Source organism: Humulus lupulus, chromosome 8 (genome assembly GCF_963169125.1).
Source record: "Humulus lupulus chromosome 8, drHumLupu1.1, whole genome shotgun sequence".
Lineage (NCBI taxonomy): Eukaryota > Viridiplantae > Streptophyta > Magnoliopsida > Rosales > Cannabaceae > Humulus > Humulus lupulus.
The window spans coordinates 50,296,946-50,369,034 of NC_084800.1; the positions used below are offsets into that span (position 1 = coordinate 50,296,946).

The following is a 72,089-nucleotide window of genomic DNA, read 5'->3' on the forward strand; positions in this document are numbered from 1 at the left end:
TACTAGCACTCTTGTCAAACCTGACTAATAAGTCAGTACCATGCACAAATGAGCAACATATGCTAAGCATTCCATACACAATCCTTGTCCATATTCTCACATTCAACATGCCTCAGGAATATCCATGCATGTCACACTTGGGGTGCAATTTTCTTACCTCCGGTCCGAGCAAGAACAAATAAAAGAATGACCCTGAGAACGATCAACCTTTTGGTCCTTTAGCGGTTACCTGGTCATAACCAAATCATGGGATTCCATCAATAAAATGAATAATAAAAGGTTCCCAAACCAAAACCTAACCTCCGGGACCTTAAACACTACTCAACCGGGTAGTAGGTTCAATCCCGAGGCCTTAGGCTTGCATCCCCGAGCCAAAAAGCTCTCTTTGGCCAAAAATGCCTTAAGGGCCGCGGCCCTCCTTGGCCATGCCGCGGCCCGCCCCTCAAACAGAGGCGCTCAAACTCAGATTTCACCAAGGGCCGCGGCACACCCTGGCCATGCCGCGGCGCAACACCCATTTCAGCCAAAACCCCTATTTTTCTTCCTCTACGATTTCACTTAGAACCAACCCTTCAAACCCAACTTAAACATCACCCAAACCTCTCTCAAACACCCATTAACACCCCTAAACAACACTCAAAACTCTCCCTCATCATAACCCAAGGCAACCCCTTAAAACCTCCATCAATTCCAACAATCCTCCATAAAAACACAAACTGAAACTTATATTTAAAACAGGGCAAAACCAGAAAAGTTATGATCAAAGCTTACCTCAAACTTAGTATTGAACCCTCTCCAATGGCTGAACTATGTCTACAACCTCAACCTCCAAGTTTCCTAGCTTAATTCCACACCTTGAGCTCAAAACTCCAAAGAAGAGAACTATGGAGAAGATTGTACGGGAAGGAGAAGATGAAGCAAACTCTGTTTTGGGTTCTATTTCACAGCCATCCATACATCATATATATCCATAACACAAAAGACCATTATACCCCTAGGTATAATAAAGCTCCTAAAGTCAACTCAAGGGCAATTTTGACATTTTCCACCAACACCGTTAATGATAATTAACGCTTCCCAATTCCCGCTAATCTCAAAATTCTCAAACACCAATATTTCACATCCCGTTACCCTTTAATGCCCGGTAACACTCTAATCACTAAAACACCCCGAGACTCACCCCGAGCCCCGAGCTTAAGCCTGTTATGACCAAACCGATATTTAACATTTCCTTGATCGTCTCATGCCAAATGGCTCGAACAAACCCACATCATAATGTGGTCTCAATTTATATCACCAACATGCGTACAATTAATCAATTTACCCTCAACGGGCCAAATTACCATCACACCCCTGTATAAAGAAATATGGACTCACATGCATGCATTTCACATCATATCATAATATAATCAACATATACATGCATTTAATCAATTAATAACATAATTAAGCAAGTACGGCCCTCCCGGCCTACTATTCACGCCGTTAAATACATCGGAGAATTCGGGGCATTACACTTGTTAAATATGATATTCTTTGATTAAGAGTGGTTCATTAATTTGTTCACATCTCACATCTAATACTTAGAAATTATACATTTAAAGTGAAGGAAAATCTATCTTTTTGAAAAATAAATTGCACTAAAATGGAATATATATTTTGAAAAATAATAGTTTGAGTGATTTCAACTAATAATAAAAATTGGGAATCAATATACTTCTAAACATTATTAATTTATATTTTGTGGATTCAAAAATCTTTCTTTCTCAACTTGAATACAAATATTTCAATTCATTTACTTTCTTTCAAATTTTCTTTTATTAATCTTTAATCTTTATTTCAAACAAAAATTTTGGATTTAGTTTAGAATTAAATTTGCTTTGGTAAAAAAAATAGTTTATTTTGATTTTCACACACTTCCTTTGGGATCGAACTCGTTCTTACACAAATCTATACTACATTATAAAATTTGTGTGCTTGCGAGTTTTGACAAATTTTAAAACACGTACCGCTTTTGGTCCACCACATGTCATTGTTTATAAATATAGTACTCCAAAAATCATGATGAATGGTGAATTTGATCATATTAGTATTTTAATTGCTTTGGTTGGTTATTGTTTGTTTATTTAGAGAGTTTTGGATAATTTTTTTTTTTGGTGTTATTCTTATGTTTTATGTTTTTCTTTTTTTGTGAAGTGAAATAATTATTGTAATTTTGTAAAAACAACACCATTTTAATGTGAGTATAGCTATTGGAATACACAAAAAATAAAAATAAGTTGTCATAGTATGTTGGCACACTCACAATCAAATTAATTTCACTATAAAAATAAAAACAATGAAATATGCTAAAGTACATGTGGCATGGCCTTATAATTAGACTCCTCACAGTTTGAAAACTCAAAATAAAGCAAACCAAAAGTTTAATTATGCTATTACTATTTATAACCACATAAATATTAACCGGAAACACATATTCATATGCTAATAATAGTGAGTAACACATAGGTATATAACTATAGCTTAATGTTATTATATCTGTTTTTTATAACAAATTTATGGCAAAAAAAAAACAGACTGACTCACTGGTGATATTCTCAATGCAGAACTTCTATTATAAATCATCAATAAATACTTAATAATAATAAATAAATAAATAAAAATTATAAGGTATTTCTAACATACGTTGCCGAGAATAAAGGTAGTTATTGAGATTTTTAGTTTAATTAGAAGAATAATATATTAACGCTACTCCTTGAAGAAAAACATAAGCTAACACTATAGTTAAAAAATATTTTACCAATGAATATACTTAAATACAGTAACAAAAAAGATAAGACCTATTAACTTTTTCAAAGCAGAATAATAATAATGTCACAATCAATACAATGATAAAAAAGATAGATGTTCTACCATAAACCTCATTAAATAAAAATAAATATGACTACAATATGGTGAGAAACTAAAGCTAAATTATTAAGATCTTAATAATACTATTAAAAAAAAAAATTCAACTTCAAATGTTTGTAGTTTTAGTGAATAAAACCAAAACAACTCAGAGTAATAAACACAAAATAATAATAATAATAAATATGCATTAATATTTATAAAAAAGAAATATTTAATTTTCATTTAAATTATGACTATTTTATTGGGAAATGGTGCATAAAAAGAAAAGAAACAAAGCTTAAAAAGAAATAAAAAAAATGACAAATTTGAGAGCCAAAATATATAAGTTAGCACTTTTGTAATCCAAAACCCAAAAAATTTAGTGAAAATTACATGTTATATGAGATTTTTAATAGATTATGCAAAAATATGACTTTTTTTTTTAAGAAAAGTTAATCTATGACTTTTTTTTTTTTTTTTTTTTTTAAATTTCACTTTTATGAGTTTAGTTTCCCATATTTTTGTATAAAAGTTTGATTATGTCATAGTTTTACTCTTAATCAAGTTTTATTAATTTAGAAGAGTGTATTTGTAATTTGATTATTTTTCTTAGCTTATTTGATTTTTTTTATTATAACTATTTTTATATTAAATTTTTCCATGGTTGTTTTGCAAATCTTTTATTAATTTTTTTTTGTAATATGAATTGAGTTTATTATTATTTTTATTTATTATAAACATTTTTTTTTCAAAACCTGGCTAACGCAACCAGTTACTTAATTGATTTTTCAAAGTTATGTAAAAAAAAAAAATCATACAGCTAGGTTAAATAACATTTATCCAGAGAGATAACCAGTTACTTGTTTGATTTTTTCACAGTTATGTAAAAAATAGTCTTAGATGTTAAATAACATGTATCAGGAGGGGTAACCAGTTACAGTGAGATTAGTAACTTACTGCCATAAGAGGTGTAACCAGTTACCATAAGAGAGGTGACGAGTCACTCATATTAGAAATGAAAAGAAACATCACATTTGAAGGAAAAAAAAGGAAGAATAAGTATGATTTAGTAACTTAGGTAACCAGTTACAATAAAGAACCCACAAATATACACACATCAGAATGTGAAGGTAACCAGTTACCACAGATCTGAAGATAGAAAAAAAAAACATATCAAACCACGAACCACAGGACATAAAATCCTATCTTATTTTTTTCTTGTAATAAATTTACAATTTTTCTACCTCTTTTGCATTTTGGTAAGAATCTTCTTCATCGGCATCATCTTCTTCTTTTTATTTTCTATATATAAATATATATTTAATTATATATACTATAATATATGTGGTGTGTAGATGAAACCAGGTTGATTTTGCTCCTGTTTAGATAGTTTTTTCATGGATTCTCAAAACTTTTATGACCAAAAGATTCTCACTTTCTGACTCAAAACCCTCAAATTCGAACTGGGTTTCCTTCCATGGCGATCTACCACCTCCTCCTAGGGTTTCTTTTATTCATTCTCTCATATATATTTTTTTTTACAGAGAAACAAAAATAGATGAATCAATGGCTCTTTCTCTGGGCCCCGATATTACTCGGCATGATGGGTCATCCTCGTCGCCGAAGAAGATTGAGACCCATGGAGTTCGAGGGAGAAGACATATATATTATAATTATATATACTATAATATATGGGGTGTTAATTACAATAGTTGTTTAACGCCCAAAATGTGACAACCACTAAGCGGTGGTTGTAGTATAATCGGGCGGTCGATCCACAAGGAGGTAACCTAAATCAAAAGATTAGTAGAAAATAACACAAAAAGTTAGTAACAAGAAATAAATAAAATTGTAAATGGAAAGAGGTTTGAGATTTTGATATTGTATTTTTTTGATGAAATGATAAAGTGAGATAGGTGAGATAAATGTAAGATGTAATCAAGAGTTTGAGAAATGGAAAGGTTTCAAGAATCATCCATATGCTTGCTTAGTTACTTGGTTACTTGATTTAAAAATACACAAGTAAATAGTTCACATCCCAACATTTACTTGGAAAATCTAACATTAAAGTCCATAGTTTTTCTAACAAAAGTTCATTTGAGTTATAAAGTTCTTTACTTTAAAAGTACAATGTTAATCTTATGAAAAATCTAAAAATGACAAAATACCCAAAGGCAATAATGTAATAGAAGATTAGACATAAAATTATGTATCAATATTACTTTTACTAATTAGAAGCACATAGAAAGAGCATGACTAATCCTATATACTATTAGCATAAGTAAATAAAGATAGCAAAATAAAGATAGAGATGAAAGAACATAAATAACTCAAATATATTACATTAAGAACATAGTAAATCAAAGTAGCAAAATAACATCACTTGCATATGGAATCATCCCTAACCTTCCTAGGAAGATTAGGCCATTATGCTCATGATTCTCACAAAATTCTAAGAAGAAAATATGAGAAGAAAGTGAGTAGAAATTTTGCTATAGTTTCATTACTCTAAAAATTACATACCAAATGTGAAGAAAGTATCCCTATTTATAGATGGGAAAAATGACTAAAAAGAAATTAAACAACAAAAATGGGGTTTACAAAATAAATCTGAAATATTAATAATAAAATATGATTTTTAAAAAAATCAAATCTTATTATTAATATTACCCTAGCTATTTTTGTGTATAGTCAAAATGCTCTTTTTCTAAAATACCACAAAAAGATGAGTTTTAAGCTCAAAATAGGAGGTCCAAGGCCCAAAGAGCACACAAAATGGGCTGGTGGCAGCTGGTCCATTGACCAGCCGCAACCAATCACGGGCGGACACCTGGCGCGGCTAGATGGGCATGTGGACAAAACTGGCAGCTGATCCCTTGACGACGTGGCGAGGCGTGGTTGGCTGGCAGGCGGCTGACAGGCGGGTGGCAGGCGCAGATGTCAGGTGGCAGGCGGCTCGGCTCGGCTCGGCTAGGTGGCGGCGTGGCTCGGCTCAGCTGTGGGCTTGGGGTGGGCCTGAAACCGTGGGCCTCCTTTGGGCTTCAAATGAAACAACAAAAAGAAATAAGTTAACTACAATAATGTCATTTTTCAAGTTTAATTCTTTTCTTTTCTTTTTTATATTTTTTTCTTTTAATTAGGCTCAAATGCATTATAATTCATGTAAATTAAATTAAAACTAATATTTTCCATTTAAAGAATATATCATAATAAATTCAAGAAAATATTATTCAAAACTTAATTTAATTTGAACTTAAACTTGATAAAATGACATCTTTTGAGCACTAATCACAACCCCCAACCAGCTTATTGCTAGTCCCTATCAGTTCAAGCGAAAAAGAAAATTGTCAAGTTGAATAATCAAGTCAAATCAAGCAAAATCATCTAAGCATTTTCAAAGTATCAGCAAGAAGTCAGAAATTACTATCTAAGCTACTATAGTTGCGATTTCAGAGTTGTGTGTGTGTGCACCAAACCATATTCTTTTTCTCACAAGTCATAACACAAATAGTATCGAAAAATCTCAAAAGTATAAAAATCTCAACTCCAAATTCCTCACGGGCATTGAAAGTATTGTATGGGAAGGATTACACTCTTGGAGTTGGAAATGTAGCAGTTTACGCTCAAATGAGAAAAGATAAACTTTTTAGGACAAGCGATTTGAACAAAAATTGATCACAAGATAGGCAAATCAACTTATTGGAATTCAAATGACAAACAACTTTTGGGATTTACATGAGAAAACTCCAAGAACAAAATGACAACTAATTAGACATGATAAATAAGAAAATGAACTATAATGTTAATAATTATTATTATTATTATTTATATTTTTTTTTTTTGAAAGAACTACAAAGTAATAGAAGGAAATGTTGCTCTTGTTCTCTTTTTTTTTTTTTTCTTCATTTATTTATCATTTTTTTTTCTTTTTCTTCTTTTTTTTTCATTATTTATTTATTTATTTATTTTTTGACAAGAGACAACACAAAAATACAAAGGAAATTACAAATACAATAAATAGAACACAAATTTATTACAAAGACTTTTCTTAAATGAAAAACATCCCTCTAGTAAATGTCATGTTTTAAATTCCAAATATGTGACTTTACCAACTCAAATGATCAATAAAAATTCAAAAAGTTGTTTTCTCAACTCACCAAGAAATGAAAAACTTTAAACTTGAAATTTCTCTCAACTATTTGTGTTAACAACCAATTTATTTATCATATGTTTGGAAAGTGCACAAAATAACTCTGAAAATCACTTCTTAATAGCTAAACATAGTAAAAACTGACTCAAACCAACAAATTATACTCATGCTTGGATAATTTTGAGAAAATTTGACTTAAAAATTCAATAAGACAATAATGTTTCCCAAATGACTGCTAATGACGTAACAATAAGATTTTACAAATGAAAGCCAATGCATGTTCACCACCCCCAACCAAAAATCAGACAGTGTCCTCAATGTCAAAATGAATAAGCAATGAAAAAGATAAGGAAAGAGAACACCTGGATGATGACCATGTCCATGAGGTGAGAGCGAAAATAGCCTGGTAACAAAACCCCAAAACAAAATACAAAAACGAAAAGCATACAAAAATAAAAGAAAGACAGAAAAAATAAAGCTAGGGAAAAATAAAAATAAAAAGAACAACAACAAACCATTCAGAACGTCAGAGTGTGTAGATTGGGTCCTTAAGAAGGACCTCTTCAACATGACTCACACTCTCAATGTAATGCTTCAGCCGTTGGCCATTGACGCGAAAAATTCTCCAATCGGTTGGATCCTCGACCTCCACCGAACCGTTGGGAAATACTTGTTTCACTACAAATGGACCAGTCCATCGCGATCGCAGTTTACTAGGATGCAAGTGCAAGCGAGAGTCGTACAGATGCACTTTTTGATTTGGCTCAAAGTGTTTTCGCAGAATTTGTTTGTCGTGAGCGATTTTCAATTTTTCCTTATAAATCCTGGAATTGTCATATGCATCGTTTCTCAACTCCTCAATTTCGGACAACTGGAGTTTGCGATTGATACCTGCAGCATTCAGATCAAAGTTTAGGGCTTTGATAGCCCAATATGCTTTATGCTCGAGCTCGACAGGTAAATGACAGGCTTTTCCAAAGACGAGCCGATAGGGAGACATCCCAAGAGGGGACTTGAAAGCAGTGCGATATGCCCAAAGAGCGTCTAGAAGTCGTGTAGACCAATCTTTGCGGTCGGGATTTACCGTCTTTTCCAGAATGTGTTTTATCTCCCTATTGGCTAACTCGGCCTGACCATTGGTCTGTGGATGATAGGCATTTGCAACTTTATGAAGTACACCGTACTTGCGCATAAGAGCCTCAAAGGAGCGGTTGCAAAAATGAGTGCCTTGATCACTGATGATAGCGCGAGGGGTACCGAACCGTGATAACACATTTTTTTTCAAGAATTTGACAACTGTAGCGTTATCATTGGTTCGACATGGTACAGCCTCGACCCATTTGGAAACATAATCCACAGCGAGGAGAATGTAAAGGTAGCCAAAAGAAGGTGGAAATGGTCCCATAAAGTCTATCCCCCAACAATCAAATATTTCAATAACAAGAATTGGGTTCAAGGGCATCATGTGCCGACGGGATAAGGATCCTAACTTTTGACACCTTACACAAGAACGACAGAAATCATTGGTGTCTTTGAACAAGGTGGGCCAGTAAAGGCCGCATTGCAAGATTTTTGCAGCGGTTTTCTTCACAGAGAAGTGACCACCACAAGCATCATTGTGGCAAAAATTCAGCACACTAGACACCTCATCGTCGTGGATGCATCTTCGCATGATTTGGTCGGGGCAATACTTGAATAAGTATGGGTCATCACAAAAGAAATTGCGCACCTCGACCAGAAATTTGCGTTTGTCTTGTGAACTCCATTCAGATGGGAGTTCACCTGTTACTAAGTAGTTTACAATGTGAGCGTACCACGGCAACTTAGCAACAGAAAGCAATTGTTCATTAGGGAAATCATCATGAATAGGTGGACCGTCAGCGGGATCGCTGAATTCAAGTCGGGACAAGTGGTCCGCGACGACATTTTCAACACCTTTCTTGTCTTTGATTGTTAGATCAAATTCTTGCAGGAGAAGGATCCACCGTATTAATCGCGCCTTAGCATCCTTTTTGGAAAGGAGATACTTAAGGGCAGAGTGATCGGTGAAGATCGTAATAGGCGATCCAATCAAATAAGATCAGAATTTGTCAAGGGCAAAGACAACGGCAAGCAACTCTTTTTCAGTAGTGGAATAGTTCATTTGAGCACTATTGAGAGTTCGGCTTGCATAATAGACAACAAAGGGTTTCCCCTCCCTTCGTTGCCCTAGCACAGCTCCCACAGCAAAGTTGCTGGCGTCACACATGATCTCGAAAGGAAGACTCCAATCGGGTGACTGAATGATGGGAGCGGAAGTGAGCGAATTGACAAGCGCTCGAAAGGATTCCTCACACTTAGGTGTCCACTCAAAGGTAACATCTTTGGCTAGGAGGTTGCTCAGCGGACGAGCAATCATTGAAAAATTTTGTATGAACCTCCTATAGAACCCAGCATGACCAAGAAATGACCTAACGTCTTTGACAGTCTTAGGAGTCGGCAGGTTGGAGATAAGGTCGACTTTGGATTGATCAACCTCAATTCCTTTTTCAGAAACAATGTGACCTAAGACTATGCCGGAAGATACCATGAAGTGGCATTTCTCCCAATTGAGGACAAGTCCCTTCTCAATGCATCATTTTAAAACAGCTTCAAGATGAAGAAGACATGTCTCGAAGGAGTTGCCAAAAACGGTTAGGTCATCCATGAATACTTCCATTGATTTTTCAATCATGTCACTAAAGATGCTCATCATGCATCTTTGGAAAGTAGCTGGTGCATTACACAAGCCAAATGGCATACGCCGGAAGGCAAATGTGCCAAAGGGACAAGTGAAAGTGGTCTTATCTTGATCCTCCAATGCAATCTCAATTTGATAATAGCCAGAATAGCCATCAAGGAAGCAATAGAAAGGATGACCAGCTACACGTTCAAGAATTTGATCAATGAATGGGAGTGGAAAATGATCTTTGCGGGAGGCGGCATTCAATTTTCTATAATCAATGCACATGCGCCACCCCGTCACCGTTCTTGTGGGGACAAGGACCCCTTTTTCGTTTTGGATAACGGTGACACCAGATTTCTTGGGCACAACTTGAGTTGGACTGACCCATTTGCTATCTGCTACCGGGTAAATAATACCAGCGTCTAGCAATTTCAAAACTTCATTTTTTACAACTTCCTTCATCGTGGGATTCAGTCGCCGCTGAGGGTCTCTTCGGGGAATGGCTTCATCCTCCAGATTGATTCGATGGGAGCAAATTAACGGGCTAATACCTTTGATATCAGCAAGCGTCCAACCTATCGCAGATTTATGCGTTCGCAGTAGCTCGAGTAACTGCAATTCTTGAGAATTTTGAAGGTTGGATGAGATGATAACTGGAAAGGTTTCACCGTCTCCCAAGAAGGCATGTTTCAAACCCTCAGGAAGTTGGGTCAATTGAACAGTTGGAACCTCTTCGGCTGAAGTTTTTGGCTGTGCCCTCTCGCGAGGTAGCTCTTCAAAGCGAGGTTGCCAAAACTGAGTCCTTCTATTGCGTGAGTCTATGCGATCTGATATTGCAAGAGTAGACTCAATAGAACTAGGACTTTCATTCTCTGACAGAAGGAGGATTTCGTCAAGATTATCAAAGTTGTTTCGCAATTGAACCTCCTCGGGAATCAAAGAGTCAATCATGAATGTTTGGTAACATTCATCATCTTCTCGGGGTTGTTTCCCGATGTGGAAGATATTGACTTCAAGAGTCATGTTTCCAAACGATATCTTCATTAGACCATTCCGACAATTGATCAAAGCATTTGCAGTAGCAAGGAATGGTCTTCCGAGGATAATAGGAATTTTAGACTCCATGTTCACCACAGATTGGGTATCAAGAATAAGAAAATCCACGAGATAATAGAATTTTTCAATTTGAACCAATACATCCTCAACGATACCCCTAGGCTTTTTGGTGGAACGATCAGCAAGCTGTAGTACAACAGATGTTGGCTTCATTTCTCCAAGACCGAGTTGCGAGTATACAGAATAAGGCATGAGATTGACACTCGCGCCAAGATCAAGTAAGGCTTGGCTGACTTCATGGGTCCCAATTTGGCAAGAAATGGTGGGACAACCGGGATCTTTGTATTTTGGTGGTGTCTTTTGTTCAATCACCGCACTCACTTGTTCGGTCAAGAAAGCAGTCTTCTTGACGTGGTGTTTCCTTTTTGCAGTACAAAGATCCTTGATGATTTTGGCATAAGCGGGCACTTGTTTAATGATGTGAAGCAAAGGAAGACTAATCTTCACTTGTGTCAAGTGCTCAAGGAGTTCAGCTCGGTTATCAGGAAGTTTCCCAACAGGTTTCAAAGCCTGGGGGAATGGTACCTTTGGGGTGGCATTGAGTGGTGGATTTTCAGAAATAACTTTTGGAATATGGGGAGAGTTGGATTTAAGGGGTGGGTCTGACAAAGTTTTACCGCTTCTCGTCGTGATGGCATTCACTTCCTTGACGTTTTGATCATTTGAATTTGAAGATTGGGCCATGTGTTGGCCTTGAACATTGAATTTCGGTTGGGAAGGAAGTTTGCCTTTTTCAGGAATGGCCAAGGATTCAGTCAATTTTGAGAATTGACATTTCATTTCCTTGATTTCTTCCATCATTTGGCGATTCAGTTTGGATTGTTCCTCCATGAATGCATGAAGAGTATTCTCGAGAGAATTGCGTTGTGGATGAGCATTGTAATGAGGTGCAGAATACGCCTTTGATGGTTGAACTTGTTGCTCATTTCTCCATTGGCCTCCAGACGATTGAGCTTGGTTGGAATCTCTCCAACTGAAATTTGGGTGGTTTCTCCAACCAGGGTTGTACGTATGGGAGAATGGCTTGTTATATGCCCCTAAGGCATTGCATTGCTCCTCATAAACCCCCCTCATTTCATTCAAAGCTAAGCAGTCCTTAGCTAAGTGCTCCGTCCCTCCACAAACAAAGCAAGGTTCTTGCGGTTCCACTTGAGCGATCATGTGCGACTTTTGCCCATTTTTCGTCATTAAGACCTCAAACTGCTTTTTCAAAGCTTCGAGTTGGGCCTTAATACTATCCTCTTCTCGAAGTTGATAGATCCCTGATGGTTTGTGTCGGTTGGTGCTGTCAGTAGCACTTGGACCAGTCCAGGTGTGAGATTTTTTTGCAGTTTCTTCGAGATATTCAAGAGCATCGTCTGGCTCTTTTTCGAGGAATTCACCATTGCATAGCATCTCTACAAACTGGCGCTCACGACTCGTGAGGCCTTCATAGAAGTAACTGACCAAGCGCCAGTTCTCATAGCCATGGTGCGGGCACTGATTTAACAGATCTTTGAATCTTTCCCAGACTTGATAGAACGTTTCATTGTCTTTTTGGGAAAATGTGGAAATCTGTCGTTTTAGACTGTTGGTCTTATGGCTGGGGAAGTGTTTCAGAAAGAAAGATTTAGTCATCTCCTCCCATGTTCCAATCGACCTAGGTCTCAAAGAGTACAACCAGCTTTTGGCTTTGTCCTTCAAGGAGAAAGGGAAGAACTTCAATCGCACAGCATCGGCATTGTCGGCTCGGTTATAGAACGTGGCTACCACCTCCTCGAATTCTCTGATATGCACGTATGGGCTTTCGTTTTCCATTCCATGAAATGTAGGCAGGAGTTGAATCATGCCAGGTTTAAAGTCTAATGCGGGCATATTAGGAGGGAAGATAATGCATGAAGGTGTGGAAGTGCGAGTAGGATGGAGGTAGTCATTGAGAGTTCTTGGTTGGATTTCATCATTGCGAGCCATTGTGAATGGGTTATTATCAGCGAAAGTTTGTGGAGAAGCAGGATTGGTGGACGGAGTTTCGGTATGAGTGGCAGATGAATTGGAAGAAGTGTCACTGGAAGTTTCGTGATGACTCATCCACCCTCGGGAATCAGAATTAGATTTATTTTATGTCTTTTCCTTTTTTATTTTTTTATTTTTGATTTTTTTGATTTTTTGAATTATTATTTTTTTTGTTAAACTTGTTCCCAGGTAGATTTGGAGGTTTTCAGGTGATCTCCAACGCCTTACTAGAACTCCCCGAGGTTACTGAGTAAGTATGGTGGATCACAAGTCAACCTTTTCGACCAAACAACCTTTAAGCAGAGTGGAATTGCTTATTTTGACCGAACAAGCTTGGTTTTCTTATAGTAATAAGTTCAACAATGTAATAGTGCAAATGTAGATGCTCGAAATGTTCCCAGGCCGATTGGGAAGGTTGCCAAGGTACCGCTTTAGACCCACACTTGCCTAGACAGAACTCCCCGAGGTTCCCAGGTAAGTGTGGAGGGTAACGCTATCACAAACCTTATTTAACAACCAATCTTTCTAGACAGAACAATATCGGTTTCTACCATTTGTAATATTACACAATTGTTCCCAATACTAAGCGTTTTATGATTGAAATTTTATGAACAATTTTATGCAATATTTTTTTTGTTTTTTTTCAAAAAAAAAAAAACTAAATTCTAAGGAAAACTAAAGCAAAGGAGAAGAGAAACCTAAACTAAGTAACAAAATAATAAAAAAAACACAAAATACAATAAAATAAAGAAAATAAAATTAAAGTGAAGAGAAAATAGCAAGTTTAATCTATTTTTTTTTTCAAATATGTATTAAACAAAAACAAAAAAAAAAGAATAGAAATTAAGAAAGAAAAATAGAGTAAGAATTAGGTAAAATATATATATATAAATATATATAGTCTTTTTTTTTTTTAAATAAAAAGGGAAGAAAATGGAAAAGAAGAAAAAAGAAATAGAAATAAGAATAATTTTTTTTCTGTTTATGCTTTTTTTTTTTTTTTTTTAGTTTTTTTTCTTTTTATAGATATGTATATATATATAAATGAATATAAATATAAATATCTATATATTTTGTTAACGAAAAAAAAAAGAAAAAGAAAAAAAAGTGTAAAAGAAGAGAATAAATATATATATATAAATAAAGATATATATATATATATATTTTTTTAGTTTTTTTTTCTTTGTATTTTTGTTATAGTAGTAATATAATTAATTAAAAATTAGTAAATAGAAAAAAACTATACTAACACAATATTTATTCAAAAAAACACAAATAAAGTTACTAATATTTTTGTAAAAATTTCACTAAACCTTTGAAAATTACCTCCCCGGCAACGGCGCCAAAATTTGTTTAACGCCCAAAATGTGACAACCACTAAGCGGTGGTTGTAGTATAATCGGGCGGTCGATCCACAAGGAGGTAACCTAAATCAAAAGATTAGTAGAAAATAACACAAAAAGTTAGTAACAAGAAATAAATAAAATTGTAAATGGAAAGAGGTTTGAGATTTTGATATTGTATTTTTTTGATGAAATGATAAAGTGAGATAGGTGAGATAAATGTAAGATGTAATCAAGAGTTTGATAAATGGAAATGTTTCAAGAATCATCCATATGCTTGCTTAGTTACTTGGTTACTTGATTTAAAAATACACAAGTAAATAGTTCACATCCCAACATTTACTTGGAAAATCTAACATTAAAGTCCATAGTTTTTCTAACAAAAGTTCATTTGAGTTATAAAGTTCTTTACTTTAAAAGTACAATGTTAATCTTATGAAAAATCTAAAAATGACAAAATACCCAAAGGCAATAATGTAATAGAAGATTAGACATAAAATTATGTATCAATATTACTTTTACTAATTAGAAGCACATAGAAAGAGCATGACTAATCCTATATACTATTAGCATAAGTAAATAAAGATAGCAAAATAAAGATAGAGATGAAAGAACATAAATAACTCAAATATATTACATTAAGAACATAGTAAATCAAAGTAGCAAAATAACATCACTTGCATATGGAATCATCCCTAACCTTCCTAGGAAGATTAGGCCATTATGCTCATGATTCTCACAAAATTCTAAGAAGAAAATATGAGAAGAAAGTGAGTAGAAATTTTGCTATAGTTTCATTACTCTAAAAATTACATACCAAATGTGAAGAAAGTGTCCCTATTTATAGATGGGAAAAATGACTAAAAAGAAATTAAACAACAAAAATGGAGTTTACAAAATAAATCTGAAATATTAATAATAAAATATGATTTTTAAAAAAATCAAATCTTATTATTAATATTACCCTAGCTATTTTTGTGTATAGTCAAAATGCTCTTTTTCTAAAATACCACAAAAAGATGAGTTTTAAGCTCAAAATAGGAGGTCCAAGGCCCAAAGAGCACACAAAATGGGCTGGTGGCAGCTGGTCCATTGACCAGCCGCAACCAATCACGGGCGGACACCTGGCGCGGCTAGATGGGCATGTGGACAAAACTGGCAGCTGGTCCCTTGACGACGTGGCGAGGCGTGGTTGGCTGGCAGGCGGCTGACAGGCGGGTGGCAGGCGGCTGACAGGCGCAGATGTCAGGTGGCAGGCGGCTCGGCTCGGCTCGGCTAGGTGGCGGCGTGGCTCGTCTCAACTGTGGGCTTGGGGTGGGCCTGAAACCGTGGGCCTCCTTTGGGCTTCAAATGAAACAACAAAAAGAAATAAGTTAACTACAATAATGTCATTTTTCAAGTTTAATTATTTTCTTTTCTTTTTTATATTTTTTTCTTTTAATTAGGCTCAAATGCATTATAATTCATGTAAATTAAATTAAAACTAATATTTTCCATTTAAAGAATATATCATAATAAATTCAAGAAAATATTATTCAAAACTTAATTTAATTTGAACTTAAACTTGATAGAATGACATCTTTTGAGCACTAATCAATAGTACCCCTCTTTTGCTGTTTTTTTTTTTGTTTAATTTTGATTTTCAATATGGAATTAATTTTCCCATAAAATAAGTTTTTGTTAATTAAATTTTCTCATACAAATTAAAACAAGTTTAATTCTCATATTTTTGCAGATTAATAGCTAAAAAACCTTATTTTTTTTAAATTCCCAAAAATTTAGCCCAATGACCTACCGGGCGTACGGCCCAAAAGAGTAAGGCCCAAGATGTGGGCATTCCCGCATGAGAGATTTTTCCTAAAAGTATATATCGGGTACTTCTCTCTCAAAAAAAAAAAAGAAAGATACTAATTTAAAAGCTTTTGAAAACATTGATTAATTTTTACGCTAGTTTCCCTTTACTTGATAAAAAGTGAGTAGTTTTGTAGAAATATTTTTTTTACATTATCGTATATTTACAAAAGATTTACATATTGAGGGTAGATTCGGTAGATTTGTAAACTTCCCAAATTTCTTTCCAAAAACCCTAAAACCAAATCCTTTCCTTCCTTCTAACAGTCTTTGCTCTCCTCCTCTCCACCTTTCGACTGAAGCGGACCATCTCTCTTTCGTCTACAGTCGACTAGCAATGGCAGACGATTCAACGACGCTGTCGTCTCAGCTCGCTCAGACGTCTGTGAACGACGGAGTTTCCAGCTACGAAGATTTGAAAGCTGAGTTCTCCGACCGAGTTCTGATTCGATCCATTATTTCCCGATCCGATGGCGGATCCGGGCTGGCCGGGAAACGTGTACGAATAGGCGGGTGGGTCAAGACCGGTCGAAAGGCGGACAAGGACGCATTTGCCTTCTTGGAGCTCAACGATGGGTCTTGCCCCGGGAATCTACAGGTTATTGTGGAGGCGGACAAGGCCGACCTTGGACAGCTCGTGTCAACTGGCACATGCGTGTCTGTGGATGGCATTCTGAAACTTCCGCCGGCTGGGACCAAGCAGAAAGTGGAGCTCCGGGTCGAGAAGGTTATTCACGTGGGTCCAGTTGATCCGGCCAAGTACCCATTGCCCAAGACAAGACTCACGCTTGAGTTTTTGAGGGATTTTGTTCACCTTCGTCCCAGGACCAATACGGTAAATACATTTTGCTATTTAGTTTAATTTTGATTAATCAATTTCGAATGAAACAAACAACAATTGTTATTGGTTTACGAAAGAAAGAAGATATTAAGGAAAATAGACGAAATAGGCTGTAGAATTCAATGAAAGTAAATATTCTGCATTGTGTTTCGAATAAAAGTTTTAATTTTTGGTACATATTTCCAGATTTCTGCAGTTGCCCGTATCAGGAATGCCCTTGCATACGCCACCCATACATTTTTTCAAAAGCATAGTTTTCTTTATGTGCACACACCAATTATCACCACCAGTGACTGTGAGGGTGCTGGTGAAATGTTTCAAGTGACAACTTTGATTAATGAAGCTGAAAAATTGGAGAAGGAGCTCATTAAGAATCCTCCCCCATCGGAGTCTGACTTAGAAGCTGCCAGGCTTGTTGTCAAGGAGAAAGGAGATGTTGTTTCCCAGCTGAAAGCTGCTAAAGCAAGTAAACAGGAGATTGGTGCTTCTGTCGCCCTACTAAAGAAGGCGAAGGAAGATTTCGCGAAACTGGAGGAGAGATCTAAGCTTAAGCCGGGTATTCCCCAAAAGGATGGAAAGATTGATTACACACAAGATTTCTTTGCCCGTCAAGCTTTTTTAACTGTCTCTGGTCAATTACAAGTTGAGTCGTTTGCATGTGCTCTCAGTAGCGTTTATACGTTTGGGCCTACTTTTCGGGCCGAGCATTCTCACACCACGAGGCATTTGGCAGAGTTTTGGATGGTGGAGCCTGAATTGGCATTTTCTGATCTGCAGGTAAATGAAGTTTAGTATGCAATTTTTATTTATTTGTTTGTTTATTTTTGTTGCTGAAATGCAATTTGTAGTTAGTTATTATATTATTTCATCATCATTTTTCTCATATTCCCTCTTAGCATTTTCATTTAACTACCTCTTGAGAGATTGAGTTATACAGGAGTTGAATTGAGGGAAAATGTTGATTTGGTTGTTGTGTATGTGTTTATAGAAACATGGTATTATTGTAATTCTTCTTGTCCTTTCAGAACCATCATATTCGTCAGCGTATCACAACTTCTTTGTACAAAGCTATGGACATAACTTATCTGCCTTATACTTTTAAGAATGTTTTGCCTCTTAGTAATAGCTTGTTTTCCTTAGGTTATTTGTCCTTGTCCTTGCTCCTTGGCTTTGTATATTCTTTCCCTTTAGCTTGTGTTCAAGACTGTTTCGTATGTTATAGTGGTTATGGAAAATTTAAAATAATGTACGTGTGTAGCTGTCAATGCAGTTTTGTCGATCTGAAATATAGCACTGCTAAATAAGACCCTAAAGTCTTCATATATGTGTAGGATGATATGAACTGTGCAGAGGCATATGTGAGATTTCTTTGCCAGTGGTTACTTGACAATTGCTATGATGATATGGAGTTTATGGCTGACAAATTTGATAAAGGTTGCATCAATCGATTAAAAATGGTTGCTTCAACCCCCTTTGAACGAATAACATATACGAAAGCAGTAGAGCTTTTAGAGGAGGCTGTGAAGAATGGCAAGCAGTTTGAGAATAAGGTAGAGTGGGGCATTGATTTGGCATCTGAACATGAAAGGTATTCAAATTTTATTGCAACTTTTTTCCTTTCGTATCATTAATTATATGCTGAGGTTGTTGATTTTCTGGTTGCCTAATTTTGCAGATACCTGACGGAGGTTAAATTCCAGAAGCCTGTTATTGTTTATAATTACCCGAAAGGCATAAAAGCATTTTACATGAGGCTGAATGATGACTGTAAGACAGTTGCTGCTATGGATGTTCTTGTACCAAAGGTAGGCTGTTTTTTCTTCCTCTCTATATTAGCTCGGCAAGAACATTGGTTAAGCATTTTGTTAGGTTAGTGTCTGTCCTGTATATCTATTAATTCATGTCTTAAATTTTCAGGTGGGAGAATTGATAGGAGGAAGCCAGAGGGAGGAGCGATATGATGTTATTCAAAGCAGGTATGATAAGTTTCTCCATTTTTTTTTTCAAAATTTAATCGCAAATTTATCTTTTGAGTTTTGGGCTTATCTCTCTGATGGAAAAGAAAACAGTATGCAGATCATTTTGTCTTCAACCAAGTATGGTAAATTTGATACTGACACATTCCATTGATTGTCGCAGGATCCAGGAAATGGGGCTCCCTATCGAGCCATATGAATGGTACCTTGACTTGCGTCGCTTTGGGACAGTGAAACATAGTGGTTTCGGTCTAGGGTTTGAGAGGATGATTCTATTTGCCACAGGCATTGACAACATTAGAGATGTTATTCCCTTCCCAAGATATCCCGGAAGAGCAGATCTTTGATTCTAGCTCTTACAAAATGTTGGTATTTTTGCCCCGGGAAGTCAAAACACAGAAAGTGATCATTAGGATCCCTTACTCTAATTTTATATGATTACACATGATTATTTTGTTTTAAATGTAAGCTTAACTTATAAATTGTTGGATTGGAAGAGTTATTTTTATCAAAGTTTGTTAGTGTGAATGTATCACTTTTAAAGATCATCTCCACAGCGTAATGTGTTTGTTGTAGTTATTAGTTTAGCTATGTAATGTAAAGTTTATGATGTTGTTTATTTGAATCTGGGTTATATTATCAATTGTTTGTGTAAAACTAATGTGCTGCACTTAAATTTGTCTGTGACACCACGTAATCGAGCAATTAGTCGCATGCCCATGTAAGTAATGGCTTCAAATCTACTATCTGATGAAAGTTTCTAGTGGTATTGCTTGGATGTTAATAAAAATGGTTAAATGCATTTTTCCTCGATAAATTAGGCTAACCAAGAGCTGAGATCATTTCTTAAAAAAATGGTGCGATTTTATGGTCAAGAGTTTGACCTGGATAAACTTATTACCCTCAGAGTAAAACTGATTTTCATAGATGATTTGAATGTCAAGATACATAAGCAAGGACTAATCTATCAGCCATTGGTTTCTGAGCCCACACAATAGCTAATCTAAGAATAGCTACAAAGCTAAAAATATAGTTAAAATTACTAAAATTCTTCTTCATCATAGAATGTATAAAAGATAAGGAATTTAGCTGTAAGTTTACTCTCAATAGCTCCTCTACCCCTATATTTTAAAATACTTATCAAAACACTTTTTTTTTTTTTTTCTATTTTACTTAAAATTTTTACATCATACTATACTTCAGATTTTCTATTTTTTTCAACATAATTTAAATAATATATTTTTTAATCTATTTTATTTATTTTATAAACAAAAATTTATAAAAAATTAATAAAATATTAATAGCTTAATAAATAATACTTCTCTACATCTACATGTGAAGAAGTATTATTAAGTTAAAAAAAATGTAAACTAGCTCAAATTTCCCTTATTCATTGGAATGCTACTTTCACAATTTTTTTCTTTATACGATGCACAATAAAGTATTTTACCTCATTTATTGGAAGTGTTCTAAGTCACAATAAATGTATATTATTCTCCACATTTAGCTACGCATTATTCATCCTTTAATTTTTTTTAATTGTTTTTTTATTCTTCTCTCATTTTCTCTATCGTCTTCTTTTATCTAAAAATATAATATTTAAATGTTGTAAAAAGAAAATATAGAAAAACTGATATATAATTAATGTGGGGATCTAAAATAAAAAAAAGTGGGGAGGAAAATAAAAAAAAAAGTGAGAATTTGGTAATGTATTTTGAAAGATAAGTAGGAATGCTGCTATGAGTGCTCTAGAACACTTCCAATGGATATTCTAATTTATCATTCAAAATACATCACAATTTTTTTTTATTTTACAGTATATCAAACATCGACTTCTCTATATTTTTTTTATATTATTTAAATATTACTTTTTTATTTATTAAAATAATAGAAAAAGAGAGAAAGAAGGAGAAATAAAATATAATTAAAATGGAGAAAAAAAAATATATATTTTTGAAGAACCTTCTCTACAAGTGGAGAAGAATTCTTAGGTATAAAAGATATATCACAATTTCTTCAAAATTGTGAAGAATAAGCTATTTTAGCTCTGAGTGTCTTATAAAAATAGTAAGAAGGTGCGCCCCCTGGAAGTCAGAAAAACGTTGCCGTTTCTATTCTTGCACAAAACGTTTCCAGTCATATTAGAGACCCAAATTTATTTCTTTGTCCAGAAAAGAAAGGGGAAAAGTTGACGAGAGAAAGTGGTAGTGAGTAGTGATTGCAATGAAGCTATTTGCTAGAAGGAGAAGACACAATCTCTCTCTCCCTACTAGGGACGATAACCGCCCTATGGACACCCAAGGTCCATCTCTCTCTCTTTAAATACTTCTTTGTTTGTTGTATGGTGGCTGAGAAAATAGTTCGGAATGAAAATTGTCCGATATATTGTTACTATTGACTCTTGCTCATCTGGGTCATTTGAGAAAATTATAAATTTTCGAATAATCGAGGTCAAAGAACTTTCTGTTGCATTTTTGGTGAAATATCTGATCTCTGAAATTCAAAAACTTAGGCAGAAAAGTGTAAATTGAGTTTCGTTTATCTTCAGACGCAGAGCGAAGAGAGTGGGAATTTAATTTGCTTTACTGGGTGTGTCATGTACAGAACAAGAGGAATTGGTTCGTTTGTTCGAAAGTGACCAAGCCAAACAGAGTCGTTTATGGAGGGTATATTCAATTTTCCTTTTATTTTGTTTCTTATTTAGTTCTAACTATTGTTATCTAAATAACTTAATTGTTTTTTGAGTAGAGTGTGTTTGCAGCGATTCTCTTTTGTTTTGCGGGTTTTCTTGTGTACTCCATTTTTGGGCAGGTTTCATCTCCATGGGAACAGGTATTGTTATCTTGGACTTTAATGTCTTTGATTTTGGGTAAAATTAAAATACCATATTTATAATATTATGGATTATTCAGAACATTACTAGATACATATTTGTTTGCTATCACTTTATATGTACTAACAATAGAATTTAAAAAACAGTGAATATCTGGTGTATGCTATCATTTTTTTTTACACACATTGTTTAATTCAAAAGGAAATAAACGGTGAATGCACACATTATTTTTTCTTATGGAGTCATTAGACGTTAAGGATGTGTCCCTAGAATTGTAAATTGCTTTCCTTGTATTTTTGTTGCTTTAATACTTAAGTAGATTGTCAACCATGGTAAGGTTTGGCTGTGGTATGACAGTTATGTTGGTGTACTTATGCTAGACGTTTTGTTATTATTTCTGCTCTGTTACTTATAGCTGTTGTTCTCATTCGATTAACAGCGTTATTATGCTTACTTCATGGAGGATGTGGAGCCATGGGTGATTATATCTGCAGGTATCTTCTGATATAATGATACCTTCTGCTATATTTTCCAATTAATCATATCAGCTTCATGCATAATGTGTGTACTTTAGAAGGAGAGAGTCACACAATTGCACCTTTAATGGCTTTCATATTCTCAACAAGTTTTTCTGTGATTAGTTACTTATATTATGCTGCTGCATTTTACCTTCCTTTGCTGTTACGTTAATGCAGATGTGATTATTTACTTGTTTGTTTTAACAGGCTGGGTAGGTGTTTTAGCATGTTCATTGGCCATCATAGGACTACTTACTGACTCGAAGTATCGCAGGCAATGGATCTGGTGCTCATTCTTTACCGGCATAATACTTGCAGTTTTTTGGTTGTATTACATGTTGAGGTATGTGAACTCTGACAAGACACCTCTATTGTTTTGTCAGGGAAAAAAAAAAAATCTTATAGATACTCAAGTTTCAGGGCTGATAGAGATAAGAGAGTTTGTTGATATAAATAATCCTTCTTCTGAAGAAAAAAAAAACGAATATAATTTGACTTAATTCAAGCTGAATATAATTTGTTTTCAACTTCTGGAGCTAAACTATGATATTATTTTTGGGTCTGAAGCTCTTAGTTGTTGTTTACAAGCATAATTTTGTATATGAGATGAGATGAGTTGTAACCAGTATCTAATGACTTGGTTGTTTATTAATGATCTTTTGTAGGATGCCAAGATTCCGGTGGGACATAATTTGGCTTCCATGTGGAACTCTTAGGTACACCGATTTCGTTTTCCTCCAAAAGATTAGTATGTAAATTTTTCAAATATATATTCACATACATACACATTTGACTTGCAGTGGAGCTGGGCTCTCCTTGTATGTGGATCATCTTCTTACTGAATCAGCGGAAGAAGTGAGAAAACTTCGAGGCTATATGTATGCTTACAAGGCTCGCTAAAAGTTGGTTTGAAACCTAAATTTTTTCTTGGGATGAAATTTTAGCTATTTTGAGGAAAGGGTGCCAAGAATGGATGAAATGAACGTAAGCTGCAACGTGGCCGGGAAGCTTTTGTGGCAATGAGTTTTGTGACTAAGAACACTTCCAACAGTTTTCTCTAATATATTTGTGTATTTTTTAATTTTTCTCGAAGTTTTGAAAGCATATCTACTTGTACGAATTAGTTGAACAGAAAAGCTATTAATTTACTCTTTCCAAAATTCTATCTTTTTAAGCACAAACGGAGCTAATAGAATAAGTTCTGTCAATTGGGATGTGAATTAGTAAATAAAATAAAACTAAACAATTTCGAGTGAGAATATAACGCATAACACGACCATTTCGGTTTAATTGATTAATGTTTGCATATTACTGCCGACACATCTCACAAGGGGTAATATTGAAATAAAAAGTCAGGAAAACAATGACAGATTGATTACTGGTCGAAGGTGTCGCAAAAAAATTCTCAGAAAACACAGTAGAACTGAGTAAATTACCAAACAAAATTCTAATTAAAAACACAATAAACCAAAACACATAAACGAGCCAGTCTTCATGATGCAAGGCAAAAAGCTCATGTAAATCTTTTACTGCCTAAGAGAATGTGTTTACTTTAAAAAAGACAAATAATCTAATCATCTTCTTCAATGACCTTGGTGCCCAAGCCCTTCAATCCTTCAGCTGGGATCTCAGCAACAGTAACGAGAGAGTAGAGCTCTTCCTTGGCATCTTCATCATCATTTCTCTTGCGAGCAATGCGAACTCTAATCCTTCTTGGGACACTCCTGATCCCTCTGCTCCAAATCTGCTTGTTGAGCTTCACATCAACTCTAACATCATTGGTTCCCATTGCCTTCTGTGCAAACTTCCTGATCTCCTTAATGGCATTGGGAGCCTTCTTCTTGAAGGTGCTATTATTTCATTAAAAAATGAAAAATAAAAGTTAGTACACTATCATTTGGACATAGATTTCACAACATGGAAATTTTAGTCTCATCTGTACTTTCACAGCTACACTCATAATTTACAAAAGATAATACTGTCAACTAATGTGATTAATTTCAATTCAAGCCTCGTCTGTTGAAATAATGCAATGGAAAACTATTAAATCCTTCCAACCTTCAAATGACATTTTACCAGCAGAAGCATCAAAACCCCAGATTCATCTTTGCAAACAAATATCATAGGCTTCAAAACTTCACATTCCAACAATTAATATTCATACAGATTGAAAATCTGGGCAAAACTGAAAACCCATCTAAGAATAATAAGAACAATTCCATAGAAAGAATAGCAATCCACGAACACCCAAACAAACGACACCCTTCTAAAGAAGTAAGAGATATTAAGCATCCAAACAATTATCCTAAATATCATTCAGAAAAAAGCACCAAATACAGCGAAGTAAAGAGTGATACAAAAAAAAAAAAAACTAATGAGCCATTTGGAACATACCATCCATGCAAGCGCTTGTGGAGGTTGATGGTGTACTCCCGTGAGACCACCTCCTCCTTCCTACCCTTGGTCTTCTCAACCATTTTCGTGCTCCTTGTCTTTCAAACTACCTGCAGTCAGTCACAAAATCGTTAACACGGAATGCCCAATGCTAAGATCCAAAATTTTCAGCTAATTCCTACTGTGACAAACGTTCAGGGTTCTACTTATCAAAGAAAAGAGTCACCCAGTCCTCTAAATCTGGATGCAAAAACGTTAAATCTTTTTCTAACTTATTTCTTGGCTTCCAAACAGAGGATCAACCCCCAAGTTTCAAAAGCAAAATGATATAGATGGAGAGAGAGATAGAGAGAAACAAACCTTAGGGTTTGGAGGCTGAAGAAAGAGAGAGAGGCCGCAGTAGATTGAAGCTTCAAATAAAAAGGAAACCAAAACCCTAGTTTCTATACGGTAAGCAAAGCTATATAAAAGAATTTAATCCACACCAAACGATACGGCGTCGTATTTTATAGAATTAAATTAATTTTATAAGCCTCATTAATATTAAATTATTAATTGGTATATTAAAATTTAAAAAGTATTAAAAATGATATGTAATAACTTATTCTACAATTTACTTTTCAAAAAACAAAATATTCTTCAATTTTCATAATATTGTATTATATTTTTTTTAATTGAAATTACATTTTTTTCTATATAAATGTAAAGAAATTGTCCTATAAAGACTTTAATTTAAGGTCTATTAGTGGGGCTTTAAATATTCCGACCCGTCAACAGTTTTTAGTGCGATTTTTTTATAACCGTGTATATTGTAGCTATTTAGAGCATCTTGCAAATTTTCAAAAAATTATGAATTGTTGCACGCTTGACTAATTTTTTTTATGCACGTGTAAAACATGTTTGAGCCTAGTTTTCGGTACTGTAAACTATTCGAAATTTCTGAAAATTTGCAGGATGTTTTAAATAGCTACAATATACATGATCATAAAAAAAAATCGCGTCGAAAACTGTTCACGGGTCGAGAAACACTAAAAACCCTACTGGTAAGGCTTAAAGTGAAGTCCCTGTAGAAGAATTGTCCTATAAATATTTAAGGTTTATTGTTATAATTATTATATGCAAAACGATTTTTCGAGTAAAAAAATTATAATTGATACTAAAGTGAATTTTTTAAGCTAATTCTTTATTCTAAAATTATACTAATTTACTAATAAATAATTAATTATAAATCTAGTATAGATTAAAATATTTAGATTGTTTTTCACTTTTAAAATGAACAAGAATTCCATATGTACTCCATCGTAACTATATCCCACATCGACTCAAAATATTAAAATTGTTAAAAAATTTAAATTATGCATTTATTCCTAAAACTTATTTATTTAATTTAATAAAACAATACACTTTCTTCAAATTACTCACAACCATAACAACCTTGATTAAATAATTTTATTAACCAAATTATTAGTTTATTAATTATTTACTTTATTAACTTGGTTAAATACTCGTTCGGTATTATGTGTTTTATCGAAATACATATTTTGTATCTTATGTTTCAATAATGTTCATCTGGTATCCTGTAATTTGATATCGTACATATTTGGTATCATGTACTTAAATTTGATCAATATGACCAAACTACTCTCAATTATATGAGTTTCAAACTCAAATTTAATTACTTAATTATATATAATTTAGGGCAGATTGGTCATATTGATAAAAATTTACTGTTCAATTTTGAGTTCAAAGTACCAAATATGTACGATTTTAAATTACAGAGCACTAGATGAGCATTATTGAAAACATAAGATATCAAGTCTGTATTTCGACAAAACACAACGTCCCAAATAGTTATATCCCCTATTAAAATTATTAATATATTACATATTTCCTTTAGGAAAATTTAGACTAGGTTAGTTTCCAACCAGAATCAGAAGATCGCCATTAAATGATTTATTATCTTACCTAATAAAATCTAATATATTGGTGGAAAAAGATCAAGATGTATTCTCAATGGTAGTGTAGTCTGACAGGACTACCCTCACAACGACTCTGACCATGGCATTGGCTGTTGAGATTTGTTAAATTTAATGGTTAAGTTGTTTACACAATATGATGCAAAACACTTAACGATTTTCACTTAAGTTGAAGTGAAAATATAAGATTTTATTATAGGCATCTATAATTAACTTGTATGGGTCTAAATAATGATGTATCTAAGTATGCCCAAAAAATTTGAGAACATTTGGAGGTATTTAAGGTCACTTTTGAGGAGTTGACACAACCATTGTGACATTGTGTCGTCTCCCTAAAGGCGACGCGTCGCCTGGAAACTTAAGCCTAATGATTTTGTAACTGGTCGAAAATGCTTCAACATTTTTTCGATGAAAATGCTGAAAGTTGTGTTTATTGCTCCAAATGACTAGTTTAAAAGTTTTACTCCTATTGATTGCCTATCGATGATGTCTTGTAGAGTCCTAGAATAATTACTTAACTAACTAGATAGTGGTAGTAGCAGCAGTAGTAGTAGTAATAGTAGTTAGTATTAGTTTGTAGTATGTTAGATTCCGTGTGTACGCCCTAAATATCTGCGAGTTATTAGCGAGCTGGAAAATGGCATAATTTAGTCCGCCACATGTAAATCGTCCACCCAGAACTACTGTTACGAGTCTCCACCTCCCTAGCCTGAGCTGATCAGAGAGTTAGCAGTCTACTCGAAGGCAGTGGATCAGCAGTATAGATATCACGAGCTAGCGCTACATCAAGCTCGAGGTGCGGCATAGATCTGACACTCGAATCCTTGTAAGGGCTACCACGCAATGTAAACGTGCACATATGAGACATCACGTGTCTATTCCATTCTTGAATTCTCGGACACGCAGTATAAACGTGCGTGTTCAGGCTTCCCACTACTGGTTTGGGCCATGCGGCCCATTATCCCCCCTTACCTATTGATTAGACAACACATCATTGTCAGGTTTTAAGAATTAATCATCAGTGTCATAGAGATGACATGATGGGTAAGAAGGTCATGGGATGACCCCTTTTACCAACGCCCAGGTATCCTCTCCCTATAAATACCAAGACCCTGGGCGTTGCAAGGGGTTGGCTTTTTGGGTGGTAAAGAAACACTCTGTAAGGAATACTCAAGAGATATCAATAATATTGACTGGTGGACTAGAGGAATTTTAACCTTCGAACCACCTAAAAAGAAAGGAGTGATAACCTTCCCATGATACTAATTTCGCCAGTTTAGAGTTGCGACATTTTCATATTACGGTTCACTATTTAACACTAATCCATCCCGTTTATTCGTATAATTATATGTTGGCGAAGAACCGCATCAACACCGTGGATTTTGGTTCAAGTTGGAACTTAGTTGGGAACTCATAGCAATAGTTATGAATTTTATAAGTTTAACCTATAGTTTAAGAATATTAATTATAACATAAGATTTGATTAATATTGCTGATCCTAGGTGTATTATTTATTATAACCTAAGATTTAGATAGAGCCAATAAGAATATGACATTTGTCATAAGCATGATTATTAGGGAATTAGAGTTTGTTATTTTATGGTTAGTTAATAAATTTGTGGATTAGGTTATTATTTAGATAATTAAATAGATTTTCCCGTAACTTTAGGGTATAACAAATAACTTGTTTAGAGAACAAGTCCCCATAGTATATTCCTTGAGCATATGATTTGTTTAGATAACAAGCTCCATAAATTTATATGACTTGTTTAAATAACTAGCCTTGTAGAATTATGGGCATATGATTGCCTAGCTAGCAAGCTCCAAGATGTATGATGGCCATTGTAATAGATATTTTTGTAGTCATATGTTTTATAGTGTATACTTATGATATATGATATATGATATATGTTTTAGATAGTCTTATGTTCTTTTATAGTATTTGATGTAGTCTTATGCTTTTGTTTACGATGTATGTTTTGTTTTTAGTAGATTTTCCTTGCTGAGCATTAGGCTCATTCCTTTATTTTAGTGTGATGCAAGAAAATGATTATGGAGGCGGAAGGATTCTTGGTAGCATGACATGTGTGTTGAGGATGAATGAAAAGGATGGGCTGCGTGTCGATTGAGGATGACGTTTATTTTAGTCTTTTGAATATGTCTCTTTTGTAATTCCGCATTCAACTTTTTTTGAACTTGTTTTTAAAGCTATGTTTTATGTTGGGATAATTGCGGCATAAGTACCCAATGTTTGGGTTTTGTACACGGCATAGACCCAATGTTTATTTTTAGTGGCAAAAGTACCCAAAGTCAGTAAAACTGTAATTCCGTCAGCCTCCTCCGTTAAGTTCCGTTTTGTGATGACTGGACCAACACGTGTCACTTCGTGATTGGTCCAACTCAATAATATATTAGGGATACTTGCGGCATAAGTACCTAATGTTTGGGTTTTGTACGTGGCATAAGTACCCAATGTTTAAAAATAATTATGATTTGGACCAATAAAAACGTGACACGTGTCTGCCTAACGGAGGAGACTGACGGAATTAGAGTTTTACTAACTTTGGGTACTTTTGCCACTAAAAATAAACATTGGGTCTATGCCGCGTACAAAACTCAAACATTGGGTACTTATGCCGCAGTTATCCCATTTATGTTTTGTAAACAATGAGATCTCATACCATATCACATTTTATTTTACATTTTTAATAAAGACATGTTATTTCTTATATTTTGGGTTTTCAATAAAGTCATGTTATTTCTTATGTTTGTATCGAAATAGTAGTGTTTAGTAGTTTTAATGATCCAAGGTCTTAGAAATAGTTGGGTCATTACATATCTACAATATAAATATGAGTTATTAGAGTTTAAAAGTATTGATCACACTTTTCAACTTTCTCCCAAAAATCTTCATCAATGATTGACTTTCAAATTTCTAGCTCTCAAGATTACTAGTTTTCCCCGAGATCTTCATTAAGAAAGCTTGACTTGCATGAAGATTCAAGATATGTAAACTCTAATCTCATTCTATTATAGTAGCTTCAAGCAATCTCAAAGGGGAGGCTAAGAATAGAGATTTTTGGACAACAAATCTCAATTTGTGTCAAGCCTTTGTAACATCCATTGATTCACATGAAATCATAAACTTATTATTTTATGTAACTTAGTTTTTTCTCCACAAAGGTCTATTATTTCTTTTGATGTAGTTTGTCTTATTATTTCATTAAATCCATGGTTATATTATGATTAAATATTTCTAAATTCATGTTATCATTATTTAATTATCAAAATTTGCATTCATACTTTGAATATGTTTTTTTAATTATCAAGATTTGCATTGAATATTGAATTAATTATCATTATTAGTCTTTAGGGTTTTAAATATTGAATTAATTTCTATAATTCATTGTTGGGTTAGAAAGTGTACGCCATAAATACCCTGACCAAGTGGTGTCCAGTCGGTCGAAGTGGTTTTTGGGCAACTCTAGTAAATCGAGTGGAAACTCAATCTTCGGTGAATGAATATTTAGTCATTTTTTATAGCTCCAATACTCTATCTCCAAGATTCACTATTCTAGTGCGTTGGGATTATTCATGATTTCTTAGTCCCTGTTTTTCTCATTCCCACTGCATAAAATGTAATAATTGAATGTGAAAAAGTAAATTGAAAAAAATTATATAGAAAAAGTCTATTGTGTAAATTCCTCTTAAATAAAATTAGTGTTCAAGTTAAAGAGTTACAAAATCATTTTTGTAACCTAAAATCATAAGTGTGTAAGATAGAGATACACAAAGATAATCTAGAATTTGAATAATGAATATTGAATCTTGTGACATATGTGGTAAAATCATGTTTAATATATCATACTAATGTAATTTAGGTAACAACAATAAGAGTTATTGATTCATTTCAAATTCAAAAGGTTATGAAAACACCTATAAATAGTGATCATATGTAATCTTGGATGAGTTCCACACTTTGCATTCTTATTCTTCCAGTAATAATGTGGTAAGACAATGGATGATACGAATATAATGTCAAATTTAGTAAAAAAAATGAATAAATGCTATATTTGGACAATATTTATAATTGTGTTGGAATGTTTATATATACAAATTAACAAATAAAAAAGTAAAATTATAATAATAAATGTTCATTTATTAAAAACATATAAAAAGTGTAATTTTCTAATTAATGTTGATTTAAAAATATATAAATAAAGAATTAAAAAAGTCTATTAATGCCAATTAATAAATGAGACATAAAAAATAATTATTAATGGCAAAATTTTAATTAAAAAAGAAATATTTTATTGCTTTGACATATGTTATATCTTGTAACGAATTTGAATACCATCCACTACATTTGATACAGATTTAACACACCATTTGAAAAATAATTTGTTAAACAAATGCAAAAATGCTAAAATATAATACTACATCCCTAATTTGGTACTCCATTAGAGATGTTTTTTGCTTGATAAATCCTAAAGAGCATTTCCTTAAGAAATACCCAAAAAGTTATAGGGAGGAGTGAAAATAGTTTCTTCTGGACAAAGTTCTAAGATACTTTTTCAAGTTTGTTCTTATTCTTCATCTTCTAAGTTTTGGCTTGAGTTTTATACTTATAAGTTTTGTGTTTGCAAATCTCTCCTCATCTTTTGTATATTCTTGGCTCTATTTATTTGTAATATTGTGTTTGAGTTGTATCTCCTTCCTCATTTTTAATATTCCCAACAGGACATAGTCTAGATTATTGTATTTGTTTTGATGTTCCTCCATCTTCTTGATAATAAAAGACTAAATAATGGCTATTTTTTAGTACTATTCTTGAACCGTATCTTCAATGACTTGTTTAATGACAATTTTACGAAATTAATATTTTAGATCATATGAATAATTGAGGTATTGTACTCTAATAGCATATTAAAATTTATAAATTTCATCCTAAAATTAATTATTTTAAGTAAATAACATAAATATTCTTACATCTTTTCGATAAAAAAATAACAACGATATTAGTTAAAATATGAAATATGAAACAACACTATTACTTGCTTGAAGATATGGTATAGCTCTTATACCATCTTGATGGAGTTGAAAAACCGATTCATATTGTAATAATAGGCCAAGATAACATGTAATTAGAGACGTTGTAAGGCTTATGTATAATTATAAAAATTGTTCATATTTTACGGAACTATCCATGCAATTATTGCATTTGTTGTCAAACAAGCATTGTTAGGTATTAAAAACTTTTGCCCTTATTAGATGGTTATATTAAAAATATTAATAAAAAAATGATGATAATGATCGGTAAGAAAAGAAATTTATTTTATTAAAGAGACCATCTCCAAGATGTAATTGGGTTAAATTTGGCACAAAAAAATAAGTGAATGTTATATTTGGCTTAATATTTGCAATTGTACTCCAATGCACTAGATACACATTAAATAAAAAATTCAACAAATCATTTAATATTTATTAATAATATACAAAAATTAATCTTTTTTTTTATTTTATATTGTAAAAATAATAATATGGTTAGACATTAATTGTTAATTAATAATTAGTAGTAATATGGTAAATAAAAAAGTGACATTTATTGATGTGTTAAATTTGACTCATGATATATCTTGTGTCAAATTTGACACAACTTTTAACATGTGTCAAATTTGACATACTTTTTAAACCATCATTAGAGTTATATTTTTGAGTAAATGTGTTAAATATAACAATGCACCATATTTTTGACATTTTATTGGGAGATGCTCTATTAAAGTATAAAATCTAGGTATGATACTAATAAAAGTGAATGAGAATTATTTGTGGGTAATAATTCTCATGAACATGCATTTTGTAAAAATAAAAATTTCATTCACATATTTGCAGTAGGAGAGTGGGATAAGAAGGAAAAGAATGAGGAAGTTTATCCTATAATGGCTTTTATTTACTTTATTTTAAAAACTTAAAAATTAAAAGAGAAATGTCCTTAAAAATTTATTAACAAAAATCTTTTTTATATTTATATTTTTTTAATAAAAAAATAATTTTATCCATTTAAATATTTTGATTATTTTCTATTTATGTAAACAAGATAAAATAATTTTCATTCTCAAATATTTATTCCAATTTCAGATCAGTAAATTGGCTAATATATGTAGAGTGGGAAGGTGGTAGGTAACATCAAACGTGCAAAATAGATCTGTTTTGTGGAATTAAAAGGTATGGCCCGTACAAGAAGATTTGGCCCCAAATCGAAGTTGTGTTGTAGCCCCTAGCCTGTACGAAGAAGGGTTCATTTGTAGCTTAGATGACTCGAGAATTCCTCATCTTAATTATCCAATCAGCAGTACAAAGCACAATATTTATACTTATAGAAACCAAATTTTGACTGTGGACAAATGGAGTATTGAGAAAATCAGAAGTTCCACCATAATTGTTTGTTTCCAAATAATACGATTCAACAAATGGTGAAAATCCATCATAATTTGAGAATCATACAAAGTCAATGTAAAAATAATAGTACTCCAACGGCAATGATTTTCTTCTCTTCTACATTTTTTCCCTTCCTAATCTGTGCTGTTAAACTTCATACTTTCAAAAGTAGATGGAACTCCACAAAGAAACGGTGCTAAGATTTCTGTGTTCGTGCGTATCTCCACAAGCTAAATGCCAAAAGTGTAAGACCAGCAAGACCCGCTAATATCTGCCACAACCAATAAAACTATTCAATATAGGCACTAAGGATTAACATGGGTAGCACAGGGAAAAAGTAAAGACATGTAGCTGACCTTAGCATCTCTTCCATAAGTGGCCTGCTGAGATTGGAAAAACGATGTTATTTGTCTGAGACGAGATTTCTGGGGCATTAAAATCACGGCTGTGTACTGCTTCTTGCATGGAAAAGGCAGAATTCTTTGTAATGCTAACTGTGCTGTTGATGGTGTCAGAGCTTTTCTAACTTTGGAACGGCCTTCATCTTGAATCTGTACAGAGTCGGATTATAAATTAAGTATTGGTTACTCTCAGGGTAGGCAGGCAACTAGAATGACTTTATTTCTGCTGTATATATTGAAGAGCGATAGTTGAGTTGTAAAAATGCTGGAACTATATCAAAACTCTGAATCATTGAAAGGATATTAACCCAGTACTATGATATGTTAATTGTAGTTATTAGTTTTGGAATTAAAATTGGAATTCAGCAAGTTGAATTCCTCTGCTGCCTTTTCATTGAAAATACCCAGAATTCGAGAGCTGGGATTCTCTCCAATACAAGAAAGTTCTTACTACTTTTCAGACACACACAATACACATATTCCTCCCCCTTTATACTAAGGCTCATCTATTCTATCATGTTCCCCCATATACGGTACCCCAATCCCCTCTAACTACCTGCTGACCTGTCATTCCTTTTGCCCCTCCTAGCGTACACATAGGTCAAGAGTGGCCTATCATTACCCCCGGCCCAAAGACGCACCTTGTCCTCAAGGTGGAAATCTGGAAATTGCTGCTGAATTGTTCCCAAATCCTCCCAAGTGGTCTCAAACTTCGGTAGATGTAGCCACTTTATCAACACTTGGGGCTGCTGAAACTGAGTTCCCGGCCGCAAATCTAGCATCGATTCAGGTTCAAGAAGCCACTCCAGCTCTTCAGTCAAATTGGAGGGTAAAGGGATGGCTGTTTGGTGCGGACCTAAGGCCGGTCTCAGCATGGAAACATGGAAAACTGGGTGAATCTTCGCTTGAGTTGGCAGTAACAATTTATAGGCTGTCGAACCCACTCTGGCCAGTATCGGAAAAGGTCCAAAAAAGAGTGGTCCCAGCATCTGATTCTTTCTTTTTGCCAAAGTCTGCTGTCTATATGGTTTAAGCTTCACATAGACGTTGTCTCCCACTGCAAATTGAACATCCCTCATCTTTTTATCAGCTTGAAATTTCATCTTCTGTTGGGCACGCTGTAAATTCATCTTTAACAGCTCTAAAATGTCATCACGGTCCTGTAAGTTCTTCTCCACAGCGGAGACAATAGTCTGGTTGCCTGCAATCCGTACCACTGGTGGAGGGTCTCGGTGGTATAGAGCCTTAAAAGGTGTCATTCCCGCTGCTGAATGGTATGAAGTATTGTACCAATACTCCGCCCAAGCCAACCATTTGACCCATTGTGATGGCCGAGAGCTCACAAAACATCGTAAGTATGTCTCCAAACATCTATTAAGTACCTCGGTTTGGCCATCCGTCTGTGGATGATAAGCTGAACTGTATTTCAGCGTTGTCCCTTGCAATTTAAAGAGCTCTTTCCAGAAAAGGCTGAGAAAGACTTTGTCCCTATCTGAAACAATTGACTTTGGAATACCATGTAATTTAACGATCTCTTTCACAAAAATGGCAGCGACTGAAGCGGCTGTATAAGGATGCCGAAGTGGAACAAAGTGGGCATATTTAGACAAACGATCCACCACCACTAGGATAGAATCAAACCCATTGGAGTACGGTAAGCCTTCTATGAAATCCATTGATATATCGTCCTAAACTTGGTCCGGAATTGGAAGTGGCTGTAACAATCCAGCTGGAGATTGCGCTAAATACTTGCTTTGCTGACAAGTATGGCATTCAGCAACGAACCTTTGTTTATCACGTCTCATTCCCTGCCAATAAAAATCAGCGGCTACCCGCTGAAATGTGCGGAATGCCCCCGCGTGACCCCCCATATTGCTGCAGTGATATTCTTGTAAAATGAATGGTATAAATGGTGACGAAGATGGGACAACCAGCCGCCCTTTGAACTTCAAACAACCCTTCAAATAAGAGTATCCCAGCCCCTCATTTCCTTGCTGAAGTTGCTGGATAACTTTGGAGAGATGCGGGTCTGTAGCTACATGATTTTTTAAATCTGAAATGGAAATCATATTGGGAATGGACGAGGCATTGCAGTCCCCAACCTGTGGTACCCGCGAGAGAGCATCCGCTGCCTTATTTTGAAGGCCCGGTCTGTATTGAACTTGAAAATCATACCACAGCAATTTTGTAAGCCACTTTTGATGCTCCGTTGCCACCATTCGCTGCTCAAGTAAGTATCTTAAACTCCGCTGGTCCGTTCGAACAATAAACCGGCGACCCAATATATAAGGACCCCACTTTTGTATAGCTAAAACCATGGCCATAAGCTCTCGTTCATACACCGATTTGCAGCGAGCTCTAGGCGATAGTGCCTTGCTGAAATAAGCCACTGGTCGTTGTTCCTGCATCAACACCGCCCCAAGACCCGTTCCCGAAGCGTCCGTCTCCACTAGCAAAATTTGATAAGGCCAAAACAGGTACTGCGCACATTGATTTCTTAAGTGCTAAAAACGCTTCTTGAGCCTCTTCATTCCAGCCAAATGAATCCTTCTTTAGTTGGTCCGTTAACGATTTTGCCAAATGCCCATAGCCTCTTACAAACTTTCTATAGTATCCTGTGAGCCCCAAGAACCCTCTTAACTCCTTTAGACTTTTAGGTACTGGCCATTGCTCCATTGCTGCCAGTTTTAGTGGGTCTACTGAAACTCCTTCTGCTGAAACAATGTGACCCAAGTATTCAAGTTGTGACTGCCCAAATAAACACTTCTTTTTATTCGCGTAAAGCTGATGTTGGCGGAGGCGAGATAAAACCAAGTCTAAGTGCTGCAAATGAAGCTCCAAAGATGCGCTGTACACAAGTATATCATCAAAGAAAACTAGGACAAATTTTCTCAAAAACTCACGAAAAACATAGTTCATCAAGGCTTGAAAAGTGGCTGGAGCGTTGGTTAGGCCGAATGGCATAACCAAAAATTCATAGTGTCCTTCATGGGTACGGAAAGCCGTTTTCTCGACGTCTTTTGCTGCCACACGTATTTGGTGATAACCAGATTTGAGGTCCAACTTAGAAAATACCCTCGCCCCATGGAGTTCATCCAAAAGCTCATCAATGACTGGAATGGGGAATTTTTCAGCGACTGTCTCGCGGTTTAAAGCTCTGTAATCTACACAAAATCTCCAACTCCCATCCTTCTTTTTCACTAGTAGTATGGGGCTCGAAAAAGGGCTTGTGCTTGGTTGAACTATCCCCGCCTGTAGCATCTCAGTCAACAACTTCTCTATCTCATCTTTTTGTATCTGCGCGTAGCGGTATGGTCGAACTGAAATGGGACCCGACCCCTCCCTCATGGTGATGTGATGCTCGTGGGAACGGTGTGGTGGCAGCCCTTTCGGCATGTCGAAAACAGCTTCATGTTTCTGCAGCAATTCTTGTATTTCAGCCTCATTTTCCGTCACAATACTCTCGGTATTTGCTGTAAGCGCACCACACTGGATCCAGTAACCTTGTCCCTCATGTTGAACTGAGTGAATCAAAGCCTTCAAAGAGATCTGTGACTTGCATAAACTTGGGTCCCCTTGCAATGTAACCCAAGCTCCTCCTATTTCGAATTTCATGACCATTGTGCGCCAATTCACCTGCATATTCCCCAATGTACTCAGCCATTGTATGCCCAAAATTGCATCAGCCCCGCCCAGTTCTAAGGGTAAAAAATCCGTAACCACCCTTAGTGACCCCAAGTCCAGCTCCACGTTCTTGCAAAGTCCTTCTGTTCTCACTCGGCCTCCTGTACCCAACAACACCCCATAGGCTGTTGTCTCCGTGACTGGTAATTTAACTGCTCGAACCAGGTCCTTAGACACAAAATTGTGCGTTGCTCCACTGTCGATGAGCACAGTAACTGGGTGTTCGGCTATGGAGCCCAGTATCTTCATTGTATGAGCTGAAGATATTCCCACTAATGAGTTAAGGGAGAGCATCGCGAGTTGCTCCTCCTGCAGTGTTTCCTCACCCGATTCTGGGCTGGAAGGTGCTGACTCTTGGCTCTCCGACCCTTCAATATCATCTGCAATCAACATCACGTGCAATGATTTTTGTTCACAGACGTGCCCCCTATGGAACTTCTTATCGCAGCGAAAACAGACCCCGCGACGTTTCTTGTCCTGATACTCCTGCTCCGTCATCCGTCGCAGAGGTGGGGGAGTCGTCTGCTTCGTCGACGGCGGCCCTGTGTTGGTCGGCGACTGGTTTGGGTTACTCGGGAGGAACGGCGAGGAAGATCTCGTGCTGGGCGGCTGAGATGAAAATCTGTAGGGGTGAGCATCTAAACCGACAAACCGCGGTGACCGACTACACCGCACCATATTACACCGCAAACCGCGGTGTCAAAAGTGTAATGGTTCGGTATGGTTTGTATTTTAGCTAAACCGCGCGGTGCGGTGCGCGGTTTGGCGGTGTGAAATTTTGGTTTGCACCGCACCGCACCGCATACTTACAAATATATTAAAAAAAATAAACTTTACATATATATCATTTTTTATAGTTACCAAATATGGGAGACTTGTATGTTTTTTTTTGTGTTTCACTGAACTTGTGATGTTCTTTAAAACTTATTAAGGATTTATTATGAACTAAGGATTTAGTATTTTTTTTTAAATTTAAATTTTGTTATGGCATGTTTTTTAACACAAACCGTGGAAAACCGCCCAAACCACACCGCAAAAAATGGTTTGGTTTGGTCGGTTTGGTGCAACCAAATCACACCGCATGGTGTGTTCTAGTTACTAAACCGCACTTGTGGCATGGTGTATTAAAAAGTGTTCAAACCGCCCAAACCACACCGTGCTCACCCCTAAAAATCTGGGCACTGAGATTGGGCCTGTTTGTGCCCTAGCTGGTCCCGTTCGGTGGTGGAGGCCCAACCCAGACAGAAAATGGCCCTCTTCAATCCTTTGGGCTGTCTCCATTATTTGGGCTAGGCCCGAAGGTTGTAAAACGTGTAACGGGCCTCTAATCTCCTCCTTCAGTCCTTTGATGAAGCTCCCTTCTAACACATGCTCTGGTACTCCGACTACTCTGGATGCCAATGCCTCCCATTGAAGCCGATATGACCTGACCGTGGTATCTTGTTGGACCGAAAGCCATTCCTCCGTCGACGACCCCACGGGAACTGATCGAAACCGCACCATGAGCAGGTGCTTCAACAAAGCCCAAGACGTGATCTGGCGTGTGGAGTTCTCCCACTGGAACCATGTAAGTGCGTCCCCGTCCAATCCGATGATGGCTGCTTCCAACATCTCCGCCTCGGTCAATCGATTCAAGAGAAAGAATCGCTCCACACGGAAAACCCAGCCGTCGGGGTTCTCACCAGCGAACAAGGGCAGCTCTATTCGTGGTGGTCTGAAATCACGAGGCAGCTATGAGTCGGGTGGTGCAGAAGGATGCCCCGTCGAAGTTGCTGGGGGTGGGTGCATCGCCGAGGGAGTCCCAATTGGACGATGAGAGGAGGAGCTGTCGCCGTCGACCGCCTGCTTCTGTCGATCGTCCGGCGCACTGGTACCCGCCATACCCGTTCGATGAGACGACTGTAGCAACTGCGTAATATGGGTAATTAAGTATTCCACCTTCTTTTCCAACTCTGGGATCCTTTGTGTGTCTGCACGTAATGCTTCCAGCTCCTGCGGGAAGTGTTCGATCTGTGTTCGGATTGCTAAAACCTCCTGCCTCAGTTCGGACTGCACCTCTTCGATCTTCTCCTCCACCATTTCAATTTGCAAATTCGGTTTAGGCCCCCATTATGGATCTGATGCTCTGATACCACTTGATATGTTAATTGTAGTTATTAGTTTTGGAATTAAAATTGGAATTCAGCAAGTTGAATTCCTCTGCTGCCTTTTCATTGAAAATACCCAGAATTCGAGAGCTGGGATTCTCTCCAATACAAGAAAGTTCTTACTACTTTTCAGACACACACAATACACATATTCCTCCCCCTTTATACTAAGGCTCATCTATTCTATCATGTTCCCCCATACACGGTACCCCAATCCCCTCTAACTACCTGCTGACCTGTCATTCCTTTTGCCCCTCCTAGCGTACACATAGGTCAAGGGTGGCCTATCATACTACTCCCTGCCTTCTATAAGAATCTGAGAAATAGAATTTCTCTCGCCATGCATTAGCCGTATGCCTAGCTTAAAAATTAATTTCAGCATCTCCACATTTAATTGGCTACACAACCAATTTATTTATATACTATAAATGCTTGTTTAACATAAATGATTGTTTTCCATTAGATTTAACATTTTTTTTCATTATATTCGAATATGGTTAGTTCTAAAGTCATAAATTAAAAAAAAAAATTATAGTCATCTAAAGCAGGTAAATAAATTAAAAATAAATAAATAATAAACCATAATAATTTCACATTATATATTTTAAAATATTTAAATTATTTTATCAATATTGTTTTCAAAACTAAATTCGAAAATATTTGTGTAAATTAATTATTTATTTTGCTTATCCAAATATATAATAGTGAAATAAGATATAAGTATATACCTATTTTCTTATTTAGTTTTTTTTTTAATTAAAATCTTCTAATTTTAATTGCTCTAGTCAGTACTTAAATAATGAGAATTGCTAAGGGGCACCGCTGGTGCTCAACACCACAAGGAGGTGTCATACCGCTATTGGTGCAATCCAATATCAGATCCCACTTATTTGAATTTAATAAGTATTATGGGGTATCGCTAACCAATTATGGGGTGCCACCTCATGTGGTGTTGGACACCTTAAGGTGTCAAATAGCAACACTCTTAAATAATATATAGTTAGGGATAATTGCAGCGAAAGTACCCAAATTATTGTATTTGTAGCACTTAAGTACTTAAGTTATTTTTTTGGCGGCAAAAGTATCTTTCGTCTATGTTTTGGTGCAATTTAGTACATCTGTTTGTTTCGCTGTTAACTCCGCCACCATAGCATGAAGTCTATGGTAAGAATCAACCTGTCAATTTCAAATAACACAGCAACAAGAAGCCAGGAAACCAGAAAAAAATGCACAGCCAAACAAAAACAGAAAATAGTCAAAATTCTCCTTCCATAAACTCTAGGATTCGAGAGCCTAGTCTCTCCAATTACTGTTTACAAATTCCACACCTCATTCTGACTTTTTGGGCCCCTTATATACTTAGGTACCCAATGAATAAACCTACACCCCCCCTTACATAATACTTGCCGTTATAACTACTTTCTCAGTCCCCAAACTACCCCTTCTCAGCTCTACTCTAACGTCTTCTAGCATAGACAAAGGTCAATGGTGGCCTATCAATACCGCCTGCTAGGAGTTTCACCTTGTCCTCAAGGTGAAATGTCGGAAATTGGTCCTGAATCACGCCAAAGTCCAGCTTCAAAATCTGGTAAGTGACGCCATTTAATCAACGCTTGGGGAGCTTCCTTATGTGAACCTGGTCGAACTTCCAGAACTGATTCGGGCTCCAACATCCACTCTAAATCAGCCGTGAGACCTGCTGGAAGAAGTGTTGCTTGCTGGTTTGGACCCAAGGCCTTCCGAAGGAGAGAGACGTGGAAAACGGAATGAATGGCAGCGGTGCTTGGTAAGTCCAAGCGGTAAGCAGCAGCCTCAATTCGTGCAGTCACTTTAAAAGGCCCAAAATACCGAGGCGCCAACTTCTCATTAACGCGTTTAGCTACTATGCACTGCCTATATGGTCTCAACTTCACATACACCATCTCCCCCACGTCATAATGAACATCCCGCCGTTTCTTATCCACTTGTTGCTTCATTTTCTGTTGTGCCCGCTGTAAATTCTGTTTTAACAGTTCCAAAACAGCATCTCTTTCCTTCAAATTCTGCTCCACTTCCGCGACTTTAGTGCTGTTATACTCAAATCTAATCAATGGTGGAGGGTCCCGATGGTAGACAACTCTAAAAGGAGTCATTCCTGCTGCCGAATGAAAGGAAGTATTGTATCAATACTCAGCCCAAGGTAGCCACTTCACCCATTGGCTGGGTTTAGAGCTCACAAAACAGCGGAGGCATGTTTCCACACAACGATTCACCACTTCTGTTTGACCATCGGATTGTGGGTGATAAGCGGTGCTTTGCTTGAGTGCTGTCCCTTGGAGTTTAAACAACTCTTTCCAAAATAAACTCGAGAAGATTTTATCTCTATCGGAGACAATGGACCGCGGAATGCCATGAAGTTTCACCATCTCGCGCACAAAGACAGCCGCTATCGATGCTGCTGAATAAGGATGTCGCAACTGAATAAAATGTCCATACTTGCTCAAACGGTCGACTACCACCAATATAGAATCAAACCCGTTTGATGTGGGCAGCCCCTCAATAAAATCCATGGAAATATCTTCCCAAACTTGTTCCAGAATGGGCAAAGGTTGCAACAACCCAGCAGGAGATTGAGCCAAATATTTGCTTTGTTGATAGACCGAACATTCCATAACAAATTTCTGCACATCCTTCCTCATTCCTTTCCAATACAAGTCAGCGGCTAGTCTTTGAAATGTCTTAAAAACTCCCGAATGACCCCCCACTTTGCTGCCATGGTACTCTTGCAATAGAAATGGTATAAATGGTGAAGAGGATGGCAAAACCAGCCGCCCCTTAAACTTGAGACAGCCTTGAAATAAAGAAAATCCCCCACTCGGCTTGCCCATGGATAACTCCTTTAGGATTCCAGCCAACGTTGGGTCGGTTGCAACATGTGCTTGTAAGTCCGGAATAGAAATGAGGTTTGGAACCGAAATGGCAGCAAGGATGGGCTCCCCATGGAGTCGTGATAACGCGTCGGCAGCCTTGTTTTCTAACCCGGGTCGGTATTGGATATCAAAATCATATCCAAGTAACTTTGTGAGCCACTTTTGATGTTCTAATGCCACCAGCCATTGTTCCAACAGAAATTTCAAACTTTTTTGGTCAGTCCGCACCAAAAACTTCCTTCCAAGTAAATATGGGCGCCATTTAAGCACCGCCAACACTATGGCCATCAATTCCCTTTCATACACCGACTTAAGCTTATCTCTGGCTGATAATACCTTGCTGAAATACGCTATTGGCTGTCTTTGTTGCATTAAAACAACCCCCAATCCCAAGCCTGAAGCATCCGCCTCCACCACAAAAGGTTCCGCAAAATTGGGCAGCGCCAAAATAGGGGCAGAACTCATGGCTTCCTTAAGCCGATTAAAAGCATCTTGGGCTTCCGTTAACCACCCAAACGCGTCTTTTCTCAGCTGGTCTGTCAAAGGCCTTGCAATACCTCCATACCCACACACAAACTTACGGTAATAGCCAGTCAAACCCAAAAATCCTCTAAGTTCGCGAACTGATTGTGGGGTTGGCCACTCTTTCATTGCTGAAATCTTGCTTGGGTCGGCTGAAACACCCTTGGCTGAAATTATGACCCAAATATTCCAACCTCTCTTGTGCGAACAAACATTTCTTGTGATTGGCATACAATTGGTGAATTAATAAGTGGTCCAAAACCAAGCGGAGATGGTGCATGTGCTCCTCCAATGATCTGCTATACACCAAAATATCATCAAAATTAACCAGAACAAACTTGCGTAAATAGTCGCGAAAAACCTCATTCATAAGGGCTTGAAATGTGGCTGGGGCATTGGTCAACCCAAATGGCATGACTAGAAATTCAGTGTCCGTCATGGGTGCGAAAAGCAGTCTTCTCCACATCCTTGGCAGCCACTCTAATTTGGTGATAACCCGACTTTAAATCCAGCTTTGAAAACACTTGGGCTCCATAGAGTTCGTCTAACAACCCATCAATCACGGGGATGGGAAATTTATCAGCCACCGTCTCCCTATTCAACGCCCTATAATCCATGCAAAAACGCCAACTCCCATCTTTCTTTTTCACTAGAAGGACCGGGCTCGAAAACGGACTTGTACTTGGACGAATAATACCCGCTTGAAGCATCTCTAAGATCAGCCGTTCAATCTCATGTTTTTGCACCTGAGCATAGCGATACGGCCTCACCGAAACAGGCTGCGACCCGGGCTTAAGTGTGATGACATGCTCCCTAGCTCGGCTAGGAGGGAGACCCGACGGTGACTGAAATACTTGCTGGAATTTCTGTAAAACATAGTTAATGGCTGCTGGAATTTCAGGAATGGCCGTCTCTTCCTCTGTAATTAACGCCCCAAAGTGGACCCAAAACCCTTGGGCTTCCCGTTCTACCGAACAAATCATGGCTTTCAATGTAATGGACGACTTACACAAACTTGGGTCTCCTTGTAATGTTATCCAAGTTCCTGCCATTTCAAACTTCATGATCATTGTACGCCAATTCACTTGCATATTGCCCAGCGTTTCTAGCCATTTAATCCCCAAAATTACATCAGCTCCTCCCAATTCCAGCGGAAGAAAGTCCGTCACCACCCGCAAAGCTCCCAAATCCATCTCAACTTGTGCACATATTCCTTCCGTCCGCACTTTCCCACCGGTGCCTAACAACACCCCATAACACGTAGTTGCTGTAATCGGTATCCCTGTAGCTGATACAACGTCCATAGAAATAAAATAATGGGTCGTGCCGCTGTCGATGAGTACCGTTACTGGTTGTTGTCCAATATGGCCAGCCAACTTCATTGTATGGGCGGAGGAAATGCCCACCAAGGAATTGAGGGACAAGGTTGCCAAAGTTTCTTCGCCGGCTGTAAGTTCCTCTGAATCTGGCGTAGGTGGCAGGGAGTCATCTGTGTTCGCATTGTCCTCTTCATCTGACAATAAAAGGACCTTTAATGCTCGCTGTTCGCACTCATGACCGCGAAAAAATTTCTTATCGCACTTGAAGCAAATACCCTGTGCGCGCTTGTCTTGGTATTCGACTTCTGTAAGCCGTCGGAACTGCTGCGTTTTGGGTGGTTGACCGGTGACGGAACTGGGAACGGTCGTGCGTATAGGCGGTGACGAGGGCGGCGCACTTGAGGCTGGGTGTCCGTACGCGTGCGGCTGAGGCACACGGTAAGCAGACTGGTTTAGGGCTTGTTTCGAATGGGCTGGAAATGACTGAGCTGATTTAGTCGAACTGGGCCGAAACCCTAGGCCCAAATGCAGCAACTGGTTTCCTTCTTCAACCCTCTGTGGTGTAATCATGATTTGGGCTAACCCAATGGGTTGCAGAATATGCAGAGCAGCTTTTATCTCATCCTTCAGACCTCTCATGAAGCTGCCTTCCAGAATATGCTCAGGGATATCTGGAACACGTGAAGCAAGGACCTCCCAACGCACCCGATAATTCTTGACTGTTGACGTTTGGATGATCGACAGAAGCTCCTCAGACAATGACCCAACCGGTGCAGCACGGAATCGCAGTAAAATCAGTCGTTTCAGCGTTGCCCAGGAAGAGATCGGCCTTCTCTGATTTTCCCATTGGAACCACGTTAAGGCATCTCCATCGAGTCCGATGATTGCCGTCTCCAACATTTGTGGCTCCGTCAAATGCATCAATAAGAAGTATCTCTCTGTTTTGTAAACCCAACTGTCAAGGTTATCCCCGGAAAACAGCGGAAGCTCCATTTGAGGTGGCCGATAATCATGGCCGAAGGTCTGGCCCGCAAACAGCAGCTCCGATGATGGCTGTTGCTGATCGTGAGGCTGGCTGGAAGGTTCCCCAATGATCGGGGGTGCTGGGGAAAAATTCTGGTGCCTGGTGAATGCTCCTCCTCCATCGTGCGTCGCTGCCTGTCGGATTCCATGGTCATAGAGCCCCCCGTCGGCTTCCCCGATGCCTGTAACAGCTGAGCCAAATGAGCCACCAAGAAATCCATCTTCTTCTCCATAGCCGGCAGCCTAAGAACCTCTATCTTCATCGATTCCAGCTCTTTGGGAAGGTGCTGAAATTCAATTCTGAAGCCATCCAATTCCTTCCTAACTTCCGACTGCAACAACTCCATTCTCTCCTCCAATACTTCCGTTTGCATATCTTTTTTCGGCCCCATGAGATCGACTGCTCTGATACCCATAACTTTGGTATATTCGTCGCAAATATATCTTAAATTGTGTACTTTCGCCACAAATATCCCTTTAATGAGGTACTTTCACTGCAAATATCAATTTAATTAAATACTTTTGTATACGTGTTACAATCGAACTTAACGGCGAGAATTGACGGTTGTACTAAACTACACCAAAACATCGACGGAAGGTACTTTTGCCGCTAAAAAAATAACTTAGGTACTTAAGTGCTACAAACATAATAAATTACGTATTTTCACCACAAGTATCCCTATATATTTATATATAACGTTTTGTTAGCTTTAAAAAATGTTAAATTAAATAATTAAAATTTGATCAAATAAATTTTTTAAATTCATAGTTTTAATTTAGAATTTTTTAATATTTTATTATATTAAAATTTATAGTTATTTTTTTTCTAAAAGAAAATTTTAAAAAAATTAATTTTAAAACTAAAATACACCATATCTTTATCTTTATATATAAAAAAATGTATCTCATGGATTCTTGGTTTAAAAATAATGTTTTGGTTTAATTTTTTTTTAATATGTTTATGTCTTTCTATATATTAATATATGACATTGTTTATTTATTTAAAATTTATATAACAATTAAAAATAAATAAATAAAAATAAAACTTGCATTGCACCACCAACCTCAAAAGTAGAGCCAAGATCACCAGAATAGACCCTTGATTGGTAGCTGCGTAAAATCCTATCTAGCCAGTAGTAGTTTTCCTGAAAGAGAACATCAGCAAATCACAGAGAAACTGAGAAGCACAGAACAGTATTCACTTCCAAAATTCAAGAACCTTGTGCTATTAATGGTGGTTGATCCAAAACCCAACACACTGTGATAAGAGTTTAACCTGAAGTCCATTTTCATGGGCTCTTTGCTCAATTTCAAGAACAGTTGAAACATCCTGATCGGAAGGTCCTTCCTCTTGGAGACGTAATATTTCATCCAAAGCAAGATCAACCTGTTAAGATTAATGAAGTGATGTAACTAGCAACTTTAAAACCAAATATAAGAAGATAAAGAAAACTGTAGTATCATAACACGTACCAGATTCGAGGAGATTTCTGGATCACAAGAAAAATTTATGCTGATATCACCACGAACGTCACCAGTTCTTGAAGGCTTATTGCCACCAAGGAATACTGAAACACCTGCGGCATAGATCTGCAGCGCACAGAGGTGATGAGAGAAAATTTAACAGTATGGATGACAGAAATAATTTAAAGAACCTAGATGCATAAGAACCTGTCCGTGCTTAAATCGTAGAACTTGCGTTATTTTTGTTTCAAGAAGTCTGCTTAAGAACCCAACGAAGTGGATCTCTTCTACCTGCCATATAATTTTCCACCATCAAGAAAACAACTAAGCTAATCAGAACAAAGCATATAGGATCATTTATAAAAGCTTTAACTTGATATCTGAGAAGAGCATACCATAGTCCCATTCTTTAGTTCAACAGGAAAGCATATCTGAACCAAGCACTGTGCTTCTACCATAGGGCTATAGACTGACTCCCTGAAAGTACAAACAATGTGTCAACGAAACCCTAAAAAGAAAATATGTATCTACATTAGTGTATACGAGCATTTGAGAAATTTTATTAACATTTCCAGTCAAATGGTATGGAGCTACAGCGTTTAAAAGAGGTCAGAGAAAATGGGTGGTCGATGTGAGACAATTTGAATGTTTCCTTCTCATACCAATACAAGATGACAATTCTCTTAGTAAAGGTAAAATGAGAACAAACTAAGCAAAGTTAAGTTTGATCTTATCGAGTCAATTCAACCATTTGATACTTGTATGGTTGCATTCTCAAGAATCCTTTATTAGTGATGTAAATAAAGTATCAAAATTCTTCTCATCATGTTTGAGTAATAGCCTACCTAATTATGGTTCTAGGAAAAGTGAATGGCAAGCCTTTGAGATCATCACGATTAAAATGGAGAACAGGTTCAGGAGGCTTAGGTATTCCCCCCTGCATGGCATACAACAAACCCAATCAACAAAATATTAAAATTATCCACATTTAAGTGAAATACTAGTGGAATTTCTACGTACCAAATACTGCAATATTAGAGGAAGAGCCGTAGAGGGATCGATATTCCCAACAATTGCAACAGTAAAAGTTGAGGGATCTTTGAAACAGTTGTTGAAATATTCACAAGCTCTCAAGGGATCAACTTTTCGAAGATCTCTTATTTTGACAGGCTGCAGAATTTTAAGTATAACAAAGTTACAAGCAGATTGCACCCCATAAGGAAAGTTTTAAATTTTCTAAAGTATCATGCAATACCCTAAAGAAGTAGGAGTTTCCGTAGTTGAGCTCCTTCACGCGATTTGAAAATGCGGTGTAGGGATCCCTCTCTTGAGCATGAACTGCTTCTTCTGCCATCTGCATCACTATTTTCACATCTTCCTCTCCCGGTGCGACATTTGTTGTAAATAGCTGGTAGACAAGCTGTCAAAGCAAACATAAACATAGTATAAGTTTGCAACTTGTAAGCACTTCAGAGAAATATAACATGACAAAGACAGAAAGATTAATGGTGAAAAAAGAAAAAGAAGAACATTTACAGGCCCAAATGGCACTTGCAATATAATTACCAACCACTTTGTACAAAAATTGCATGCCACTCGTGTCCACATATAAACTTTTGAATTATTTAGCATAATAGACTTTTGTACTATTAAAAAGAATTGTGCTGCAAACCTGCAATGCAGTCTCCAGGTCTGAGGGAGAACAGTCACCAGAAAATGTTCTCATATATGCTCCAATCTTGTTACCAACTTCAGCTCTCTTACCAGCAAGCATATCCATAAGCATTGATGGTCTATAACCATATACACCAATTTCTCCAGCAATGGTTGACCCCATTGAGCAGGAAAAGTAATTGGTTTCGGGGAGTTCAGATAGGCCCCCATATGAGAACCCAGTAAACATAACCTGTTGAATCAAAATATGGATAAGAAATCTAGACTGCACATCGAAATATGTCTTGAATCATTTAACCATCCCAGAGAATATAAAATGTAAAGAAATATTATTGCTTGAAAAGGGAGTTAACCTTAGATTACAATAATGAGTAATATGCATTGTCAGTTGGAAATTGAGTAAAGGGAAAGTGCCATTAAAGATAATATGGCAGAGCAAAATTATAGCCAGAAATCCTTCTAGCACCATGTAATAAATTGCAATATGGCAAAGGAAAAATATATGAAATGGGTTTAAGATTTAAGGGGAAATTTTGTTGAGCATTGACGTCACTGCATCAGTCTAGCAACTACAGCTAACAATCCAGCAGGAATGAACCATATGGAAAGCAATTAAAACAAAGAAATTATACAAGAGAAGGAAGTACGCAAGTACCTGGTCATCAAGAAAATCTGTACACTTGTAGCAAACACGCATGCCATTTGATAGAATTAATTCTGTAGCTCCAATGTTTGGATATTCACACTGCTGCACAATATCCCTGAAAAATAAAATTATTTGAACAGGCTAGGCTAAGAATTTAATGAAGTATGGCACATTCACAGCTCATATTTACACAAAGTATCTTGTATCCTCATAATTAAACACACATTGGGTTGACAATGAGTTTCAAACTACAACAATACAACAAACTACTCAATACTGGGAAAAGGAATACTAGGGAATAAAGGGCAGATAGATCATGCACATGTAAGTGAACAATGAAGAAGAATGGAGTGAAGAGCTTCCTAAAGCGAAATGAGAGTGGGGTGCGAATAACTTTTGCTATAATTATTCAATTTTGTTTATCAATGATGCAAAAGCAAAAACCAATTTAGCTCACAGCATAAAAGCTGTCATAAATCTTATGATATGTAATATTTATGTGGTCACTATTGGACTATGGTGTCCCACATGGAAGTGTAAAAATATCGAGCCATTAATAAGAACATAGGTAACTCTACTAATCACTAATTGGTTTTTAGATGGAGTCTCATGATTCTTAACATGGTATCATGAGTCAATTCCCGAGCGGGCATTCGATCCACACCGATTCAAAGAGTGAACCAACTTTCAAAATGTTTGAGATATGCATAGTGCAAAAATGACACTTGAGATCCAAAAAAAAATTAACGAGCTGAAAAATGACACTTGTGATCAGGTGATTCAAGATTGGTGAGCGAAAAATCGCCACCATCTTAGGAGATATTGGAGTATGGTGTCCCACATGTAATACGTGTAAAAATATTAAGCAATTAATAAGAAAATGAGCAACTCTACTAATTACCAATTGATTTTTAGATGAAATCTCATGATTCTTGTCAGTCACCGATGACCCAGTGTTATTATATCTATAGATGTAATCATAAAAAGTATAAGGGAGCACAAACAATCAAACAAACTACTTTTTTGCTTTGAATGAAGTTAAAATGTATCAGAACTTTGTAAACCCCAAATATAGTAATATTCAAAATCCAGTCCTAGTAGTCACATTGCATAAGCAAACATCTAATCTTGTAAAAATGAATAGACGTGACTCACTCAAATGGGAGGATAAGGAAAATGCAGCCAATAATAGAAATTAAAAAAAAAAAAAGAACAGAGAAATAACAACTGCAGTTTACCCTGGATTTGGTTTTGTATTAACAATTTCTTCAGGAATTTGTTCTTCGTCCCATGGTACAATGCTTCCTTCTTTCTCAAGAGCATTAATCTTTAATACAACATTTTTAAGATCATCTACTACTGCAGAAGCTCGTGGCTCAATTGTCTTAATTACACAGCTACATGATGTTTGAAGCTTCTCTGCGTACTTGGATAGATCTGATGCCAAAATATCTACAGGTGGAGAAAGCATAAATTTGTCTCTGTATCTGGGAACAAGAATTTGCAACAAGATTTATTTATAAATGCAAAACACTCACGTGGCAAAAGAGTCTTTTGGAGTTGAGCTTCATACTCAATCCCGATTACAGGTTCATTTCGGAGAAAATGCTGCAAAAGGAAATATTAATGCTACTCATAAATGAAATGCATTTGGAAACCATTCAATTACTTTGAAATTATAATTGGATATACTTGTAAATATTCATCCCGCAAGCTTGATGATTGCATTTGATCACGTTCCAAATACGCAGATTCAATCTCTGACATAAGCTGAGATCGAACTATAGACACCTCTCGTTCTGAAAATCCATGTATCCGTACCCTGGCAACCTGATACATAAATGCCATTGACAATAAAAGAGCATCCAAAATATATTTTAATTCTTTTAAAAGGAGAAAATCTTGAAGTAAATCAAGAATACCTCAATCAGCATTGATTTCAGGGCTTCAATGGTCCCTCGTTTTTTGCAAGATGATGTCATTATATAAGCCTTTAATGGATCAACCAGAATTTCTGCAGCAGCTGAACATGAGAAATGAGGTGGATCCTTTCTACGAGAGATTTTAAAAAATCTCTGGTTCAGAGCATGGAGAAACATGGACTCTGCGAGTAAATCTCTATAGTCCCTCACTGTCTTCAGCTCACCCACTTGCAACTTATAGCTAATCATTACTGCAGACTGCACGATGGATAACAATTAAAACAGACAAGATCCATATGGAAAATTTGAGATATACACAGGAATGAAAAAAATAAAAAATAGAAATAAAAACAAACATATATATTCATGTTGTACAAAGTTACTAACCCCAGCAGCTTCAGATTCAACAAAGCATGAAAAACGTGGCTCTTCATGAGATGGTACAGCAAATGTAGGTATAAGTGGGGGCTCGGGTGCTGAAACTTTATGTCCAAAATGAGTTTTTATCAACTCAACTACACTCTTGAGGGAGAGAAACAAGGAGAAAGAGACACAGATCATTAAATTATCTCAACTCTAAACAAATTCTTAAAAAGTATTAACTCCATGGGTCAAGATATCAAACCTGTGTATCAGAAAAATCGCCAACTGCTATCACTGCCATATTGCTCAAATGGTACCACTTCTTATAAAACTGCTTCACAGTCTCAGCTGACACATTCCGAATCACCTTCTCTAATCCAATTGGTAACCGTTCAGCGTACTGCATTAAACCAAGGATTTTAAGGAATGATGAAAAATTAATAAAAGTTTTAAATTTTAAAGTTAGGAATTCCAGTCAAAAATCATAAAAACTACAGGTCTAAGGCTGGAAAAGATGAAAAATTTATATGCAAATTGCAGATGATATGATACACAACCAGAATAAGTAAGAACATCCTTTCTAACAGTCTGTAGTCATACATTGACATCACAAGTCACAAATAAGATATATATGTTAGGATCCTACATTACTAAGTATGTAATTAGTTGGTAGCTTATAATATTTGGGCCCTCCTTTTATAGGCTAGTCTTTTGGGAATGAGTTCTACCCAAGTGGTTGTAACAAATGGTATCAGAACCAACGCCTTCTGCTGGATGTTGGCTTGAAAAAGAATGTATTGTAGGATCCCACATCGACTAAATATGGGATTGGTTGGTAATAACCACATGGACAACCTCTTCTCACAGACTAGTTTGTTGAGGGTGAGCTCCACCCAAGTGGTTGTAATAATATATTACAACGTAAGACTAAACATAAATTAAAAAATCTTCTTTAGTTAGCAGGGAAAGATAGAGCAATACCTTTGAACCTTCCATCATCAAAATCCAATTTGCATCCTGCATCCTTCCAGTGGCATTTCTGCTCCCTCTGTATTCTTCCATTACAGCACCCCTTTCCTTTTGCAAATCATCTTTAGAGACACGAACCTACAAATAGATTATTAACAAAATGAATTAAAAAAATAAAACAGAAGGATATTGACAGAAATTTAATGTACCTCTGTGCTGAATTCTGCTAAAATTGAAATGGCCTGTGATAATAGGTCAGGCTTGTCAACCGGAACAAACAGCTCATAAACAGTGTCATCGGCAGATGTTACTGCATTCTGGCAGGCACCAAATTCTGCACCAATACTTTCAAGAAACTTGACAATATCATGATTTGTGTATTTCTCAGTGGCGCTGAAAGCAAGGTGCTCAACTATGTGCGCAACTCCACGCTCATCGTCCTCTTCCAAAACTGATCTGCCATAAATTCAACAGATTAGCTTGACTAACTAGTCATTTATAAGTGTGTGTGCGTGTGTGTGTATATAATCATTTAAGCATGTTCAATAATAACGCACATAGAAATCATGATGGATAAGTTACATGTTTATAGTAAATCCTAGCTTACATATCATTTTTTTTCTTTCTAACTAGCTTCTTTTTTTCAGTAGTTAGCACAACAACATTATGCGTAATTGTTAACTATTATATTGTATTGTTCTCATCCACAGGAAGGCTTGAGTCAGTTCAAGTATGAATTTTATAATCTGTAGTAAATATAAAAATGGGAATTTTCTGAAATCAAAATCAATAATTGTAGCAATATATAAAATTACTCAATAGCATCTAACCTGTGCCTGGTTTACCTTCATAAACGTTAATATAACTCTATTCTTGCGAATTCCGAATAACCTAAATAAATAATAATGCTCTCCTGATATGAAAATGAAAATGAAGGCTCCCTCACTCCACGCCAATTTTTAACCATGTAATCTTGAAATTCTCAGTGCTTTCTTGTTAATCAAATCCCATTACCGCAATTCTAACCCCAAAGATTAAGCGAAAGCAAAAGTAGCCAATGCAAAATGAAATCACATTTCAAATTTACCAAAATCCAAACCTAAACAGCAAATAAGCTATGTTTAAAGAAAAAAGCACAAAGAAAACAAGACAAGGCAATTGATTGTTTGACATATACATACATATGTACACCACTGCAATATCAAAAAGAAATAAGACGAAGACAAAGAGTTGATATACCCGACTTTCACAGCGAGAGCGAGAGCAGCTCTCATTCTGGGCTTAGAATTAGAACGAACATAATAAGAGAGGCCATTATCAAGTCTGCCATAGTGAACTCCATAAGGTTGGTCTCCAAGAACTTGGTCCATATCAACGGTCACCAGCTTCAGCGACCTGAAGCCATGTTTCTTGACCAATAGCGAGCTCTCCGGTGGAAGCAAATCCATCTATCTCTACTTTCTGTGCCTTCCGTTGAAAATTTTGATTCGAGAGCAAGCATAGACTACGGTCCAGAGGATCTGATCCCGCGTGTCCCTTCAAACTCACTCAGCTCAGTTCAGCGTGTACTGTGAACTCTCAACTCAACGCCAATGGCTTGGGCCTGGCCCGCTTCTGCATTTCTCTTTTTCTTTTTCTTTTTCTTTTTTCAATCCTATATTTTTATTTTATTTTTGTTGGGGAATCAATCCTATATTTTATTTTATTGTTTTTTTTAGGGAAGTCACTCCTATATTCATAAATAACTCAATTGTTTTTAAAGGCATTTTAAATTTGACCCAATGTGTCCGTTTGGTTGTAGTAACGAAAATATCAGGAGAATGAAAATATGTATAGGAATAAAATAGATTTTTAAAATTAAAATAAAAAGTTATTATCATTTTTTTATTATGTATTAGAATGCTAACTAACTTTTTTTATGGGTCCAAATCTAACGTATTAGATCAAGATTGCAAAAAATACAATTATAAATTGGATGAGGGATCTCTTCCACCAAGAAAATTCATCGTCTATACTGAAAGTATGCTTAGTCAATCTTTGAGCCGCACCATTAAAGTTACGATTAACCTAAGAAATAAGTACCTCTAAAAAATTAGACAATAAAACTTTTACGTCAGAAAAATAACCCCTATAATTTTAAGAGTTTTAATACAAATAAAAAATTACTCTACAATTTTAATTATTATTATTTTTTATATTATTTATCAATAATTAATTTAATGTAATGGGATTTGAGTGTTGGAAAATTTTAGTGTGAGATTAGTGTCAAATAATTTATAAATTTAAAAATTCAAAATATATGGAACCAACAATAATTAGTAAGTTATTTTTTTTAACAAAAAAATCTAAATAATAATTTTGCTTTTGTCTTGACCTTATATGTTTAAAGATAACTCATATTAAAACACTATACCCCTATAAAAAAAATAGAAAACTATCCTCCAAATTAAAACAAAAAAGCCCTTGACTTCCATTTTCCTCTCTCTTGTTGCCAAACTCGTCCAATTGTCGAGCTCCTGCGCAGTTCACTACAGAGCACTGCCTCCTCGACTTTGATGTCTTCCTCCTCTCCTTTAGTTTATTTTTATTTATGTTTTTATTTTTAATCATTGATTGTTTAAAAATGAAAAATTGATGAAACTAGGATTGTTGGATGTTTAAATTATTGTTTAGAATATGTTTTTAGTAACTAGTTTCAATTAAACTTATTTTAAGACCGATTTGTTTTGGTTCAAAATTTGGGTTTTGTTTTGTTTAAATTTGATGTTGAATCAATGCACAAATGACAGCAAAACAAGGCTACAAGGATGCAAAAACTATGACACTTTTATGGTCCTTTCAAGATTTCTGAGCTTGCATCGATTTAGCATTAAAATTATATTTTAAAATCAAGTTTTATGTGCATTATCGAATTCACATTGATTTACATCGAAATTGTCTTTTAAAATTAAGTTTTGCATATCATATCGATTTTAGCATTGAAATGCATCGAAAAATTATAAAATTAACAAATCCAACCCACATTTCTAAATTGGAAATAAAAACCCAACACAATTATAAACAAAACTTTAAAAAATAAACATATTGGTTTGAAATAAGTACTAGAATTGGGTTAATGTGATTTCGAGTTTGATTATTATTGTTAAGGAGTACTAAGGAAATTCTCTAATTCACTCTTTTTTACACTCTCATTTTATTTTGATTACATATTGCATGCGTCATCTTTTAAGTTGTGTTTATTTTTACATTATAATTAGTCATAATAATTTAATTTTACTAAAGTTATGCCACTATAATTAAATCACCTACTCACTTTTTTTATCTTTACATTAGAATAGAAATTAGAAAAATAAATAATTAATCATGTTTTCTTTCAACTTTCTTATAACTATGCAACTATTGAAAGACTTATTTAACACTTTTGTCAAAAAAAAAAACACTTATTTTACTTTTCTGATTTTATATATAAAATAATGCACCACTAATTGACAAATTTCGGAACAATCAATCTCATACGTGGTGACATGTGTTTTGTCATATTTTTGTTTGGATAATAATTTCTTATAATTTATTATCCACTTCTTCCTACTATAGAACTTTTTTTTCAAAAAAAACAAAAACTAATAACAAAAGGGAAATTTTACCCTATATGCATCATAATGTACTTAATTTTTTTAAAATGCCAACATAAAAATTCTCCCCATAATGTGCCCCCTCTCATATTTTGGACAAAAATACCCTCCTCACTCAAATTTAACACTTCACACATTTTTCTCTCTATCTCTTTCTCACATCCATCATTTACAGCCATTTTTTCATAGCTCGGAGTTGGAGCGGATTGGAAGTTTCTTGGCATTTTTTAAGAGAAAAAAATCATGGTTAAGTATCATTTCATTAATCTACTTGTGAATATGAAATGACATTGTTAGATATTAGATTTGAACTGTTCCGCAGTTGAGTTTGGATTTTTTTTTTGCAATTTTTGAACTGTTCTTCGAATCTGGGATTATGTGGGAGCCATTCCAAAATCGATAGTACATCGATGCCATTTCAATACTGAGGCAAACATCTAATTCAGATGATATTTTCGATGTAATATCGATGTCATATATGTTGATTTGGTTCAGCGTCGATATGGCATCGATATACCATCGAAATAAAATCGCATACAGATGGCAACCATCAGCATCGATGCCATTTCGATGGTACATCGATGGAATGTCGATGTTGAGGCGAACATCTAATTTAGATGTTATTTTCGATGTAATATCAATGGTATATCGATGTTGAATCGATGCCATATATGTTTATTTGGTTCAGCATCGATATGGCATCGATATTACATCGAAATGGAATCGCGTACAGATGGCAACTGATTAGTGCTCAACAATATCATTTTATTAGTCTTAAAAGTGTAAAATTAATTAAGTTTCAATTAATATTTTCATGGATTTATTGTCATATATTTTATACTTGAAAATATTAATTTTAATTTAATTTGTGTTTAATTTTCAGGTAATAAAATATATTTTTGACACAAATAAAAAGAAAGGAGAAAGAAAGAATTAAAATTGAAGAAATCATGAAGAAAATGGTATTTTTGAAGGAGAAATAGACCCAAAATGGAGCCCAAACCCAGCCTATGGCTGTTCTCACGCTCCCATGTGGCAGATCCTCATTCACCCAACCCAACCGCGCCTAAGCCAAGTCGTTCCTCCAGCATGTGACACGCGTCCCACCAGCAGCCTGACGTCAGCCGAGCCGAGCTGCCCCCTGACGCGCCTGCCACGTTCTGACACCACAGCCTGCCACGCTGCTGCAGCGCCTAACGCACACACCTGCCGAACCAACGAAATCTTGCCACCTGTCCCACTCGCCTGCTCCTTGTCCCCCACTTTACCAGCAGCCACTTCCCATTTTCATCAGCTTTTTGAGCCATTTTCCCACTATATTGTACACGATTTTACACGTTTTGGGTCCTATTTTCTCTATAAATAGAGAACCAAAGCCAGTGTAAATTATCAGATTATAGGGTGGAAAAAAATACACTTTGTTATTTTGTTACTTTTCTTATTTCTAGTTTAATTTTGCTTGTTTTAGGTGACAAAAATGAGTGAGTTATTTTAGAAATATTGGTGAGGTTAGAGTGTAGTTGTTGTATTTTTCATTCTCAATATTGATATTGATTATTCTTATGCTTCATTTCCATATCTCATTAATTATTTTGTTTCTCGTCTTCTAATTTCTTTTCTAAAATTATTTAGCATCTTTTACATAAGTTCAGTCATGTTTTTCTTATGTAACTTAGATTGTTAATTTATTTTAGTATATTTGTTATATTGTATGTCTTTTACTGCATTCTGCCAGTGGTATTTTGTCTCTCTTGGATATATAATATGATATGTTTTGAAATTTGGAGTTAGATTCAATTTAATCTAGATTATTTAATTTGTGTTGTTAACATATACATCTTCTAGTTGCAATTAATGGTGTAGAATTGCAACTGTGTATTGAATTAATATCAATATTAGAATAGGATTTACAGCACTGCATCTCTACCTTGCCATGCTCTTTATCTGATCGCTTTCTCTAATCTATAATTTTAATTTCACAAAATCCATATCTTCAATTCTACTTTATTTTTATCTTTTATTTACTAATCTAATCTTTAGTTGTGTTTGCCTCTCTGTGGATACGACATAGCCCGATTACTACTGCGACCGCTTAGGAATTATTGGGCGATATCAGCAACCATCAGCATCGATTATGCATCAAAATGTTATCGATGTGGCATCGATTCATCATCGATTTACCATCGATTACACTTTATTTTATATATATAGTATTTTTTTTGTAAATTTGCAGGTTGCAGAGTTAATATAATTGTTTTTTACAACGGTGTTTGGGAACAGAAAGCAGAAAAATGGAATTTCAAAGCTGGTTTGAACACTATAATACATGTACCAATTGATGTTGGTTACATAGAATTATTGGAGAAGTTGTATTCGAAGTTGAAAGTGGATAAGTCATTGTTTGACTTAAAGTTGGAAGTGTCGTTTGCATGCAATGATTTTAGCATAGATCCCATTGAAATCACAGATGATGAAGGAGTTAGTGCTCTTATTCTTGAAAATTCGAAGTCCTTAAAACATCGGGTTCCTTTATGCATTAGTTCGATTGCAAAGAACATTGCTCTTATTGATCCATCTCCTAAAGCGAGTGTTAATATGGAAAATCATAATCAATCATGCACGGTTGTTCCACAAACAACTCCTGGGCCAAGTGTATGCATGGGAGGTCCTAGTCATAATGAAACTTTTTTTCCCCCAACAAATCTCCCGCATGATGATGGGTATGAGTATGAGCCTTATGTCAATGACGATCCAGTTGCCCATTTTGGTGATGATGATGAAAGAGTTGAGGGGTGCAGTAGTTCTGATGATAACTCGGAGGATCGGTTGTCGATGCTACATGTGGTTCAAGTAGATAATTTAAATGTACGACCATTTCCAAGACGTCAAGAAAGCCAAGGACGGAGGACTGCTGGCTCAGAGAGCAGTTGTCCAACTACACAAGATGATGGAAATAGATGGAGTTCTCCAGCGTATACTGTTGAAGATATCCGATGCCCTTCTTATGTTATCCCTACGTTATCTGGGGTGAGTTGTGGAGTAATAGAAGTTGGGAAAGTTTTTTAGAACAAGTTAGAGTTGAAGACAAAGGCACACTTGTATGCAATGAAGCAGAACTTCGAGTTTGTGGTGAAGAAGTCAGGTACTGAAGTTTGGTATATCACTTGCAAGGATCCTGATTGTGGGTGGAGATTGAGGGGGAAGAGAATTCCTAAATCTGATATGTTCGAGATAACTCGTTTCACCAAACAAACACACTTGCTCACTTAACCTCCGGAATAAAGGCCATCGCCAAGCTGCACCTTGGGTTATTGGTCATTGCATAAAGAAAAAATATCAGACTGGATCGAATGCGTACATGGCAAACAACATAAGAGAGGACATTAAGAATGATTATGGCATTGAGTTGTCATATGGAAAAGCTTGGAGATGCCGAGAGAAGGCTCTTTCTTATGTCAGAGGGACACTGGAAGCATCCTACCAGAAGTTACCATCGTACCTGTTCATGCTTCAACAGAAAAATCCCGGGACATTGACAGATTTTGTCACTGAGGAAGATCGATTCAAATATTGCTTTTTCTCAATCGGAGTTAGTAGAAGAGGGTTTCATACATGTCGTCTTGTGTTATGTGTGGACGACACTTTTTTAAAGACAAAATACGGTGGGCAGATGTTATGTGCAGTCACACTGGATGCAAATAACCATCTATATCCAGTTGCATTTGGTATTGTGGATAGTGAGAATCATGATTCTTGGAAGTATTTCATGTCAAAGCTAAAGGAAGTAATTGGGGAAGTCGAGGACCTGGCGTTTGTATCTGACAGGCATGCAAGTATTACACATGCCTTGGAAACTATTTTCCCCGATGCCTATCACGGTGCTTGCTACCACCACATTAGTATGAATGTGGTTGCTAAATTCAAGACTGATCATTGTCGTGTGTTGATGTATAATGCGGCATATGCTTTTAGGAAATCCGAGTTCCACGCTAACTTCGAAAAAATCAAATCAAAAGACCCAACCATTGCTCAATACCTAGAAGGCATGGGTTTTGATAAGTGGTCCCGTGCTTACTTTCCTGGAAATAGGTATGTCATTGTGAATTGTATTTTAATTTATGAAATCTTCTAAATGTATGTTACAATTAAATGTTAGTTTTCCTGGATACTAGGTATAATATAATGACAAGCAATGACGCTGAAAGTTTCAACAATAAGACCCGGGACGCTAGAAGCTTTCCGATAACTACATTCGTCGAATTTATTCGCTTCACACTACAGTCCTGGTTCTGTGATAGGAGAGAAACTAGCGAGAAGACAACTACAACTCTTGTTGTAATGCCCCAAATCCCCAATGCGGTTTAGTGGCTGGATTAGTAGGCCGGGAGGGCCATAACTGTTTAATTATGTTATTAAATGAATATATGCATGTTTATGTGAATTATATTATAATATGATGTTATATGCATGCATGTGGGTCCACATTTGAATATTATGATGTTTTGATAATTTGGCCCATTGGGGGCAAATTTGTGTATTTGGGTGCATAATGTGATTTGTGAATGAGATTCCATTATTATGGAGATATATTCGAGCTATTCGGCATGAGACAATCCTATTTAATGGATTAGCGGTTTTGTCATAATGGGGTCAATTATTGGGTAATAAGAATGTTTACTTGATGATAAATTGGGAGTTATTGAGATCAATGTGAAATTCTGGAAGTTTTGACTATAATGTCCCCGAGGAGGTTTTTGGGACCCCGAGCACTAGGTTTTATTTGAGATTACTTAAGCTTGAAGTAGCTTGTCAGATAGAACGTACATTAGAAAAACCTCTCGTTCTTCCCCGTTAGTTCATTTTCACCATTCAAAGCGTTTTCGAAGATATCTCGAGTTCTAGGAGTCGGAATCAAGCGAGGATCGAGGCATAGCGATCCTAGGAAATATTAGAAGCTTCTTGACCGAAGGATTTGACGATAAACAACCCAATCGAAGGTAATCTAAGTTTAAAGTTTTGAGTTTTTAGAGTTTCTAAGCTTTGGATTGAACTTTGTGAATTGTTGAGTTTTTTGTTTGATTGAACCTTGGGTTTTGATGGTTTTGGAGCATTGGGAAGCTTGGGAACTTTGATTTGATGATTTGGTAATGTTTAGGCATGATTTTGGAGGCTTTGGGATGTTGGATAACGAGTTTGGGCGTGTTTTGGGTTAGGAGCCGCGACCCTGTTCTTTGAGAGCCGTGACCCTAGCTCGAAGAAGCAGGTGGGAGGTTTTGCCTGTGCTGGGCGCCGTGGCCCTTGCTTCAGTGGTGACTGGGGGCCGCGGCCCAAGGTTCCAAGGCCGCAGCCCTTGAGCAGGGTTGAGCTCGTTTGAGTGTTTTGGCCCCGGGTGCATGGTTTTAGGCCTCGGGATCGTTCCTACTACCCGGATTAGTGGGGATTGATGTCCCGGAGGCTAGATCTTGGTTTGGGAACCCTTGAATATCATTTTATTGATGGTGTCCCATATTTGGTTATGCTTAGGTGACCGCTAAAGGACTAAAAGCTAGACCGTTCTCAAGGGTCGTTCTTCTATTCATTCTAGCTCGAATCAGAGGTAAGAAAGCTGCACCCCATATGTGACATGCATGATTATTCTTGAGGCATGTTGATTGTGTAATGTGGACATGGATTGATTATTGAATGCTTAGCAAATCTTGTTCACTTGTGCATGGTACTGACTCACTAGTTAGAATTGGCATAGGTGTCAGTATCAGTTGTGAAGCTAGGACTTATTAGTTAGGTTCAGCAGTGGTACTGGGCACTGGTCACATAGCGTTGACTCATAAGTCAAGATGGCCTTAGCGTGTTCAACGCAAGCCAATAAAGATTAGATTTAATCGATATCTGCATTGGATGACTCAAAGAGCATTAATGCCGGACTGACCTCAAGTTCGATGAATACTATAAGCGCTTGTGTGACTTACCCATCAGTCACTCACCTATTAAGTTAGAGACTTACCTATCAGTCTCTCATCTGTTTAACGCTAGTGGCTTACCTAGCAGCCACTCTTCTGGTTAAATTAGTGACTTACTTGTCAGTCACTCAGTATGGTTTTCTAGAACCTCAAGTGATATTCACACATCTGTTTAAGAGCTATAAGCTCTGTGTGATTATAACGATAATCCTTTGATAATGTTTATATACAATACTGTGTTTTCTTGTTGAGTTTTTGGCTCATGGATGCTATGTGGTGCAGGTAAAGGGAAAGAAAAGCTCACACAGCCCTGAGTGGAGAGCTTAGGTGGTGATGTGTACATATGCGGCCGCTTGACCACCACGGCCAAGGAGTTTCTCAGTGGAACTAGGGGGTTTACCCTATTTTTGCCGCTTAGGTCGGCGAGCTTGTAATTTTGAAACAATAATGACATTTTTGAGTTGTAAATAACTTGTAAATGTTCTTGTGGGCCCATGAACAGTTTTATGTAAATAATAAAATATATCCTTTCTTTTTTTGTTGTTTTTCACCTTAGCCTGTTAATAACACTTAGAACACGTTCTTAACCAAAGGACTCGGGTAGCGGGTCAAATTTCTGGTTCACCGTAATGGTTCTGGGGTAACCAGGGCGTTACACTTGCATCGACCTATGAGAAAAATTTGGTGGATATGGCTGAGAAAGCTCGATTCTTGATTCCTTATGCAATAGGGAGGCATGAGTTCCATGTGTTAGATGGTGAGCTGAATGGTGAAGTCGACCTCCTGAATAAGACATGCACATGTGGCGTGTTTCAGATTATTGGTCTCCCCTGTGCTCATGCACTATCTGGATCCCTTAAGCGAGGGGTGAACATTTATTCGTTGTGTTCAGATTACTATAAAATTGAGACATGGAGGTCCTCTTACACAGAATCTATATATATCCTACTGGTAATGTGGAAGAGTGGATTGTTCCACATGACATTATGACAATAAATGTGAGAACACCTACGCAGAAAAACCCGGTTGGTCGTCCAAAGAAGAAACAAGGTAGGCCTAAGATGAAACGCCATCCTTCCAATGTAGATAAATTGGTTGTACAACGCAAGTGCAGCACTTGTGGAGGTCTAGGCCATAATAGAGCAACTTGTAAAGTTCATGTTTGAAATTTATGGCATCAATGTTAAACTTTTTATTTGGGTACTAATGATCTTTGTTACTCTTTTTATTTGTGTATTAATGGACTTTGTTACTCGAAATGACATTTTTTATATACAAAACTAAGGAGAAATATACTATTGTGTGTCATCGAAATCAAAATAAATGTTCTAACATCAAGGGTACACATTCTCATAAAAAATGTCGATGCATAATTTATCCCTGAAGTGAATGTTGTCCTCGATGGCATATGATAAGGGAATGTCTCCAAGAATAAACTCCAAGTGTTTGATGGCGAATACACCGCAATCTTTGCTGAAACCAAGAAATCTTGATTGTGAGTGTATTGAAAATTAAAGGAGAACAGTGTTATGAAAATCTGAATTTAGTACGTCTACCTGGTTCTAGACTGTGGGACAATATCAGTGGACATGCACCGCCAATCAAAGTTTAGAACGGTGATCTTCGGTCTAGCTATTTTCAACTTTGGGGTGTCCTTTAAACATACCAGAAGCGTTGAGTAAAGATGGAAGCATCCTAGTCCAAGGCTTGATCAACTCAGACAACTTATTATGGCTAAAGTTGGAATGATCTAAGTCAAATACAGTGATCATCCAATCAGCGAAATTTATTTCGCAAAGGACCCAGTGCCGATTTTCCATGCATTAGTGGAAGTAGACCTCGTTGCAATCACCCCAAGGCGTCTTGTATTTTTTGGCATCTCCTTTCAAGAAATCAAGAATGTCCGAGTCTCATTGGTAAGTCCTACCATTTTTCTTGAATTCATCACATCTAGCATAAATATATTGTGCAAATGATGAATCGAGTACGGTGGCTTTCACGGGGTACGTCTTCGGCAACTCAAAAAGACGTCTTCGTATAAGATAATTTGCAGCGTCGAGATGCTACAAATAAATAGAGTAACGTTAAAGAATAGTGGATTGTTAAAATGAGATAAATGTTCTAACAAACATAAGAGACTTACAGTTTCTGCCAACCATTCTTTTGCCACCTTCAACTTCAAGAACCAAACAGGGGTCCCATCACAACATTCCAACTTCCTCGGTCTACTGTTGTCAATCTCACCGAGTACCCATCGGTTAAAAGTTGTCAACATATCTTGATCAAACACCTTTAAAGGAAGGATCGTAACTGGGTCCTTGAACTTTGGTTTCTTGGCTGCTGGAGTATAGTCCTCGTACCTTACTGGTCTCTGTCTAGTGCGCTTACCTGTAAAGGAGCAATTAGTATCTAATCTCTTTAAAAAAAAAAAAAAAAAAATCATGGATTAGTTGTACCTAAGACTGTCTGCACTGGTTGAGAAGGTGTGGCTTCTCCAACAGAAGGCTCGTAACATGAGGGGAGAATGTCATACTCTACATCCTCTGTTGGAGTAGGTGCATGAGTATGTGCAGGAGCAGGTATACCACCTAGTGTTGCCAGCTTCTCTAATATGACTTCTTGATTTTTAAGGACGATACCTAGAGTGGCCTTAACCTCGTCCACTGCACCTGATAGTCTGGCCATCTCACCCAACACCTCCTCATAAGCCCCAGGAGTAGGAGCATAAGTAGGTTCTGTACTAGTATCTGGAGCAGTCTCTATCGGGGCATCCTTCACAAATATGCCAGCCTCCACGGCTATCTTAGCCACCGCAGCAGCCTTTGCCTCAGGATCGTAAGGTCTTCCATCCTCTGGTGCAGGCTGGATCATATTCTGTAGCATCGCATACCTAGGAGCATCCCCCTCTGTCCTCGGATATATGGCATTGAAAAAGTCTCACTCATTTGGTCGAGGCCTTAGGATAGAAATGCATGACAACTGTAATGGAAACAAAATAATCAAATTAGAAACGACATAAGTTGATTAGTATAATTCAAAAGTTCTTGAATTATTTAAATGTAATATAACTTACATATCTCCTCGCAAGTACATCCTTCAAATGCAAATGCTTCGGCCGGCCTATGCTCTCCCACTGTAGCATCCTAGGGAACTTGAATCCACAGGGCTTGGCATGTTCCTTATGTAAATCAAGAATCGTCTCGTATGCCCAATATTGCAAGGCTGGCGGATACCCCTTGCAAGTGTACTTTGCCTCCACCTTAACACCCTTAGAAGACTCCACCTCAGTGATCTTCTTCGCCTTCTTACCTGGTATTGTAGCACCAATTGCTTTCATATCTTTATTGAATTGTTTCACAGTTGTATCGAATGAAAGGGATCCCCATAGATACTTCTCAAAATAATCTAAATCCTCGACCATCGACAATGAATCTCGCCAAATAGCATTGTCGTTCTCAGCGCCCAATAGGATCCCCTCCACAAAGTAAACCAAACTGAGCTTGTACAAATCATCAGGTACATCGCACATACTAAAAGCTCGTTCCAACATATTGAACTGAATGTCTTTCTCGGGTTCCACACTGAAATATGTATCAACTAGGCGGGAGGAAGTAATGTGAGGTTCAATGTCAACGACAAGTGGTGGGCAGGAGCAGCTTAGGCCGGTGATAATGGCAAACTCGTGCACCCCAAACTTACATAAGTTTGGGCCCATCAAGAAGTGCACCTCATCGCCACGCGGAGACTTGACCTTCTGCAAAAGCAGTGTGTGCACCAATGCCGGGCTGTGAAGAATGGTCCAAAAACAGACTCATTCACCCTCCCCAACAATCCATGCTCCTCAAATATTTTCTTCATTTTTGTTAACCTCCCAGAACCCCTATAGGTCATACGGCCGACATAATGATCCTCCATAAGGATCTCAAGCGGTGGGATACGTTTGGGTGGCGTCTGCAGAATATCAAAAAAAGCAAAGAGAATTAGTTGAATTTACAAAAAAATAATCAATCTGTTGTTGTGATCGAAATAGTATCGATATACCATCGAAATAGCATCGATGGAGCATGGAATCGATGTCATATATGTTGATTTGGTTCAGCATTGATATGACATCGAAATGACATCGATATACCATCAAAATGGAATCGCAAACAGATGGCAACCATCAGCATCAATGATACATCGATGGCATTTTGATGGTACATCGATGCCATTTCGATGGTACATCGATGGAATGTCAATGCTGAGGCGAACATCTAATTTAGATGTTATTTCTTATGTAATATCGATGTTGAATCGATGCCATATATGTTGATTTGGTTCAGCATCGATATGGCATCGATGTGACATCGATATACAATCGATTACGCATAGATTATGCATCGAAATGTCATCGATGTGGCATCGATATACCATCGATTATGCAAGCATCGACATGACATCGATATACCATCGATTGCGCATCGATGGACTATCGCCTTTATTTACTGGTCCATCGAAATACTATCGATGGAGCATCGATTGAGCATTGATGAACAACTTTTCAATATTTTAAAAATCTGCACATGCACTGTATGTGATCGAATTACCATCGATGAAGCATCGAAATGGCATCGATGTGAAATCAAATGAACATCGACCCACAAAATTTTTGCAGAATTTAAACATAATCTTCCAAAATGATGCACATAGAATCAAACCCATTTTAAGCTATATTTTTGCAAAATAAATATTAACAATCAAACCCATTGCATTGATTTATACATTACGATTCAATTTAAAAAAAAAAAAAAACCACATGACAACTGTCTTACCTTACCGTGGCCAGCCATGGAGAAGAAGGTGGCGACGGCGACTGTGAGGAGAGAGAGAGCTTCGCCTGAGAGAGATGGTGAGAATGTGAGCTCGGTTGAGAGAAAATAATGAGAGAGAAATGAGAGAGGTTGGCTGGGAAGAGTTTGGCTGGGAAGAGAGAATGTGAGGGGTCTGCTCGGTTAATGGTAGGGGTGTTTTTGTCCAAAAATTTAAAAATGACATATGTTTGGGAGAGTATGTTATGTTGGCATTTTAAAAAAATTAAGTATGTTATTGAACATACAGTGTAAAATTTCCCTAACAAAATCAAAATCAATTACCTGTAGAAATTTTTTTAAAAATAGGAAATACTACGATGTTTAATTTTTTTTTTACTGGCGGAATCATGTAGCCCTTCTCTCCAAATAGCGAAATTATTTACTGAATGTAATTATATCTTTCATTGAAATTGTAGGATCTCGATCTATATATATGTTCTTTATAAATATATATTCAAAATAATATACATATTTAAAAACATAAAATTATATAAGCATGTGAATATTACAAAGATACGTAAATACAATAAAAAAAATCATTAGAATACTTACGAGATGCGTAGCAGAACAATGGATACACCATTTGGATTCCCTAACATTTTGTCTTTGCCGAATGCTAAGTATTGCAAGGAATCCAAACTGCTTTGAAATAAGGTCACGGTCTTCCAAGTCTTTCTCTAAAACAACCTAGTGTTTGTGTGGGCAAGTCTCAACACATGAGAAGAGAATTCCTAGAGAGAATGGACGACTAGATATATAATATTAGTAGTGAATTTTTACCTTATCAAATTCATATTTTTTAATGTATTCTATAAGACTAGTATATATAGGAAATTAGTTAGGACATAAAATAGGTTTTAATTACTCATTTTATTTAATAATTATAATTAATTAAATACTTATCAAAATTAACCAATTATAATTTTGACATTTATTTAATTCATTTTATTATTATTAATACCAATTTATCAATATTAACAAAATTGTCCTAATTAGTTATAATATTCTCTTTTTGAGACTTTGCAATAAGAACCTCAAATTTTCTTTTATTTATTTTCTCACAAAATATCAATAAATAATTTAACATTATTTATTTCCATTGAACTAGTAAATATGTTATTTTTATAATTAATAATTTAGTTAATTATTCATGACTACTAGGTTCATTTTGATAAGAGATGACATTGGGATCATGGATCCATGAACTCATGCTCCAATAAGTTACCGTGAGTTTATTTATAACAAATAAATTCACTACCTTATAATTACTCGTGGCTCCACTATAGACTCAGAATTGCACTCTTGAATTCATAGAACGTTTTATACCAAATGTAAATGCGTTATCCATTGTTATAACCATAACCGTCATTCAATCATCAATAGATGATCTACTAATGAAATTGGTGCAAATTATCGTTTTACCCCTCGTTGGTATTTTATCCTTTAACTCCCACTAAGTTCCTTGTAAATGATATTTCTGTAAACTTAATTACAAAAATGATTACTCTATCATTTAACACTTGAACCAAGCTATAATGAAATCATCATTTCACTTCTTAAACAGAAGCTATAGATTTCATGTCTATGATAAATACTACCACTCAATTATACTACCAAATCTCCAATATGTAAGTATAAGCTAAACTGTGGGGTAAGTTCATAACGAACAAACCAAAAGACTTGAATAATACAATTAGTAGAATATTAATCACTCAGAATTAAGATTGAGTTGACTTATCGTCAACATTGTGATATAATTAGATTAGATAATAACGATACTTACTTATCTTATCAATAATCAATATCGGTCCAGTCCAATGTAACAAAATATATCCGTTCTTATCTACTTAGTCAATGCATTGGATAAGACATCACATCCTGAATGTGTAAGTAGATCATATCGTAGATTACCAGATCAGTAAAATTCAATGCACTGACTTAATCTTAGGACTCGTTCTTTTGAACATATAATTACAATTATAATCCACTGTGACATAGTCACTATAATTGTAATTGTTTATATGTTCAGGATTTTATAAATGTTTGTATTATTCAAATAATTGTGTAATAAAACAAGCAAGCAACACATTTATCAAACTATATGATTTCTACTTCTTTTATTGGCAATATAAAATCATGTTACATGTCCGACATGATTTTATAAGGGCATAAAACCTAACATATACTACCCTAAAAAAGAATCATTGTATACATAGTCGAGTGCTAATAACTGGATAATTATTTAAAGAAAAAAAAGAGCTAATTATTTGTTTTTCTAATATAAATACAAAAATTAAGTTGGGTGAATTAATTATAGTAGCATAATCATGACTAATTATTTTACAAAAATAGACATTGTTTAAAAGATGACACATGCCATCAAATTAAAGAGAGTGCAAAAGATAGTGGGCTAGAGAGTTTACTCAGCACTCCTCGTTATTGTTTTAGTGAGAAAGAAAGATAAGAGAGAAGGAAATGAAATTTTTTGTGATGGACTATTTGGTTTAAATTTATTTTACAAGCATAGTATTCAAATAATTTGTAACTTAAACATATTTGATCGATATGGGGTATTTATTTTAAAAAAAAATCAATATGGGGAATTTTAATTTGTAAAAAAATATGGGGAATTTTAAAATATATGAACTTAAATTTCCCTTTATAATAATAAAGTGTTTTAAAATTGAGATTTTTTTTATTAATACATATATATAAATCTTTTTGTTCATTTATCCGATGTTTAAAAATTGGTTTTATTTTTATATAACTTTTCAGCTTTCTTTTGCAAATATACAGTCTCCACTACAGTACTTGTAACGTCCTACTTCCTTAGAGCCGTTACTAAGTGAGTCTAAAACGTGCAATTAACTCGCTAATCGAGGATTTAGGTCAAAAGTGTAGCTAAACTGTAATAAAAGTCACATAATTTGAAAATGTAATCATTCATTGAAAATTATAAAGCGTTGAACATTCGGGATCCCAAAATACTGTTTAGAAATATTTACAACTCAAAAATATGATTAAATTCGACTAAACGACAAAATTAGGTTTAATACAAACATCTCCCAAAAATACCTTTGGCTGTGGCAGCCAGGCAGGCCAAACATGTACACGTCGATTCACGCTCTCCGTACTCATGGTTGATCGACCTTTCCCTTGCCCTTACCTGCACCATAGAGCACCCGTGAGCCGAAGCCCAGCAAGAAAAGTCCACACAAGCAATCAACATATGCATAACTAACAATCAACATATAATAAAATTGCCAACAGGCTAAACACATAACGGCCATGCCGTCCCAGGCGATTTACCAGGCCCTGGGTTCGCGGTCTACACCGTGAGGATATCCCAGGTATCCAATGGGGGTCTCACCCTGGCAACTCGCACTTTGCGTGCTTAACGCTGCTCCCGACCCCTTGCCGTACTCGGCCTTGCCATTCTCGGCCTTTGCCGTTCCTGGCCCTCATCGTTCTCAGCCTTCACCGTTCCCAGCTCTTGTTGTTCATTCACAATATGCACACATAGCATAATTTAACAAATACTTAAACATACATAAACATAATCAATGGGGCTACGCCCTGCATCACAATCACATGGGGTCGAGCCCTGCAATACAAACTATAGGGCCACAACAGTTTTCTTACTTGTGTCCCGAGCTTCTTGAGCACCGAAATCCCGAGCACAGTCCTCTAACCCAAGCCTTGATGAAAACCTAGTCACAACACATACATAACACTCTCGTTACTAACCAATTCATAATTGTACCCCAGAACCAATCCTGTGCTCTCGAGACTTCCCGTTTCCCCACACAAGGTAGCGAAAGCATCCCCCGAGCCTTCTGAGCCAAAACCCTAAAAACACAAAATCCCATATCCTGAAAATGGCTTAGTGCCGCGGCATAGCCCTATAGGGGCCGCAGCGCCCAGCAGGGCTCCCCTGTCCTGATTCAACCCAGCGTTGCGACCCTATTCTTCCGTGTCGTTCATACGCGAACTCAGCCAAAATTCATCCAAATCACCACCAAGGTACACCCAAATCCCAATTCAGTCTAAAAACCTCAAATAAACAGTATAGCAACTCAGAAACAACAACAACAAACTCAAACACTCAATCAAACCCAAAAATCACCTAGTGGTTTAAAACTTTATAAAACTTAAACCACCCTTCACAAAGCTTAAACCACACCCCAGAAAACTTAAACCACATCAGAATATAAACTTCAGAAATGCATGGAATTCTTACCTCAAGCAGGAATTCGACCTTGAGCTACTTTCAAGTCCAATTCGAAGCTTAAATCCTTTGATTCCCAAGCTGAATCCTCACAATCATTAAGCCACAAATCCAATTTTCAACATTCAACCCCAAACTCTCAAGAACAAGTAAGGAGACTCAAAATCAGAGATGAAACCTTACCTCTGAATTAATCTTGGCCTATGCTTGACTCTAGTTGCCCCAACTTCACTTGTTCCCAAGTCCAGCCTTGAGTTCCTTCCTTGACCCCAAAGAAGATCAACTCTTCTTCTCATTCCTTTCCTAGCTTTTGATTTTCTCTAGACTTCCAACAGAAAATTAAGATATATGCCTAAGTGTAAGTAGCGTGAATGACTTCTCCTCAGCCAAGTCTATCTACTCCTAAGGCCAAATTACCATTTTGCCCTTTCCCCTAATAAAATTCGTATTCCGTCATTTTACCCAAATCCCGTTAAGTCCTCAAGTATTTCTATAAATCCCTATTTAATCCCGACATACCAAATCATTGATAAGTTACTAATCATTGCTCAATAATTTCTGAACACAAGTTATATTCCCAAAATACCCCTAAGCTCCTCCCGAACTGGGTATTTGACCCCGTTGTGACTTCCCAGCTAAACTGCTCCCTAGGACCGTCTCGGATCGTGCATCACAATTATATCACCACTCACACGTGGTGTCAATCACAATATACACTGTAATGCCCTGAAATCCCTAATGCGGTTTAATGGCTAGATTAGTAGGCCGGGAGGGCCATAATTGTTTAATTATGCCATTAAATGATAATGTGCATGTTTATGTGAATTATATTATAATATGATGTTATATGCATGCATATGGGTCCACATTTGATTATTAGGGTGTTTTGGTAATTTGGCATGTTGAGGGCATATTTGTGTATTTTGGTGCATATTGTGAGTTATGGATGAGATCCCATTATTATAGGAATATATTCGAGTTATTCGGCATGAGACGGTCTTATATTGTGAATTAGCGGTATTGTCATAACGGGGTCATTTATTGGAATATTGGGTATGTGAATGTTTGTTTGATGATAAATTGGGAGTATTGAGATCATGAGGAAATTCTGGGAGTTTTGACTATAATGTCCCCGGGGGTGTTTTTGGGACCCCGAGCACTAGGTTTTATTTGAGTTTACTTAAGTTTGAAGTAGCTTGTCAGATAGAACCGTACGTTAGAAAATACTTTCTCTTTTTCCGTTAGTTCATTTTACCGTTTGAGGCATTTTCGAAGAAATCTCGAGTTCTAGGAATCGGAATCAAACGAGGATCGAGGCATAGAGATCTTAGGAAAGATTAGAAGCTTCTTGACCG

General features: G+C 36.3%; 4 protein-coding genes and 1 non-coding gene across 7 annotated transcripts; 3 read left to right on the top strand and 2 right to left on the bottom strand.

Annotated features, from left to right (window-relative positions):
• The first annotated feature begins 12,321 nt into the window (after positions 1–12,321).
• LOC133798988 (small nucleolar RNA R71) lies at positions 12,322–12,428 on the top strand. The gene has a single exon (XR_009876198.1). It is a non-coding gene; the product is annotated as a small nucleolar RNA R71 (small nucleolar RNA).
• A 3,813-nt stretch (positions 12,429–16,241) lies between these two features.
• Positions 16,242–19,505, top strand: LOC133797163 (asparagine--tRNA ligase, cytoplasmic 1). The gene is made up of 6 exons (XM_062234982.1): positions 16,242–16,880; positions 17,073–17,663; positions 18,218–18,474; positions 18,562–18,691; positions 18,804–18,862; positions 19,026–19,505. The coding sequence occupies exons 1-6, from the start codon at positions 16,383–16,385 to the stop codon at positions 19,207–19,209; spliced, it is 1,719 nt and encodes a 572-aa protein (XP_062090966.1). The 5' UTR covers positions 16,242–16,382; the 3' UTR covers positions 19,210–19,505.
• A 1,395-nt stretch (positions 19,506–20,900) lies between these two features.
• On the top strand, positions 20,901–23,373 carry LOC133797164 (uncharacterized). Its single transcript, XM_062234983.1, has 7 exons — positions 20,901–21,164; positions 21,467–21,528; positions 21,611–21,694; positions 22,135–22,189; positions 22,421–22,556; positions 22,879–22,929; positions 23,014–23,373. The coding sequence occupies exons 1-7, from the start codon at positions 21,086–21,088 to the stop codon at positions 23,111–23,113; spliced, it is 567 nt and encodes a 188-aa protein (XP_062090967.1). The 5' UTR covers positions 20,901–21,085; the 3' UTR covers positions 23,114–23,373.
• A 192-nt stretch (positions 23,374–23,565) lies between these two features.
• LOC133797165 (large ribosomal subunit protein eL31) lies at positions 23,566–25,115 on the bottom strand. The gene is made up of 3 exons (XM_062234984.1): positions 24,968–25,115; positions 24,608–24,717; positions 23,566–24,063 (listed from the first exon to the last, which is right to left on the bottom strand). Exons 2-3 carry the CDS (start codon positions 24,688–24,690, stop codon positions 23,784–23,786), a joined length of 363 nt encoding a protein of 120 aa, XP_062090968.1. The 5' UTR covers positions 24,691–24,717; positions 24,968–25,115; the 3' UTR covers positions 23,566–23,783.
• A 7,880-nt stretch (positions 25,116–32,995) lies between these two features.
• Positions 32,996–53,720, bottom strand: LOC133797166 (zinc protease PQQL-like). 3 transcript variants are annotated; one of them, XM_062234985.1, is made up of 21 exons: positions 53,304–53,720; positions 52,274–52,520; positions 52,077–52,202; positions 51,358–51,495; positions 51,120–51,254; positions 50,733–50,990; positions 50,503–50,640; positions 50,349–50,418; positions 50,049–50,262; positions 48,820–48,925; positions 48,163–48,396; positions 47,746–47,910; positions 47,511–47,660; positions 47,336–47,427; positions 46,886–46,967; positions 46,698–46,781; positions 46,500–46,616; positions 46,303–46,413; positions 46,091–46,171; positions 33,378–33,572; positions 32,996–33,292 (listed from the first exon to the last, which is right to left on the bottom strand). In XM_062234985.1, the coding sequence occupies exons 1-21, from the start codon at positions 53,510–53,512 to the stop codon at positions 33,218–33,220; spliced, it is 3,027 nt and encodes a 1,008-aa protein (XP_062090969.1). In that variant the 5' UTR covers positions 53,513–53,720; the 3' UTR covers positions 32,996–33,217. The 3 variants fall into 3 exon arrangements, with proteins under 3 accessions (XP_062090969.1, XP_062090971.1, XP_062090970.1); XM_062234987.1 differs by having other exon boundaries at positions 52,274–52,515; positions 53,304–53,439; XM_062234986.1 differs by lacking the exon at positions 50,349–50,418 and having other exon boundaries at positions 50,049–50,297; positions 50,480–50,640.
• Positions 53,721–72,089: the final 18,369 nt, after the last annotated feature.

Bases quoted from the DNA above. Each gene is read 5' to 3' on its own strand.
- LOC133797165 (XM_062234984.1), bottom strand. From the start codon at position 24,690: ATGGTTGAGAAGACCAAGGGTAGGAAGGAGGAGGTGGTCTCACGGGAG. The intron at 24,064-24,607 runs GTATGTTCCAAA...ATGAAATAATAG, and splicing joins CACAAGCGCTTGCATGGATG to CACCTTCAAGAAGAAGGCTC.
- LOC133797166 (XM_062234985.1), bottom strand. From the start codon at position 53,512: ATGGATTTGCTTCCACCGGAGAGCTCGCTATTGGTCAAGAAACATGGC. The intron at 46,782-46,885 runs GTATGCTCTTCT...ATTATATGGCAG, and splicing joins AACTAAAGAATGGGACTATG to GTAGAAGAGATCCACTTCGT. The intron at 46,414-46,499 runs GTACGTGTTATG...TAATCTTAACAG, and splicing joins CAGAAATCTCCTCGAATCTG to GTTGATCTTGCTTTGGATGA.
- LOC133797163 (XM_062234982.1), top strand. From the start codon at position 16,383: ATGGCAGACGATTCAACGACGCTGTCGTCTCAGCTCGCTCAGACGTCT. The intron at 18,692-18,803 runs GTAGGCTGTTTT...TTAAATTTTCAG, and splicing joins TGGATGTTCTTGTACCAAAG to GTGGGAGAATTGATAGGAGG. The intron at 18,863-19,025 runs GTATGATAAGTT...TGATTGTCGCAG, and splicing joins TATGATGTTATTCAAAGCAG to GATCCAGGAAATGGGGCTCC.
- LOC133797164 (XM_062234983.1), top strand. From the start codon at position 21,086: ATGAAGCTATTTGCTAGAAGGAGAAGACACAATCTCTCTCTCCCTACT. The intron at 21,695-22,134 runs GTATTGTTATCT...TTCGATTAACAG, and splicing joins TTTCATCTCCATGGGAACAG to CGTTATTATGCTTACTTCAT. The intron at 22,557-22,878 runs GTATGTGAACTC...GATCTTTTGTAG, and splicing joins TGGTTGTATTACATGTTGAG to GATGCCAAGATTCCGGTGGG.